The 60,948-nt window shown below is 52.7% G+C and overlaps 1 protein-coding gene across 2 annotated transcripts; it reads left to right on the top strand.

Annotated features, from left to right (window-relative positions):
* The first annotated feature begins 386 nt into the window (after window positions 1-386).
* OLFM1 (olfactomedin 1) lies at window positions 387-35,462 on the top strand. Of its 2 annotated transcripts, none has more exons than XM_063353470.1 (6): window positions 387-901; window positions 14,352-14,501; window positions 19,903-20,058; window positions 22,587-22,806; window positions 30,397-30,503; window positions 33,690-35,462. In XM_063353470.1, the coding sequence occupies exons 1-6, from the start codon at window positions 836-838 to the stop codon at window positions 34,362-34,364; spliced, it is 1,374 nt and encodes a 457-aa protein (XP_063209540.1). In that variant the 5' UTR covers window positions 387-835; the 3' UTR covers window positions 34,365-35,462. The 2 variants fall into 2 exon arrangements, with proteins under 2 accessions (XP_063209540.1, XP_063209539.1); XM_063353469.1 differs by lacking the exon at window positions 387-901 and adding an exon at window positions 11,907-12,359.
* Window positions 35,463-60,948: the final 25,486 nt, after the last annotated feature.

Genomic DNA, 60,948 nt, shown 5'->3' with positions numbered 1-60,948 from the left:
GGGGGGAGGGGGGGGATGCGATCCCTCTGCATCCCCTCTTTCCTCAGGCACCCCCGGAGAGCGGGGGCACCTGAGCAGGTCCCTGAGCTCGCCGGTGGCAGGGAGGGAGGGGGTTAACCCTCCCCCGGCTCCATCCCCTTCTCCCCCCGGTGCCGCCGCCGCGGCATCCCCCGGCCCGGCCCCGCTCCCCCTGCACCGCCGCTCCCGAGGCTGCCTTTCCCCCTCTCCCTTCCCCGTCTTTAGTTAAATTTCCCCCGCCTTAGTTGATGTCACATCCTGTTCCACAGCCATCCCCTGCTAGTAGCCAGCCCTACCAATTCCTTTCCTCTTTTTTTTTTTTTTTTTTTTTTAATCCCTGTCCTCTCCCCATCACCCCCCCCCCTCCTTTTTCAAGGCAAACTTTTGGCAATAGCAGAGATAATCATTTCGTGCTCCGTTGAATTTCTCCTCGCAAACGCCTTTCGATCAGGGGAGCCATTAAAAAAAAAAAAAAAAAAAAAAGAATTGCCAGAGAGCCAGCACGGAGAGCAGAGGAGAGAAACTGGGATCCCAATAAATATGCAAAGTGAAGGCTCTGCTAAGCAGATTTCTTGCATTGCTTCCTAGGGGTGCTGAGAGCCGCCCGGGAAATCGTTCTGATTTTTTTTTTTTTTTAAATTTCATTTTGTTGCCTTTTTTCTTTTTTTTGTTCTTTTTTTTTTTCCCCCTTTTCTCGTAATTAAAATAATAATAACAATAAAGGACTGAGGAGGCAGCGAGGCGCTCGGTGATCGGCACAGGGAGACTCGCCGGGGAGGTGATCTGTATGCAAGGTGCCTAGAACTGGGTGCGAGAGATGCAACCGGCAAGCAAGCTCCTGACCCTCTGCTTCCTCATCCTGATGGGCACAGAACTCACTCAAGTAGGTTCCTCTCTTGCTTTTCCCAGCCCCCCCACACCGCCTCCCCCCTTCTCTCCCTTTCTCCCCAACGCCATTTTCTATTAAACCTCGAGAGCACAAAAGAAAATTGGAGTAGGAAGCGGCACCTTCATCCCCCCCCCCCATCACCACCACCTCCCCGGGCATCCCTCCTCTGCTCAGCCCGCCCTGCAAAGGACCCTGCGGGCCGGGGGTGGGGGGCCGCGGAGGAGGTGGGGAGCAAGTCGGGGGGGGCTCAGGAGACCGGACCCCAGAGCCGGGCAGAGAACGGGGGTGCCCCGCCATCCCCGCGGGGTTTTGGGGGGGTCCTCACCTGCCCGCCCCGCTTGCGGGGAAAGTTGCCGTGCGGGGTCGGGGGGCGGGGGGGCAGCGGGACCCCCGCCGCCGGGCTCGGCTGGCCACGGCCGCCACCGCGGGGCTGGGGCTCGGCGAAGTTCGGGGCCGCCCGTCCCGGGTCCCCGCGGGGACCAGACGTGAGTGCGCGGTGTCTGTCCCTCCTCCTCACCCCCCACCCTTCCACACCAGCTCCTCGTGTGGGGGTAGCTTTGCTGATTTTCGGTGACATTTAAATGTCCCTTGATGTTTCCATCTGTGACAGGCTTGTGGGAGAGAGGAGCATCTTATTTATCTCCCTCTCCCCCCTCCGCCTTTTTTTTTTTTGCCCTTTTCTTTTTTTTAAACTGGATTTTAATGCTTGCAATTACTGTCCCAGCCCCTGGACCAAGTGAGTAGTGGGGCTGGGGGGAGGAGGGAGCAGGGAAGGAGGCACACAAAAGCCATCTCTTGCAAGTGGAAATAAAACTCCATTTGACTTCTTTAAGATAATTGGGGAGAGGCAGGCAGAGAGATGGTCTTTGGTTTGGTTTTTTTTCCCCAGTCATTGAGGAAAGGAAGAAAAGTAATTGCAAGAGGATGCTCTAGATTGTGGGGTTAATTGTGGTGCTGCCTGGAAGCAAAAAAAAAAAAGAAAGAAAAAGAAGCTATAAATAGGAGGGGAATGGAGGCTTCTTAGTGTAGGAGCAATTAGCAGCTGGGCTCTCATCCTGGATGCTTTATGTAGATTATTTTTTTCCTCTCTCCTGCTGACAATGCTCTCTCCTGTCACTGCCCTATTGCTGAAGTTTCAGTAGCTGAAGCCTTTGGGGCTTTGCACCCTCAGAGTATTTCTGCTGCCCCCAGGAAGAAACGGCTAAAGTAAGAGCTGCCTTAATTGCAGGGAGCCCTCCAGAGAAGGGATGAGAAGGTAGTAATTTGGGGGAGGAAGCAAAGATATCCAAGAGCTGTGTGGCTGAGGAGGGGTGGGAAGGAACCAGAGCTGCAAGTGAGTGCCCAGGAGAAGCCCATTGTGTGCGAGAGGATGCGGGGGGAGCACGCATGCGCCGCGCTGGACAAAGCCGCCAGCATCGCTGGGGAATCAGCAAAAAGGGGCTCCTCGCCACGTACCCGGCCCAGCCGAGGGCACGGCCAGCCCGGGGCCACGGCTGCATCCTGGCGAAGCAGTCTGGGGGGGCTGCCCCTTTGCCCCTCCGGCCGCCCCTCCTGCCCAGCCCCAGGGGCTGCACCCGTGGCCTGGGCACCTGGGTGGTGCCCCCCTCCCCAGAGGCAGTCACCCTCCCTTTTCGGCCTTGTCAACCCCCATCTCTCTGCATTGGTGGTGTCTTTCAAGGACAGCGAGTTACCACCTCTTGTGCCAAGGATGCCGCTCTGCCTGGCTACTTTTTCCTTTTCTCGCTGTCTTGTTTTTGTGCGAATGCCGCGCTCCCAACTTTTCACCCAACTTTCAATCGGGGTGGGGATGGGGACTCAAATCTGCTCTGACCTGTGGGGCTGAGCGCTGCGGGCTGACTTCGGCAGAGCTCCGTGCCTGCCCGCTGGTGGGAGGTCGGAAGCCCCTGCTAAAGCCCTGGCTTTGCTGAGCCGCCGTCGGCTGGGGCTAGTTTCTGGTTTGCGGTGGCTACCTGGGCTTTGCTGCCTGCAGGTAGCCGAGTCCTGCCAGGCCCCGCGCAGAGCTCTCCCACCAGCATGCCTGCTGGCTCGCTTGGCACTGCAGAGCCCTTCCAGAGTTTTAGCATCTCATTTCTGTAGCACAGCTGCCAGATGCAATCCCCAAATACGCCGTTCAGCCCAGGCACCGCCCAGCTCAGTGGCTTCCACGTTTAATTTGGTGCCGGATTCACATCTCCATCACATGCGTGGAGTCTCTCCCATCCTCTCCACAGATCCCGTGCCGGGGGGAGGAGGGATCGAGGTTCAGGGGAGAGAGGCTGCTGATTTAGGCAGCTTTCCCCGACGATGCAGAAGCTACTGCTGTCCCCTCCTCTCCCTCCCTGCAGTGACACTGGCGGGCCAGGACACCGGAAAGGAAGAAATGGGGCGAGGGGTGGCTGTTAAACGGGGCTGGATGGGGCGAGCACATGGCTGTCCTTCCAGCTGGGTGCTGGGAAAGCTCTCCTCGTGGAGGGGAGGGAGTTGTCTTCAAGGTATTGGTACTGCAGCATCCTCTGATGGTCGCCCCGGGTGGGAGGAAGGGTGCCCACGCCCGGCTGGGAGCACACGGGTGATGCACACACTGCGGGCGGCACCCCCAGGTTTGGGGGGGGCTTTGAGACCTGCCTAAGGTGGATGGTAGTTCTACCCGTGTGAAACGAGGGGAGAGCTGCCCCCACATACCCCCCCCCCCCATCCCAGTCCTTTGCAGGATCCCCTGCCTGTCCCTCGATCCCCCGCGTCCCCTCGACAGGCAGCGCCGAGGGGGGCGGCTGGAGCCCGGGGTGAGACCTGCAGGAGGCTCTGGGGTTTCTTCTAGTTGCCAAATTTGTTTTGCCCCTTGCCTGGGCTCTCCACGGGTCAGCCATCAAAGCCTGAAATGACAAATCCTTCTCCCGAGTGGAAGGGGCTGGCTGGGGGTGCGGGGGCTGGGCTTGGGGGGGGCAGAGCCGCTGCGCTGGGCACCCTGGGGTGCAGCACCCTGGCTACGGCTGCACAGGCAGCTCTGGGCAGAGGGTTCCTGGGCAAAGCACAGGGCTTTATCTCCTTGTCCTCTTCTCGGTGAGACCCGGGGCGGCTCTCCTGGTGGCCATGAAGGAGCAGAGCCAACTTACGCTCTCTAAGGATCTGCTTAGCACGTGCAGAAAGATAGTGCTGCTGGAAGGGCAGGGGATTTGGGCCACTGCAGTAAAGCCAGGGGTATGGGCAGAGGGGGTCTAGGATGCCCTCTGCTTGTCTGTCTGTCTGTCCAGCCTCTCCTTTTGTCGTGGCATATTACCAGTGAAAACCTCTTTGCATTCCTCAAAGTTTCGCAGGCGCAGAGCGGGGCAGCTGGCGCCCTGACATCCACTTACCCCGTAATCATTGAAACCACACAGGAAGAAATACCTTCCTGGAGCAGGCGGTCATTAAACGCTTAGTGTTTCTGCAAGGAGGGGGGGGGGGGGGGGGGGAAAAAGACAGAAAGAAAAAAATAAGAAAAACAATTTTGCTATTGATTTTCCTAAAAGCATGTCAGGTCCCTTTTGGGGCTATTTTCAGGGAAGGGGGGGGAGCTGCCAAGGCTGCCCTCCCCAAAGCTGCCTGTGCCCCTCTGCCCCAGCAGCGGCCGTGCTGGGTCCCCTCCATCCATGGGGAAATTCCCAGTCCCCGGTATGGTGGCCGGGCTCTTCCCTCCCCTGTCAGGGAGACACATGGAAACTAGAGTAGGATTAAGCTGCAAGTCCGCAGCCTGTAACAAGAGGCAGCTGCCTCATCTCATAAACCAATTTGTGTTTCATTTCACTAACTTCAGCTTTAACCAATAAAAAAGAAAGGTAATTTTCAGCCCTGGGTCGTATTTATTACTCAAGTTATCAGTCCTCGTAATCAGTATTAGCATCACTGTGTAAAGTAATACAAAACTAATTACTATCTGAGTGAATTAGACAGATGAAGGCTGTAGACTGCGTTGACGGTGGAAGAAACTAATTCTCGAGTTATGAGTGATAAGTGTTGGCTTTGCTCTGCTGTGATGACGCTGCGAACAAAAGGGAACAAGGCAGGGACAGGGACACCCGAGGAGTGTCCCTCTGGGGCTTGTTGCCTGTGGGTGCTTCAGCCAGGCTCTTTGGGAGAGCCGGGTGGTCAGGGAGGTGCTCAAGAGGTTGAGAGAGTCGAGCAGGTCCCCAAAAGGGGAAGATGCTCTTGGGGAAAATAAGGCACAGCCTGAGATGTGTCTTAGCACCAGCAAATCCTGACCGTGGGAGAAGAGCATCTCAAAATCCCGATGCTCCCTCTTCTGCAGACTGTAGCCGTTGCTTGCCACTGCCCTGCCGGAGCTGAGCCCAGGAGCCCTGCTCCCAGCCTCCGGACCAGCTTTTTCTCCTGGGGTTTGGCCCTGGGGAAACTTTCTCCCTGTTCAGGGCTCAGGTCCTGGCTCCCAGCCTCCCTCCCCGTCCCAGCTGGGAGGCAGACATCAAAACCAGCCAAAATGCAAAAGATCTGGAGAGATAACAGCGGGGCAATAGCAAGTGTCAGCGCTCGCTCTGTGAACGCCCAGCAGTGAGCGACCCTGGAGCGACGCCGTGTTTTCTAGCAAGCGACGCGCAGAGCGCGTTTTCGGTGTAAAGGCGCTTTCTGACTGGAGGCGTGTGACCGACCCAGGGAAATACGCCAAAAAAAATCATCACCCTTAACCAAAACATCCGAGTAACAGGAACCCACTGACATGACCGCGAAACCTGCGCCGACGTTCCCGGGCTCCGCTCTCGCCCCGAGGCTGTGGCACGTATTGGCACCCGCTGGTAGAGCACGGGTTTAATGTCAAGAGCAGCTTTAGCTAAACACAGATTTAGCCAAGTAAAGACCTGCAAAGGGGATTATTCTGTTCCAGTGAGACACAAAGAGCGTGTTCTGTCTGCTGCGGGGTGTTTCTGCTTGCTGTGCAGATAACAAAAGGAGAGGTTGTGGGGTGTTTTGTGTGTGGAAGGAGCCGTCACGCTGTCCGTAGCTGGGGGCTCACTCTCCGCAGAGCCTTGGGCTCCCGAAACGCGGCCGCTCCTGGGGCCAAGCCCAGCTCCAGGCACGGGCAGTGACCTGCAGCATCGTGTTCACTGTTTCCAATGCACTTTGGGGTCTTTAATTGGCATTTTCTTTTCTTCCTTCGCTTTGCCCGTCTGTCCATCCATACCCTCCCTGTGACGGGAGGGGAAGTTTGCTCCGCGTCGGTACAGTGCCGAGGGGACAGGGTCCAGCTTCAGGACGGAAGCTCGTGCGAGCGATGGTAGCACAGATAGCGACAAAAAACAGGCAAAAAAGCAAGGACGTTAGGAAGTCAGACCCAAAAAGCAGGGAAACCTGGTGCCATTTCGTTCTGTGGCAGTCGTGACCTGCTGAGGGACAGATGCCCCACGGCAAATGCAACAGAAGATTGTCCCACGCTCCAAAGGTGACGGGTACAAAGTGTATGTTCCCTAATGAGGGTGGACTTGCCCATGCTGCCTCCCAGGGCAGGTGGGGTGCCTCTTCTGCCTGGCACTCTTCACAGCCCCCCCGCTGCCCGCAGGCTGGTGCGGAGGGATTGTGGATACCTCCTGCCCCAAGCCCAGGCAACGGGGAGCGCGAGGGAAGGGGCTGAATGTTTGCTGAGCTGAGAGAGGGATGAGAAACATCGTCCTTCTCTCGAGAGCGGAGTCCCGGGCTCTGTCCCCCCGTAACCCTGTGGTGTCCTCCCCCCCTGCAGCCCCCCTGCCTCCACGCAGCCCACGCTCCTTCGCAAGCACAGCGGGGCAGCAGCAGGGACTCTGGCAGCCTGGTGTCGGGCAGGACTCCGGGAGGGATCCAAAGAGTCGGTGGAGGCAGAGAGTCCTCCAGAGGCCGGTCCAGAGCCCCTCCATCAACTACGGGAGGGAAAAATTGGAGAAAAGTCACTTCGTCCAAGTACCTAAGGAGGATCCCTGAAGTCGATCCTTGACCCTTGTAGGGCTCCTTTAGGCAGACCGTCACATTCTGCGTTACCACTTCCCAGCAGCAGAATTTTCCACTAAGTAGCTATTTTGGAAGACCCTGTTCTTTGCTTTTATCCATCATTCCTCTTCTTTCAGGGAGGATCCCTGAAATTTCCAGAAGGACGGCAAGTTCCTTCTGGAAAGGACAGAGCTTTCCCACAGCACATCTTGAGGGTCTCCAGTGCAGAGTCGGAAAGAGCTGGCGTCTGGGCTGTCCTGTGCACTGCAGAGCAATCCCAGTGCCCTGCCAAATTCCTAAGCCCTTCGCTCCCAAGAGAGGAGCCACCAGCCCTGGGAAGGTGCCTGGGGCACTGCCCTCCAGTGAGCAACCAGCTCGGCTGGACGCATCCTCCTCGCTGGAGCTGTTGGGTGTTAGCTGAGGTGCCTCCTGCACTTACTGAGCCAGCGTGGAGCACCAGCGAGATTCGAGGCTGTTAAAATACAGGTGTACGTATCTTAAAGCACATCCCATCCTCTCACCACGCATTAAAGAGGAGTTCTCTGACTAGGGTCTACAGACGCTGTCCCCACGAAAGCTTGGGAGCAAGAGAAACTTCAGGACCTCTTCTGTGAACCAGCCAGGAGAGGGAGACAATGACCGCCGTGTCCTGCACACACACACACACACAAACACACACACACACACAAACACACACACGAGAGTGGGTCTGTTTGAAACCTTGACCCTTGTAGGGCTCCTTTAGGCAGACCGTCACATTTTGCATTATCGCTTCCCAGCAGCGGAATTTTCCACTAAGTAGCTATTTTGGAAGTCCCTGTTCTTTGCTTTTATCCGTCGTTCCTCTTCTTTCTCTGCTCAGAATATATGCATGCAAAGAGGATCTTTTGTTCCCTAACAGTTCGTCTTTCCCTGCTTACGGCAGGAGGTGCTCGGAGAGGGCGGCTCTGCACCCCCTGATCCTGTGGGGAGGGTGGCTGCAAGCGAGCGCACCGGGACAAGAAAAACTCCGTGACATCACGAGGGGTATTTTTTCAGGGCAATGCCCTGTGACAAAAAACCCCAAAGTGATCAGGAGAAGGGTGATCTCAACCAGTTCAGAAAAAATGGTGCTGGAGAGATTTCTGCAGACGTTATGATGGAAAGTTGCTCTTTTAAGGACAGATCCTGCTTTGCTCTCGGAAGACCCATCAGAGAATGCTATCGGGTCAAAAACAGTCGTCTGAGTTCTCCTCCTTCTTCATGTCGCTAAGCATTTCTTCTCCTTTGCTCTAGCAGGAGGAAAGGCAATGTCAGGTCTCCCACATCAAGGTCACATCCCGACTGTTTTTTTGCTGTGTTTCGTTTTGTTGCCATGCTGGGCTTCCAAAAGCAGGGAAATCATTAGGGTAGGGCAGATGTTTCCATGTTTGCACGTCACCTGCTTCAGGCACTGAGATGACAGGGGTCATTTTCCTGCTTGATGCCCACGACCTGGCACAGCATGAGGTGACCGGCAGCATCTCATCGCACAGCAGCGACCGCCGCCGCTTCCCTCTGAACAGCCCTTTGCCCCTAAAAAAAAAAGGGAAATGGCGGCATTTCTGGGAGCATCTTTTTTTCCGGGTCTCAGCTTTGGGGCAGCCGAGGTGGGCACGGCTTGGCGTGGCTGTGCCACGGGCAGCCGGAGGTGCTGGGGAAGGGCGCTCTGCCTCTACGGGCTCAGGAGCATCCTGCTCCTGGCACAGGTCGTTAGCGCATCAAGCCACTGGACTTTCAGAAAAGGGATGGAAGAACAGCTGGACTTTTGTTGTCCCTGCTTTATGGAATCATGGAATTGTCTCGGTGGGAAGTGACCTTTCAGATCATTGAGTCCAATCATCAACCTAACGCTGACAAAAACCTTAACTCCCTTTATCTTACCCTGGAAAAACTGCTACTTTTGGGTATTTCGTAAACACTGGAAGCGAGAGAAAGAAAGGAAATCACCCGGATTCCTCTCTCCCCCGTTATTACACGCACGGTCCCTCTTTCAGCCGACAGGTTTTGCTCCAGGGAAGCGGAGCAGCTCTGGCTGCCCGGCCTCCCCCCACCTGCACGGACCCTCTGTGCTGGGCACCGGGAAAAGATTCCTGGGAATGGGCCCTCTCCTTAGCAGGGACTTGTGGCTGCGGCCCCTCTCTGCGCCTCGCTGGCCCCGTCTGCAGGAGCTTTAATCATCACAAAGCACTTGGAGGGCATACAAATGAAATTACCTGCGTGCACCGGTAGGAAATGAGTCTTTCTTTAGTCCGGGTGGAATCCAGAGCAAGGCAAAGGAGTGCTCGTCACCCCGCTGAATGCTATGTTAAATAATAAAGCATCTGTAGGTCTAATTCGCTCAGTATGTGTTTGGAGTAGACGAATATGAAGGATAAACTTTACTTACAAACTCAGTTTCGAGACGAACATTAAGGTGATTTAAGCGCAGCACTCAGGTGTTTTATACGGTATGAAATCAGATAAGCAATCAGGGGCCGGGCTGCTACAGTGCTGAGCACAGCAGAAGCACCTGTTAGAGCAGAGCAGGCTGAACTGGAGCAGAACGGGGAGCAGGGATTTATTCTCAAAGACGGAAGCCATCCGAGGCTTTTGCCTAACAAACCTGTTCCTACGACCGCAGCCTGAAACGCCTCCCCAGGCACGACACCGCACGGCCTGGCAGCGGTCTTGCCACGGGGAGGATGCTCCGGATGCTCCGTGCCTGGGCTGGGTGAGGCTGATTTCGTGCGGGGGAACGGTTAATCTGCGTCGGGAGCCCTAAGCAGGACAGCGATTCAGAGGGCAGGAGTGTTTTCGTATTGATTTCAGCAGCAGATTGAGCTGTCACCTGGCTGACTTACCCGCCTTAGAGCCGGTCTGGCCCGAGCGGGGGCAAAGGGCAGGGGTGACACGGTCTGAGGGTGCCGGGAAGCGAGGGAAGGGATGGCATTTCAGGGAAGGGATGGCATTTCAGCTGCTGCAGCCTGCGACACGCACCAGCCGCTGCCTCCCAGCGCCTGATTCTGCCTCCGCGTTGTCGGAGGGACAGGATCCGAGCTGGCACCAGCGCTCCTACTCTAACTCATCTCTTTTTCTCCACCTGGTGGACTCGCTAAATGTGCTTTTATTTCAGCGCGTTACAGAAACTCCCCAGCGCTCCCTGCAGAAACAGCTCCCCGCGGCTGTCATCCATCTCTGCTCCCTTTGCCCAAACCAGCAGTGCTGGGGTGCGCTGGGATGATCCCACGCCAGGGTCCCCAGCTAGGGGGCAAGGTCCCGTTAAGGTGGGACAGGTCGGCTCGGCAGGAATTGCATTTCAGGGCACAGCTCCCTGCCTCCCTGGCTGGGATTTGCTCTGCACACTTGCTCCCCACACCATCCTGGATGCTGCAGGGCAAGGAAGAGCGGGTCAAGCCTTTGGGGAGCCCTCAGCCCCTCTCAGCTCTAGCCCAGCCAGCGCCTGGGGAGGGGACCGTGAGACCCGCCACCCCAAGGAGCCAGGCCATGGGAAGAGCAGCTCTGGAGGTGGCAGGTTTGCGGCCAGGCTGATCAGAATCCAGTGGGAATGTGGTGGCTCCCACGGGGCCAGTCAGGCTGGGGGTGGTAGGGCCACGGAACAGACGGGGTCTCCTGCAGCAGGGCCACGGTGGCCGCTCCAACATGCTGAGTGCTATGCCAGCAGAGTGAGGGGTGTCACTCCTATTTAATTTCATAATTTGCCTTGCACGAGGTGTTTAAAGGTTCACTTAGGGAACGATGTGCAAGGAACTGCAGGTCTCTGTTGGTCAGACACTTTGGTTTGGAAGTCAGCAGGACTGTTCTGCAAACGCCTTCAGGAAAACGGAGTTGTGCACAAGCTCCATCTCGCTGCAGACTCTGTGCCAGGCCCGTTCAGACGCGCCGTGCGCTGTTTGCAGCGTGATGGTCCCTGGGCTTCCTCAGCGGGGTTTGCCTCACCAGCCACAGAAAGCCAAGAGTTTTTCTTGGAACTCTGGGCTGGGATGCTCCGGCAGCGTCTGATGGTGCCCCATCCCTCTTGCCCATGCAGCCCTTCCCGCTGGGAATGCGGCGAGGGCAGGGCTGCCGACTCCAGGGCAGAGTTTTGGGGCATTTCGGTTTAACGCGAGTGCGTTGCGTCCCTCGTGCTGATGGAGTGCCGTGAGGGGCGGGGAGCTGTGGGGCTGTAGGGGATGCGCCCTGGTGACCGACAGCCCGGGGAGGCCACGGGTTTGGGGACCGCCAGGTGACAGCGTCCCGCACCCCGCGCGGAAGCGGTGCAGCCCCCGGGTGTGCTGCCCCCGGCAGCCGGCAGGGGGAGCCCCGGGGCCGCGCCGCAGCGGGGCCGCGCCGCAGCGGGGGGAGCCGCCCCCCGTCCCCCCCCCGCCCCTCGCCGACGCTCCTCTGCTCCCTCCCCAAATCTTTGCCGCCTCCTCCCCAATTCCTTTCCGCTCTCCCCAAATCCTTTCCCCACCACCACCAGATTTTTTCCGTCCCCTCAAGTCTTTTTCCCCGTTCCCCAGTCTCCCCCCCCTCCCTTTCCCAAATCTTTTCCCTTTTCCCCTCTCCCCAAATCTTCCTCTCCCTTCCCCAAACCTTTCCGCCTCTCCTCAAATCTCTCCCCCTCTCCCTAATTCTTTCCCCCTCTCCCCAAATCTTTTCTCCCCAAATCTTTTCCCTCTCCCCAAATCTTTCTCTCCCTTCCCCAAACCTTTCCGCCTCTCCTCAGATCTCTCCCTCCCCCTCTCCCCAATTCTTTCCCCCTCTCCCCACATCTTTTCTCCCCAAATATTTCCCCTCTCCCCCAAATCTTTTCTCCTGAAATCTTTTCTCCCCTCCTTCCCTCCGCTCCCGCGTCCCCAAATCTCCCACCACCACCAGAAAAAAAAAAAAAAAAAAAAAATTATTTCCCTCCCCAACAATCTCTCCTCCCCTCCGCTCCCCCCTCCCCTCCCCTCCCCAAACCCCCTCCTTCTCCTTCTCCCTCTGCCCCCACCCGCAGTCGCTCCGGCTGGCTGGGCGCTCACGCCCCCCCCTCCCCGCCCCTCCCTCCCTCCCTCCGCCCGCCCCGGTCCCGTCCCGCCTCCCGCAGCCGCTCGTTCCGCTCCGCTCCGGCTGGGGCGCGCCCGGCGGCGGGCACAGGGAGGAGGCAACCCCGCTCCGGTACCACCGGCTCCGGTAGAGGCACCGGTCGCACCATCGCCAGCGCCGGGCAGGGCCGCGGCGGGGCGGCGGGGGACGATGGGCCGGCGGCGAGCGGCGGCGGCGGCGGCCGGGCGGCTGGCGCAGCCCGTCCCCAGCGGCATGGAGCCCGGCGCCGGTGCAGAATGAAGGGTGCCTGGCGCCCCCCCCCGCAGACATGTCTGTGCCTTTACTCAAGATTGGAGTCGTCCTCAGCACCATGGCCATGATCACCAACTGGATGTCGCAGACGCTGCCCTCCCTCGTGGGGCTCAACACCACCAAACTCACGGCGGCCACGGGCGGCACCTTGGACCGCAGCACGGGAGTAAGTGCGGGGGGCGGCGGGCAGGGGATGGGGGGGGGCTGCCTGGAGCGTCTCTGCCTCCCGGGGCGCCTGCGCCCCGCTCCCCCCCATCCCCACCCCCGGCCGCCCGCTCCCTCCTCGCCTGGGTGTCCCCCGGGCTGCCGAAATCCCTCCTTGCTCGGGTGTCCCCCCCGCCCCGCACCCCCGGGACTTCCAGGGTCGTCTGGCTCTCCCTCCCACCGGCAGGCCTTGCGGGAGCCCCCCCGGGTGCAGAGAGCAGCACCCCGGGGGGAGGCAGGGCCGCCGCCCCTCGGGGTGATGGAGGGGGGAGCATCTCTTGCAAAGTGCCCCCCAGGAGCGGGGTCGGGGCGCTGCGGGGCCGGGGTGGGGGGGGGTTGGTAGGGGACGGGGGAGTGGGGTGGCCGTGCGGGGAGCGCCGCTCCTCTCCTGCGCTCGGGTTTAGCCATCACTAGCCCCGGGCTGGGGGGCGACCCGGGTGCCCCCCGCCCCCCCCCCCCCCGTGCCTTCAGGCAAAGGGTTTGCAAAGTTTCCTTCGTCGCCGCTTTGGTGTCGCTGGGCGAAGCCGCTTGGGACAGCAGGTCCCGCAAGATCTCGTTCGCCTCCCTTGGCTTTAATCAATAGTCGTTAATGGGATGGAAAATGCAGGGGAGAAGTTGCGGTGTTTGTGGTGGTGCCGTATGTCTCCTGTCCCCGTTTCGCTGGAGGGCTGGTACGGTGCCTGGTCTTGCCACTTTGGAAATGGCTGAGAAATCCAATCCTTCCGTCTGTCTCCCCTTAGCAGGGAAAAACGGGCACCTTTCGCCTCCAGGCTGCATGCTTGTGCCTTGGAAAAGAGCTAACGTGTTACAGCTCTGCTCTTTCAAGACGAGTGGTTCGGGTAGTGATTCTGCTGATTGTGAATGAAGCTGGGAATTTTTATTTTTTTTCTGGGGATTATGAGACCCGTTTATTATTTTTTTTTCTCCAGTTGTTTTAGATAGAGAATCAAATTTTTTGCCGGTCTGCCTAGCCGTCGCTCTCAGTGTGTGTGTCTGGCAACATGGGTGTTTGCAAGGTTATTTGTAATACATTGCAATAGTAGAAAGAACGTTTCCCTTCCAGTTGGCAAAACGGTGGTACCATCAAAGTAACCAGAGGCCAAATTGTGATTAAATAATGTATTTTGCAAAGTACTGTGAGATCAAAGGAAAATTAAGATCAGAGAGGTTTGGAGAGCAGAAGGGGCAGGCGGGGGGCTGGGGACCGTGCTGTGTTTGGGGCTGGGCTCCCTTTCTGCAGTGTGTCCTGGCAGCTCAGACGGGGGCACGGATCACACCCTCCGGATCGCATCCCTTCTCTGCTGGCATGCTCCGCAGGGCATGGCACCGGGCTTCCCCTGCCCAGGACCCGCAGAAGGTTTGGAGGGAGATGGTTGTCTGGTGAACCTCCCCATCCCCAGGAGAGTCTGGCAGAGGAGGGGGGAAACCTAACTCCCGGTGTCCGTTTACTGAGGGGAGCCGATTTTCCTGCTGCCGGATCCGGGAGAGCTCTGCAGAGACACATTGATCGCTGCTCAGCCCTCAGCCAGGACACCGTATCCTCACTGGTGGCTCGGGCACATCCTTCTCACGCTGTCAAAGAGAAGCCAAGTGCTTTGTAAGGACGGCGGGGCAGCGGGTTCCCCACCCCGATGCGCTCGGTGCCTTACAGCACGCTCCAGCCCTCGCTGCTTCGTGGCTTTCCTCGGGTCCGTGCATTCCCGTTCGCGTTGCCTTCTTGCTCCAGCTCTTGCTCTCCTTTTCAGACCCTTCTTTTATTTGTCCCCGATCCATATTTTTGCATTACAAGTGCATTTTGCCAGCTGGGCCTGTCGGAGGAGCCTCCCTCCGCTGCCAGCACAGCTCCAGTATCTGCCACATCCATCCTGCTCCCTCCACTCAGCCCCCTTCCCCTCCCGCCCCCCTGCCAGGCCTCCCCCCGTTTACTTAACCCTTCTTTCCCTGTGTTAATTAGGTGTTGCCTACCAACCCAGAGGAAAGCTGGCAGGTCTACAGCTCTGCCCAAGATAGCGAGGGACGTTGTATATGCACAGTGGTGGCACCTCAACAGACGATGTGCTCGCGTGATGCCAGGACAAAGCAGCTGAGACAACTATTAGAAAAGGTAACGGATGACCCCTTCTGGGCAAGGTGGTTTGGTTTGGCGTGACACGGGGGGCAAAAACTCGAGTGAGCTGGGCTGAGCCTTGGTTTCCAGGGAAGAGGGATCCCTTGGCCATCCCTCCCGCGCCGTAGCTGTCCCCATGCCTGTAGTGGGGAATAATCAGATGCAGTCGGGAGGATAAATCTCTTGGGTGTTTCTGAGGCACGGAGGAAAAGAGACCGTGGCCTAAGGCCAGGTTAAAACTGCTGAGATCAGAGCAAAAATATTGAACCACATTGCTTAAAAAAAAAAAAAAAAAGTCATTTACTCATTTTTTTTTTTCATTACGTTAACACAAGCGGTTTCAAAGGATGAGCCTCAACAAGATGAGAGAAGATAGAATTAAAAACCCAAAGCCCATGCATTCCTAGCCAAGCTGATATTAAAAAGGTCGAGTAAAACAGTACAAGCTGTCAACATCAAATAGCACGGAAATGACAGGTAGTGGTTTTCCTTCTAATGTTGACATCCACTTGATTACTTTTTAATAGTCTGCTGTCCAAAGAGATCAAAGAATCTCATTAGGGAAACGTTCCTGATAACAAGAAATTTTCCAGATAATGGATTTCATTGAAGAAAAGCTGTTTCATGTGAAATGGTGCTCTTCTCTTTAAAATAGAAGTGGACTCCAGTGCTGGATATGTAATTATCCCTCATGCCCTAATGCTGTGTTGGCATGTGCTGTGCATGACAAAATAATTTTTATCCCACTGCTTTCGGGAAGTTGATGTATTAGTTACTCGTAATAATATTAAACCTACGCTTAACTGATTCTCTTATGTGATAAGGACAATGAAGTGAGGCAGGGAACATTTGGCCCTAAAACGCTTCTTTGGTATGTCAGAGGCTTCTAAAAATAATCCCACTCAAGCTTTTATTTCTCTAAGCAGTAACAGCAATCGGTCCAACAGCGCATTTGCCTAAGAGGCGGCGTGCGTTATATTAGCAGCTGACACGGGCGTCCGAGAGCCGTCGTGTTCCCAGAACTGCTCACACGCATTAAACAAGCAGGATTTGACCCGATGCCCTCTGCTAATGGACGGGCGAGTTGGGCGTACGCGACCTGGGATAACGTCGGCTCCCGAGCGGAGGGCGTAAGCGCTCAGTGGTTTTTCCCTTATGCAGCTCCCTGGCTGCCAATGAATAGAGTGAGGGAGGAGCGGTATTTCAAGGCATGTGTTCTGGGGATATGTTACCTGCCTGCTAATCTGTCTGCATCTCACTCCTACGCTAACCTATATGAAAACCCCAAAATAAAGAATAGGCTCTTAGTGCCAGACATCTGATGTTGACGAAGGCTGAAATGATAATCCCTATAGGAAAACGCGACTGCGGGGAAGAGCTTCCAGCTTCCCAGGAAGGATTTCAAACCTGCTAACTCCTTCCCTCATCTGACACTTTAACTCTAGCTTTGCGATGGGGAAACTCACATCTCCTCATTTCTCTCTGCCGGCAGATGAAGAGGCGTAAATGTGTCAAAGAGGTAATTATGTTTGGAGTTTCAAAGGAGGACACCTGGCAGTCACCTATGGAAATAATAAGGCGTTGCTTTTACGGGCAAGAAATGAGCTGCATTTGTGCGCGTGTAGGCAAACCCATTACAGCATCTTCTGCGCTAATCTCTGCACAGAGGCTTCAGCAGCAGAATGTACTTGGAGCTTCAAAGCTGCCAAGACCCCATCTACCCTCAGCGCAGGGGCACAGGCATATGCAGAGAAACTGCGGTTCATGCTGCTCGCGAGTGAATCCTGGGCACCCCGTCGGCTTAAAGAGCAGGCGCTCGGTGAGGTGAGGTGAGCCAGGTCTGCTCGCCACCGCACAAACTGTTCAGCCTGTGTTTTGCCACCGAGGTGTCTGAGCTCATCTTTGGCTGGAGTACACGGAGTCCTTCCAGCCTTGTACGTGTCAGGTGCTGAGTCCAGATCTTGGGCTGAATCCAAACCAAGACATCACCTAAATCCTGTTCATAAACAGATTATGTTTTATCTTCAAACGGCTTTTTTTTTTTTTCTTTTGGCCCTGTTATCTGGGAGGACTTCCTCCTCTGATGGTTAAACCATTTTTGGTTTCCTGCCAATTCTTATTCTTTGCCAGCACTGATTTCCAGATTAAACAGTTCTTTCTGTTCTTTTGATATTCACTCCAAGGTGGATGTAGGGAGGACAGTGACATCTCTTCTCAGCCTTCACTTTGCTTCCTACAGACCTTACAAGATGAACTTCTCATGTCCTGGTCCATCACCTGAGTCCATCTCTCTGCTAATTCTTCCTGTAGACCACGAAAATCTCCCTCAAGGTGCCCCATTGCTCCGCCAGTTTGTCCGGCTACCCAAAGCTGAAGCTTCATCCCAGTTCAAACCCCAGAGATGATCTTAGAGCAGCCCTTTCGAGCTGGCGTGAAAGGCTGATCCACAGGGAAGCTTGAGCAGGGTTTAAACCATGGCTTTGGCCATATCTGTCTCCATTGGTCATCAGGCCAATATTGACACTCCGTTACTCTGGTTTAATTCTGAAACAACTCGCTGTCAAACAAGTTGACAAGAACAGCACTGGAAGTTTCGTTTGTATCAGTTTTCTATTTCAAATGCTAAAATTAACTCTTCTCCCCAAGACAATCGCAGGTATCTCGCTCCCATTAGCTTGATGGAAAATGAGGTTTCGTGTTGAGGGTGCGTGCTCCGCCAACGGAGGCAAAAAGCATTTCAGCTGATGTTTGAGGATAGCGGTTAATGGATGAAGCTGAGGGAATTTGAGAGACAGTATCCTTGGGTCTCGGTTCATTAGAGCACTTATGTACATGCTTAAGTTTAAGCTATGAACAGTCTCATTGAAGTCTAATCATGTGCCAAAGTACTTTGCTGGATCAAGGGCTTAATATGCTAATGAAGGAAAACAAGTAGATCTTCAGCTGATGAAGCGCACAGAGATCGGGAATGATGGAGACTGACTTTTTACAAGTCTGGCCAGGATCTTTGCCTGGTTGAAAACAATATGGGCAACGAATAGCGAGAGTCTGGACTTGTAAAACAGATTCCCCAGAATAGCACAGCAGCTAATTTTAGGCATCTCGGTTTAGAGCCATGTGAGGAGGCTGTTTGCCTCTGCAGTCAGGGGAGAGGCAGACTCCTCCAGCCGTGATTCAGAGCAGAAGCCGGAGCGAGATGCTCCGATTCATTTCCTAGCGGAGTCTGGCTCTCCCTCCCCATCATCCAAGAGGCAGCGTAAGGAGCCCCCCATAGCCTCCCGTGGCCCCTGCAGTGTCACACACCAGCACATCATTACAGAAACGCTTTTTTTCTGATTACTCACAGCTTGGCCTTTAACTGGGGGTAGGCATTAGTGGAAAAAATGAGATCAATTTTGTACGATCCCTACAAGTCGTTCCTGTTCCCACCCATGGGAACAACTCTGCTGTGTAGATACACCTTGACTCAAAGGAGGATAGACTGGATTACCAGAATAAAAAATATCTGCAGACCAGTCAGGCTTGCCTAAGTCTTCCCTTCGCCTGCCTCAGGGTGGAGAGAGGTCTTCAAACTCCTCCACGTCCAGCCCAGGTAAATCGGCACCCAATTGCGTCCGCTGGGAGCTCAGGTACCCCGAGGGAGGCACGGCTAAACGGGCTGAGCTCAGGTTTGCTCTTTTCAAACCAAGAGGGTCTTGTTCTGCCCGTCCCTGCTCCTCACACCTCGCTGAGCAGGTCCTTGGTGGCTCTCAGGATGGGTGCTGGTTCATCTCTGAGGGGTCTGTTGGGCCTCGGAGACTGAAAATAGCTTCACCTCTGCTGAGGGAGACCATTAGACCCCCGGAGCAGTTGTCCTGCTTGTAGAAAATGTCTCCTCGCTGTTGGCCTTTGAAATATAGGTTGTCCATACATTTTTAATAGTTCCCCGTAATAGTTTTCTTGTCGTCATGCATGAGCAATGGGCATTTTGATCCCTTCAGTGATGCAGACGCCAAAGTTGGCATTTGACCTAGGCTGGTTTCAGCAAGTAGCCTCCGAGACCTGGCTGCGTGCAGGTGTCCCGCCGTCCCCTCGCGCTGTCACTCCAGGTAAGTCGCGGCAGCCCAGCGTGATTTGCTGGAGGCAATAGTGCACTTGCACCCATCTCCTTCCATCTCAGCCCTGGCTTTGGCGAGGACGGAGACGGGAGGGGATGTGGCAGCACGGGCTCTGGGAAGTGTCTCGGAGCGGATCCGCAGAGACGGTGCTGGCTCACATTTGGGTTTTGCTCAGACGCCCACAGATGAGGAGCCTTGGACCGGGATGCCTGTAGCTGGGGCCCTGACGCAGCAGCGCGCTTGGGTGCCTGATTCATTTTAAACACAGGCGTCATCCCTACCGGTGCCGGCGGTCGCCTTGCCGTGGCAGGAGCGCCAGCCGTGGGCTGAGCCCCGTAATGCACGAACCGCGCGACAAACACCACCGTCCCTGACGCAAAGACTTCAAATTACGCCCGTTGCTTTCTGCTGAATAGGTGCTTGGGTGCCTGCCCAAATCAGAGCTCTGAAAAATGGGAGAAGGGAATATCTTAATAAATCAGATGGCAGCCAGCCTTCAAAATCAGGTCAGCCTAGCTATGGCTTCCCTCCTCTCCTCACACCTTCAGCGCAAGCGGCTCTTTTTTCTCACCGCGAGCCCAGCCAACCTTCTTGCATCATTCCTTTGGCTGGGCCAGATGGGTGCTGCCCGGGGGGGCCGCGGGGATGCGGCGCCGCTCGGCGAGAAAAGATGCCGACACGGCGCAAACGCCCCAGCGGGCAGGGACGGGAGGGGACCAGGACAGGCAGGTCTCGGGGCCCCCCTGCGGCGCTTCCCAGCTCCAGGCTGCCCTCACCTGCAGCTGGGTTTGTTGTGGCAGCTGCTGTATAAACAGTCGGGCTGTTGGGATAATGAAGTTTTTACTAGCTGGGAGTAAAGTTTGCACTCAGGCAATCAGTAAGTGTCACTTGCGTGCATGAGGAGATGCTAATGTGCACCTCAGCAGAAGCGTTCCTCGCAGTCAGATGTGCTTCTGCTCCACCAAGAGCCTCTCCTCGCCTGATGGCAGGTGCCGTCCCAGCCTCTCAGAGAGGCCGCGGAGGGTGACGCATTTTCACCTTGACTACGACCCTTATTTGCATGCGTGATGGTTAAATTATCCTCTGCAGCGCGGCAGAATAAATGTTTATGAAACCAGGTTGCTGGTTTAGAGCATGGGGGTCGTAGTGCTGTCGATTAACCGGTAAATAATGCATGGGGTGATCACCCTTTAGCTTTGCTGGGCGTGTCGGACAAGGTCCGCCTCCGGCGCTGGGATGCGAGCGGGGCTGCCTTGCTGCTGGGGAGGCACCTCCTTAATGAGCCCCTTCTCCTTTGGCAGGTGCAAAACATGTCCCAGTCGATAGAGGTGTTGGACAGGCGGACTCAGAGAGACCTACAGTACGTTGAGAAGATGGAAAACCAGATGAGGGGACTGGAGTCAAAATTTAAGCAAGTGGAAGAAAGCCACAAGCAGCACCTGGCGAGGCAGTTTAAGGTAAGTCTGCTCTCCAAAACGCTAACGAAGCCCTGGCCGGGGATTCCGCGGGGTTCGCACGGGACGGTGGCCCCGGTCACACATAGCCGTTGGTCCGGTCGTACTCCCACCCGTGCAGCTCCCTCCTGTCCCGAGCACGGCCAGATCCGGGTTGCGGCATCGCGTCCTCGGCCGCAGTACATTTTTCTATAGGCTAAAAGCACAAATCTCCGCGATCCCGTACCCACGAACCGCCTGGGTGCCCCAAACAGGGGGCACGGGATTGCTCCGTGAGAGGGGAGACCCCGGGGCAGCTGAGGTCAGGGCTACCCAAATTTCCCTCCAGGCCAGGCCAGTTCCCACGCCGTGCCCGGGACCCCATTTTTTTTCTTGGGAAGAGCCAGGAAGGAGCCGGGGCTCCATTCCCATTTCTGCAGCGCGTGGCGAACCGCAATGGGCTGTCACCAAACCACTGCCCTCCTTGGGCTGGTTGTAGCAACAGGGCAATCCATCAAACAAATTAATTCCGTCCCCCCTCCCAAAAAAAAAAAACCAAACCCAAAAATACTCTTGCAGCCGTCCTCGGGCTGGCAGACTGCACATCTCAAGGATGTGCAAACGTCCAATTTTGAAATAACGGTGTTGGCAGCAGAGCCAGCACCTTCTGATGGGTTATTTCTGTGTTGTCCCGGTGTCGCGCAAACGAGAAGTAAAGCTGTCAGCCTTTTAAACGGGGCTGTCGTGGCGAGCAATGGTCAAACTTTCAAGAACACGACGGAGAACAAAGGAAATTGCCAAAAAGAGGCTGTCGGCAATATTTGGAATCTTAAATTTTAGTAATGCTTTGGATTAATAGACGTGAAAAACAAATTGAGAAGATTTCTAGTGAAATCTGGGGACGTTTCTGATCAGCCCCCCAGCCGATTCCCATCCTCATTCTCAGGCAGCTTCCCAGCTGGCTGGTGTTTTAAAGCAGAATCTTTTCATTGATAAATTAAATGCTGAAATACCAAAGTAGCATCATGAAAAGCTGGGAAGAAGGTTCTCAAAACTTTTCCCCGACTCCACCTCCTCCACTCCCTATCTCCGGTTACCGCAGGACCCTAAATTTTAGATCCGCGGGCTGGATGTAAGGATCATCTGATCATCTTTCTGATTTAAGCGTTTCTTTTTTTTTTTTCTTTTTTTCCTTTTCCTTTTCTTTTTTTTTTTTTTTTTTTTTTTTTGTCCCCCCTCCATTCCGATGAGTCTAATCCTCCCCATTGCCTGCCAGGGCGCCTGCACCGGGAAGTGCAAGTAAATAAGGAAATAAATATATTTCCCCACATTTAAAAAAAAAAAAAAAAAAAAAGGGCAGGAGGGAAAAAAGAGGGAAAGCCTCTTGAGTTAAATAGGAGGGGATGGGAAGGAAAGAAACGAGGCTGAGGACCAATTTGTGATCCCGGTCGCCCCCGGGACAGTGGGATGTCGCAGCCCTGAGCGCTGGGAGCTCGGCCACTGTGCAGTAGCTTTCGCAGCACCAGGTTTACCGTGTACACTAACATGCTTCATTAACGGGTAGGTGCATGCATATTTATGTCTGCTCATTAACTGCTGGAGCAAAGCATCTTCAACAAAATGCTGCGTACCGTGCCTTTAAACGAGGCCTTCAGTTAATTTATGGGGGGGAAAGAAAAAAAAAAAAAAAAAGTCTTCGTTTCCGCAAAATAAATTTGATAATGACTTTGATTTTTATGTTCTTTATAGCATGGCTAAAAACAGTAAGGGATTTTTGTCTAATTTGCTGCCAAAGCACCATTTTAAATAACAGCCACAGCATTTTGTTTCTGCTAATGCCAGCATTAAAATGTGAGTGGTTTGGAGCTCTTGTGTTGGTTTTTTGTTTTTTTTTCTTTTTAGTTCCGTAAGAGTATTTGTCTATGAATGGCTATCTATATAAGGCAGGTTAGCGAGCTAGATCCTCAACAGTATTTCATTTTCTTGCTTACAGGGCTAACTTAAAAGCAAGTTTTTTCAATGCTGCAGTGACTGAAGAAGCAGTTCACTCCCATGTAACCATGAAAAGAGGGCCACAGAGCATTTTGCACCATGCATTTATTTTTTTGATTATTTTCCAAATTAGCACCATATCTCACTAAGGAACCTTGAACCACACAACCGAGATCTTCCTTTGCATGCAATTGTAGATGCATTTCATGAATAGTTTGAAACCCTTGTCAATGCATATATATATTATTTTATTTTATTTTTTGGAAAGAAAAAAAAAAAAAAGAACTCTTTGTGTATGTGATCTGAAGCATGTAACCCTAAGATGTTGCATTCTAAAAATGACAAATAAAGGCCTTTCCCAAATATTTTGGTGTTCTGCAGCCTGTTTAATATGTTCTTTCCAAGACATCATTTGGACCAAAATAATAATTAAAATAATTTTAATGATAATAATTGTGGGGTATGAACATTGCACTCACGTAGGAAGCAACCAGGTCAAGGCAGAGTGTTGCAGATTTTTGCACGCATAGCACTGAACCAAGCTTATTTTAACCTTGCAGGCAATAAAAGCGAAAATGGAGGAACTTAGGCCTTTGATACCAGTGTTGGAAGAGTACAAAGCCGATGCCAAATTGGTATTGCAGTTTAAAGAGGAGGTCCAGAATCTGACGTCAGTTCTAAACGAACTCCAGGAAGAGATTGGCGCCTATGACTACGAAGAGCTTCAGAACAGAGTGTCAAATCTTGAAGAAAGGCTTCGTGCATGCATGCAAAAATTAGGTAGGCTCAGAACAACATGGTGGCACTGGCTAAACACCATCGATGTCAAACCACCCATCCCGTCTGGAGGCAGAGATGCTAGACTGGACATCTCCCCGTGCCTGGCCTGGCTGTAAGGGATGAGCTGGCACAGCCGGGTTGGGATCCTGTAAACATTTATGCTATAAGTAACATTAATCCTGGGAGTAGTCCTGCTGAGGATTACTTGCAAGACCGATGTTGCTCATGGCGTAAGTGCTTCAGGATCGGGCCCTCGAGCGGGCATGTGGCTTTTTGCATAAGCGGGCGGCGCAATGCGGTGAGATGCCCGTGCCTGTTGCAAACAGCGCTTATGCAAAGCCAACACATGCCCCCCGTTTTGCTTCTGCATCCCTGTCCGATCCTGTTGCTGACCGGACCTGGCGCACCGGCAAAGGTCTCTGCGCGCCGCTAGCGCCCGCGCGCGTGTGTGTGTGTGTGTGCAGGCTGTGACTCGGTTTCCCTTTTTTCCTCCCCTTTTGCATCTTGCAAACCACCGTTGAGAAGAGCATGATGTGGCCGGTGTGGGTTCGCGGTTTGGTCTGGACTGTGCCATGAGCAGGGTATAAATCCCCCCCCATCTCTCCCCTTCCCCCAGGGAGCCCCTTCCGTCAGGCCACGTAACCGGCAATGCTAAAACCCGAGAGATTCACCCGTAATCTCATACAGAGAGTATTAACTGACCGAAGCCCGTGGGTCTCTTGTGGGGAGACACAGCTGTAGCCAAACCCAGGGTCTGACCCCAAACCGGGGGTGGCGAAGGGGGGAAGGAGGGCACTGCCTTCCGCACCTGCAGGGAATCTCCCCACCGTTTGTTGGCCTCTCTCTGACTTGATTTAATTTCTACTTACATTATTGACTTTCTTGTTAAGCAATTTAGATAATCTAAACACATTAACTGCTCCGCAGTCTATTTTGGTAGCACATATGAAGTTACGCTCTCAGGTAACTTCGTGGAGGATCAGATCTCTTCTGAGCACTTTATATCCTTGGCAAGGTAATGCTTTGTTTCTCTCTTGTCTCTGCTGGTGGGATTGCTTTTGCTTGTTTCCAGCTGCCCCCACACTTCTGTAAGCAGCCGCCTCGCCTGTATTTCCCTCCGCATTTCCGTCCTGTCCTCCCTTACCTTGGACGTCCCTTACGAGCTACCTCTCGCTGGAAATCTGGGAGGGGAAAGTGAATTTCCACGTAAGCCCGGCTGCTCAGCAGTAGGAGCGTGCAGCGAGTCATCCACCACGTTCCCCCCCGGGGAGCTGCCTGGGCAGCGGGTGTAATCCCCCCGGAGGCTCAGTGAGAGGGCAGAGCCTGACTTCTCATTTATTAACGAGCGCTGATGTGCCCAGGTTTGGTTCGGGGGCAGAACAGGCGGAGGCGAGTCATGCCGTCGCTTTCTGCGGTCCCTCTCCTTGCCCTGCAGTGGTCACGGGGAAGGCAGCAGGGTTGGGGGGTGGCAGGGAAGTCCTGACCTTCCTTGTCCTCACCTGCTGGAATTTCACCCTGAAAGCTTAATGGGGACAGAAATGATTGAGGTTATAATGACTCGGTGCTTTCTGCCTTAGCAATACCTACCACCTGGAGCGTTATCGCATGGGGACCATACAGACAGCTCGGGAATGACAGTCCTGCAGTGGGTAAGACAAGAAAGGATGGAGAGCAGGCCTAGGAGTGTCTGGTTTGAGGAGCGATTGAAGGAGCTGGGACTGTTTAGTTTGAGGAAGAGGAGGCTGAGGGGAGACCTCATCGCTCTCTACAACTACTTGAAAGGACATTGTAGAGCGGTTGGTGCTGGTCTCTTCTCACAGGTAATTAGCGATAGAACAAGAGGGAATGGCTTCAAGGTGCAACAGGGGAGGTTTAGACTGGACATTAGGAAAAAATTCTTCCCAGAAAAGAGTGGTCAGACACTGGAATAGGCTGCCCAGGGAGGTGGTGGAGTCGCCATCCATGAACGTGTTTAAGAGACGTTTAGATGTGGTGTTGGGGGATATGGTGTAGGGGAGAACCTTGTAGAGAGGGGTTGATGGTTGGACTCGATGATCCCAAGGGTCTTTTCCAACCTCAATGATTCTATGGTTGACCAAGGTCATGTAGCAAACCCCCCCAGCAGCCCTACACTGCCAGCACAGGGCAGCTCTGCCCTGCGAACGGCTTTTCTCATTTCTCCCCTGCCGAAGGCAGGTGAGATGTGGGTGAGATGAGAGGAGGGATCCGCTTGCTGCATCCATAGCCTTCAGCCCATCTCTTGAAGACAAGGAGGAGCTGTGGGTGATAGGGAGGGGGAACAGCAGCAGGACCAGAGATTCGAGTCTGGGCTGCAGAAGTACTTCCCAGGGATAGTTCTTTAAACAAAACCATCCTGGACCCCACAGCCCCTCTCCGCCTGGCCTTGGTGGAGCTGCCCAGCCCAGGCTGGTCTACCAGAGCCAGGGAAGCTGTGATGATCCCAATGACCCTGGGAACTTTAGGAAGTAACTCCCAAACCGTTCAGGACTCCAAAAAAAGAGTTCGCTTCTAGACCGTTAGCTCCTCCTGCTCTGGGCCATGTCCTGGCTCGTTACATCCTCATGCGCAGGTCCTCCAGCTGGGACATCCACCCAAGGAGCCCACGCAAGACTGATGGAGACAGCTGGGATGGCCAGCTCTTGTAGGCAATGTTTTCTAGGAACTTTGGGGTTTGGTTTTTTTTTAATCTTTCTGAGGCTTTATTTGGGCTCTTTGGCCGTGCCCCTTCTTTTCTCCTCTTGCTGCCTCTGGGGTCAGGGCAGCTTCTCTGCCGCGGGGCGTTGCAGCACCCCTGGGTGCTCATGGAGACGGACGCTGAGTCTCACAAGGGTTCTCCCGGGAGGGTTTGCTGCTCACCCAGGAGGGTGATTTATTTGGTCACTTAACAGCAAACAGCACGGATTGAATTTCCGATGTTGTTTATCGCTCCAGAGTGCAAACCAGTGAAAATGGTAGTTAATTGAGTTAAATTCGGATAACAGCCTTGCAGACACTTTTGCTGCCGTGCGGTGAGGCCCTGTTTGCTGAGGATTGCTGTTTGCTGCAAATTATCGGCTCAGAGGGACTCACTGGCGTTTCAAGTAGCACGTTTCAGCTCAGATTTGCTCCTGCATGGGGCCAGCCGTGCCACTCACCTGGCAGGCGTTCGCTTCCTAGAGCTCAGGATGCAGCTGGGAGCACCCAGGACAGGAGCTGGGAGCTGCTGCAATAACCACGGGACGAGGGAAGGGGAGGGGATGTGCCCGGTTCCCGTCCGGTTCTCCTCTCCCCATCCCCCGGGGAAGCACTGATGCTCCACAGGGCAGCAGCATTTTCCTTAGACAAGGTCCTGTTTTGCATTTTTGGGTTTCCTAAGCATTATTGATGGATCAAGAGTGAAAACGCTTCCTGACCCTGGCATGTGTGTGAAGGGGAAAAAAAAAAAAAAATCAATAATGGCACGTTCAATCTGTTATTCTGTTTACACTCTTAAAGATCACTATTTATACAGGGATTTTAGCGTTTCCATTAATGTTCCTAAGAGGAGCCTTGGAGGCGCAGAGAGGTTGTCACTCTGTGATTCGAGGGGGGAATTTAAGTCGTCTGTGCTCCGCCAGCTCCTCTTTGCCTGATGGAATGAGCTTTCCCTGACTCTTGCACAAAATCCCAGCCCACGGTCCCGGTGCAGAGACGGGGACAGAGCCCTGCCGGCCTGTCCCAGGTGGATTTTGGGATGGGGGTGCTCCCGGACGAGTGACAGAGGCGAGGGCAAGGCACGACCCCACCACTGCAACCAGGAATCTGCTGGGGAATGTGGGATCCCGGGATGTGCGATGTGGATCAGCCCTCGGCTTCGCGGGAAGCCCCAGCAGGGAAGGCGCTCGACTGCGGCAGCGGCAGCCCGGGCAGAACCACTGAGTCCAGAAGGAGATGGTGCTGGTGTCAACCTGGTGGTTGCGTTGGTGGATAAATTGCTGCTGAGCCGCTAAACAACGCTTGTGGGCTGGATCTTAGGAGAAATACGGAGCGGGGGTGTTAGCATCCTGGGAGGATGGTAGCAGTCCTTTTAACTGGCTGGAGGAAAGCCTGTCTTCTGCTGGAAAATTCCTTGTGCGGCTGGCGAAGGGGCTGCGCGGTGTTTCGTTGCTGCTCTGCTGAGGTCGGAGGCGGTTGGCGGGGTCAGCCCCAAGGGTCACTGGGGAAGAGGCTGATTTGGGCTGTTTTCCAGGAACAGGGACACGCCGGTCCCCGTGGGCCACAGGTCCGGGAGCCCCAGTAGTGCTGGGGAAGCTGGAGTGAAAACAGATCCTCTGCGCACGCCCCGAAAGCTGCTGCTCCCAGGCTTCCCCTGCGCCGTGGGCTGATGGATGAGCACCAGCCCGTGTTCTCCTCTTGGACGTTTGTCCCTGAGTGACTTGGAATGCCCGTGGCGTCCCATGCTCCTGCCATCCCAACGGGAGAGCAGGTCTGCTACGAAAGGCTCGGCACCCATGGGTGCTGGGCTGCTCGGGGCAGGAGGGCTTTGCTGGGCGGTCAAGCAGCAGCTTCGGGCAATCACAGCCAGGGCTTGAAAACTGCCCTGTGCGAGTCGGTAGAGTCTGATAAGGGGAAGACCTGGATGTTGGGTTTCTTGGGCTCCCTCCCCAGCTCTGCTCCCACCCCACCGCCCCGCGCTCAGCTCCTCGCCCGCGGAGGGGAGCACTGCTGGGGCTGGGGGTGCTGCTGGGGGGTGCTTCAAGGCTGTGCGGGCTGCTGCTGCATGCCGGAGAGTAGGGAGTCGCAAGAATCCTGTCTTGTGAGCTACTGCTCTGGTTCAAGCTGCGACATGTCCGGGGGAAGCAGTAGAAGACACAAGACCCCTCTGCCCCCAGCAGAGTAATCTTCCTGTTTTTCCTATGCGAGCCCCATAGAAAGGGGGAAGAACCTGATGGTGTTTGGAGTGTGGTGTGGATCTCACGAGGAACGGACGGGGGAATGAGGATCGCAGAGGCTGTAGTTGTCCGTCCCTGGGTGGCAAGCCCATGAGAGCTGCAGGGAGCCAGCTCGCTAGGGGCCTTAAAGGATCCCTTTTAAACTTTCCCTCTAGCATCTGAGTGCCTGCGATCGATTTACACCAAGAAAGAAAACACTTTGCCCTGTGTAAGAGCAACCCCCTTGCATTGCTGAAGAGCTGTTGTGAATGTGCCTCCAGCTAAACGTGTATGAGATGGAGCCTCACTACTTGCAAACAACACTGGTTTACCCTTATCAGCTGCTGCTGCTTTTCTTTTTTTTCTTTTACTTTTTTTTTTTTTTTTAATCAATGAGCTTTTGTACAACCTTTCTCTCCAGGGAAATGGAAGGAAGGAGATAAAGTGACAGCAATGTAGGGCTGCGATAATGGAAGGCAGCGTTGAGCAGATCTGTGATTAGAGGGAGGCTGGTCCTCTGCAAGGGGAATTTGCAATACATTAAGCATTTATGATTTTAACCCGTTGCGTCCCTTTGTCAATACCTCACTCTCCTCCTGAGCTGAGAGGTTTTGAATGCATCAGACAAAATCCTGTACGTCGTGTCTCGGTGAGGCCAGCAAAGCTCTCTGCTTTTTGGTGGGATCTCTCTGTACCTGCCCGGTGCCTGAAGGCTGTGGGAAGGCTGATGCTCCCTTTGCCCATGGCAGGCTGGTACATATCAAGAATATCTTCATCAATTTTATGTCCCAGGCTGAGGTGACCCCTTTGCCCACAGCTCAGAGCTGAGGTAGGTGGATGCGTCCCATGGCCGTAATGAGGAATATACAGGGACAGGTGAGAAGAGGCGAAGGAGAGAGGCAGCGAAGAGATATTGCAGACTGTACGTACTGGAAACATTCAAGGTCAGGTTGGACGGGGCTCTGAGCAACCCGATCTAATTGAAGATATCCCTGCCCATTGTAAGGGGGTTGGGATAGATGGCCTTTAAAGGTCCCATCCAACCCAAACTATTCTATGATTGTACTTGGTAATTTTGAGCAGAAGGACCTTGTCCTGAGCTGGCAGAGCTCCGCATGTGTTTCAGCAGCACCTCCATGGGCTCCCACCTTGCAGCCCCAGCCCCGGGTACCCCTTGCTGAGCATCGGCACCATCCGTACCGCAGTGCAGCTGCAGCTCAGGCTGCAAACCCAGCCTCCGGAGCAGCTGCTCCATCCCAGCACCACCACCTTCCCCTTCCCTGGCCTGCCAGAGGCTTCCGCGGCAAAAAGGAGACGTCAGGAAACATCTTCTGAACTTCAGGTTGCAGCTGTCCCCCTGGTGCCACTGACCTTAGCTTGGCTTGCTCAGGAGATGCTGCTCCAGGACCGGCTCTGCACTGAGTGTGTCCGGGTTTTAAATGAGTGTGGTTCCATAGCGAAAGACCATCCAAAACCACATCCACATCTTTGTCTCTTCGTCTTTCGTTCCTTGGGGCACGTATGCTAGAACGCTGGTGTTGCAGGAGACCAGAACGGCAGATTTGCTGAAACCTGGGGATATCGTTGGAAATAGGAGCTCAGCGTGTGGCTGCACCTTCGATGCCAAGGCTGTAGCGTTGCAAGTGTCTAGTCAGGGGCGTCCCCGGGGGGATGCTGGGTTCAATGTCAGGGGACAGAGCCACGGAAAGGAAAAAAGCTGCCGGCGCAGTGAGCTGGGGGAGAGCTGCCACTGCTTCACCTTGTATTCAGGGCTTAAAAACACAGCCAGGCACTTGGCTGGGCTTGCAAATGTGCTGACGTGGCCACTGAATTCGGTGGCATGAAGTCAACAGTGTGGAGCACCTAAATATGCTTCAAAAACCTGGCTCGTAGCGCTGCACGGGTGCGGGTCCCTGTTGTGGTGATGCTGAGTCTGGGCAGGGTTCCCGGGGCAGCTCCCAGGGGACCCTGGGGACACCCCACCTCCTGCCTCCCGTCCTCCTGCCCTTGGCTTCCTCTCCCGGGGCTGGCAAAGGAGGAGGCTGGTGAATTCATTAGTGTCTCCGAAGCGTGCAGACACGATGATAGGGAACGGAGAAGGTGGCTGGTAGAAGCCGCTAAATGGTCTTTGCAAGGAAGGGATTTATATTGCATATAATTTCCCACCTTGGCCTTTTTTTCTTTTTCTTCTCTCCTTTGCGTAACCTGTAACAAATGTACGTTTGCAGCAGGGCTGGCATAGACACGTCTGTCTTTTTATCTTGGCTGCACCCACTCTATTACAGCAGAAACGAGCAGAGCTTTTCAGCTAATTTCTCCACCTGGCTGCTCGACCCTGGCTAACTCTTCTCATTTTCTATTCCGTGACATTGGCAGCACGGCGGGTTCAGGAAAGCTTGTTTTCTTGGGGGCAGTGTGATAAGGACAATTGTGATTAAGAGGCATGAAACAAACAAAAGCATCCAACAGTTGTTCCCAGCCTAATTACCTCTAATTAAATAAAACCAGAGCTGCCCATCAGCGGGGGAGAGCAGAGGGCAGAGCGGTGCGGGTGGTGGCTGGCTCTGGTGCCCCTCATCGGGGCTCCGGGGCTGGTTGGCAAAGACCCACAGGAGCCGCCGGGCGGGGGGGCGGGGGGGGGTCTGACGTGGTGCTCACCAGCCTTGCACTCTTTTTTCAGCTTGTGGCAAGCTGACAGGAATAAGTGACCCGATCACGATTAAAACCTCGGGGTCCAGGTTCGGATCGTGGATGACAGACCCTCTCGCGCCCGAGGGAGAGAACAAGGTAAGACCGCCACAGCTCCGTCCCTGTGTTCCCACCTCCATCCATGAGGCTGAGGTCATTGAAAACTCACTACGTGCAAGCACCAAAGCCCTGTGAAACCCGTGGAACATCCTAATTCATCGCAGGGGGCTCTGCTGGCCTCCTCTGCCGCGGGAGGGGGCTGAGGGTCCCGCAGGGAGGCAGGAGGAGGAGGGGGCTGAGCAGCCCCCTGCAGTGGTCCCTTCACAGGGCGGGTGAAACTCACTGCAGTGATGAGCGCGCACGGTCTCAGAAGTGTCACCGCGAGGTCTGTGCCCCCCGCGGGAGGGAAAAATCAAATATGGGGTTTCTCATCTGGGTTTGGCAGCCAGGAGAGAGCTGGGCCCGGGCAGAGGGACCCCGTGGTCCCAGTCCCTGCTGCTCTTCTGCTGCCGGTGCCTCCGATAATGTCATCTGACTGCATTTGTCCTCCATCCTCCACCTTCATTGTTTTGAGGAATTAACTGACTGCAGCCAGAGAGAGATTTGTTTTCCTTTGTTTTGGTCTTTTTTTTTTTTTTTTTTCCATTCAGACCATTCAATTTTGATCCCAAGGAGGTAGGAGGCCAATAACTGGCTGAAAATCAATCCAGGCTTCCCATGACTGATGGAATGGAAAATATCTCGAGCGTTTGCTGAGGATTTTGTAGGCAGCAAAACAAAACAAAAGCCACAGAGCTTGGCTGCGTGGTAATTCCCTGCTGCATGCGGCATCCTTCATCAAAGGATGAAGGCACCAGCAAGGGCTGTGTCGGGGCAGCTATTTTGAGAGCTTTGCCCCGTGATTGGCTTTCTGTAGCTGAGAGAGGATGAGGGATGCTCTGGAGAAGCCACCCCTGGGGGTGGCTCCATTGGCCCCTGGACGTGCAGTGACGAAGCTGCGGTGACTTGAGGCGTCGGGCTCTTTCCCTCCAGCAGCCAGCTGGTTGGCACTGGTTCCCCAATACGACACCTCCATATTTTACAGTTATTAAACAAAATTTCACCACAGGATCCTCATTATGAAGTGAGACAGGAAGGCTTTACCCACATCACATCTCGTTTTGCTCAAGCCAAGGTTCAGATTTGTCCCCTTCGGGCTGTGCTTGCCGCATCCCTCGGCACTAACATGATTTGTACATCAGTGAAGGAAGAGTCAGGCCTGTTGCAGCTGAAGCCAGTTGATCAAATGCTAAAGATCTTTCCATGTCTTCAGAGAGTTTTGTCTCAAACCGGTATTTTTTTCATATTTTTATTACCCGTGCCTTTTTCTGCAGCCTGTTTTTGTCGTGAGAGTAGACAAGCAGTTTTCTCTGGACTGTAGCTCAAGCTTCACGAGCATGTGTGTGTAATACATAAATCTACTGTGACTTTTATTAGAAACACACAATTAAGTGAACTTCACTGGCTGCCCAGCAGAGTGGCAAACTGGGGATGGGGGAGAGATGGGGATGGGGATGAGTTCATCATCGCCATCTCATGTCGCCAAGCCCCAGGAGGCGTTTGGTGGTTCGGATGGTCATTTATTTGTTCGTGTCATTGAACGCAACTGGGGGAAACTGGGAGTCCCGCAGGAGCAGCCCGGCGGTGAGGCAGCGGGGGGGATGCTGAGCGCCGGGATTGATGGGGGTTGGCAGGAGGAGGAGGAGGTTGCTCAAAGCCAGCCGGTTTCTAGCCATCAATCTCTGCTTCTCCAACGCACGAAATGCTGTTGGGACCTGCCACCTTGCAGCCACGGCGTGATGCCCTGGGGTTCTGCCCTTCCAGGCTTCTCTTTGTCTCTCTAAAAACTGAGCACAATGCATGGGCATGCGTAAATTTTTAATACCAAATAATGAAATGGGAGCAGCAGAGAGACAATTGGTTTTCTGGGTGGTTTAGGGTTTTTTTTTGTGATTTCCCAAGCTGGTGTAGTTGAATGCAGGCGTTGCGTGAAGCGGGGATGCTCTCCAGCGCCAGGTCTGACAGCAGAAGCTCTCCCAGGCTGCAGGCTCTTCTCAGCCCCGGGCGCCTGGTTTTTCCCCGGTGCTTTTGCAGCCCCCCCCAAGCCCACGGTGGAGGTGTGACGGTCAGGGCCACCTGCCACACGTCCATTCCCCGCCTCTGCAGTGTTTCCAGGGGGGTAACGAGGCGGGGCTGCACTTTCCCCACTAAGTTTTTGCAGACCCTCCTCGGCCTTTCAAATACAGCAGCCAAAAAGCAGTTTACGTGCTCACACCGTGTGGAAATGTTTGTCTGCTCTCCTAAGGGAGAGCCACGTTGCAGAGAGGGTACCGTCAGATTTTGCAAAAGAATTTGCGCTACCACGTTACCCAAATCTGCACCCGTAAAGGCTTCCCTCTTGCTATTTTAATTTACTTTTTCTCCTTCCTAAAGAGTTTCTACAGAAAGCAGCTATCTTAGTTTTAGGCAGCAACTGCATTCGGAATGTCACTCACTGGCTGGATATTTCTTCTTGATGTTAACTGCACGGCTTTGTCATTTGCTTCGGAATTAGTTTCATATGACAAAAGCTTTTTTTTTTTTTTTTTGAAGGAGTCTAGACAGCGTCCCTAGTGAACTGACGCTTAAATGATGATCTAAAAATCTCTCCCCCATCTACCGATAGCAAGATTTTGATGTCTTTGTCTCGTACGTTTTAGCGGCCTTGGTTTCAGCTTTTGATGCGGAAGTGTAGGATTTTTAAACCAATATGGACTTTGCCTGAATTTCCTTGACAATGAGCGATTGCATCCATCGCTTCTGCATGCCAAATTAACGGAGTTTTGCGCAGCAGCTGCTATCATTTACTGAGCGCTACCGCGGTGGAGCTCACGGGAAACAAAAAAAGCGGCATCAACATAATATGCTGGGTTTAGCCAGAGAAAAGATGTTAATTGCCCTCTGGAAGGATGATGTCCATCATGCAGCACTCCCAAGGAATCTGTTACAGCCACAGGTTTCTGGGGAAACACCAGGTTACTCCCCAGGAAAGCGTTGCTATTTAGTTGATTTAATGGCCGATTTGAGGTTCCAAAAATTGGGTTTATTTCTGGGCGTAGGTGGCAGGTGTTGGACACATCATTTTCCCACAGGTTGGATTCCTCGCTCTGGGTTTTGGTCCCAGCTCAGTTTCTAGGGTGATGCGCAAAGGGCTCAGCCGCGTCTCTGCTCTTTTTCTAACCCCACGTGTTTCTGTTGCTCGCCCAGGTCTGGTACATGGACAGCTACCACAACAACCGCTTCGTCCGCGAATATAAATCCATGGCAGATTTCATGAATACTGACAATTTTACCTCTCACCGTCTCCCTCACCCGTGGTCGGGCACCGGTCAAGTGGTCTACAATGGCTCTATCTATTTCAATAAATACCAAAGCCACATAATTATCAGGTTTGACTTGAAAACAGAGACCATTCTCAAGACTCGCAGCCTGGATTATGCCGGCTACAACAACATGTACCACTACGCCTGGGGTGGCCACTCGGACATTGACCTCATGGTGGACGAGAACGGGCTGTGGGCCGTCTACGCCACCAACCAGAACGCGGGCAACATCGTCATCAGCAAGTTGGACCCCAACACCCTGCAGAGCCTCCAGACCTGGAACACCAGCTACCCGAAACGCAGCGCCGGGGAGGCCTTCATCATCTGCGGCACGCTCTACGTCACCAACGGCTACTCGGGAGGCACCAAGGTGCACTACGCCTACCAGACCAACGCCTCCACCTACGAGTACATCGACATCCCCTTCCAAAACAAGTACTCGCACATTTCCATGTTGGACTACAACCCCAAGGATCGGGCCCTCTATGCCTGGAACAACGGGCACCAAATACTTTACAATGTCACCCTCTTCCACGTCATCAGGTCCGACGAGTTGTAGTCCATCCTTGTTTAGAAACTGATTTAGGAAAAAAAAAAAAAAGGGAAAAAAAGGGAGAAATTAATTTAAAAAAAAAAAACGACAACAAAACTAATATCAAGGAAACACACTTTAAATAAGTAAATATATAAACAGCTGCCAAAATTAAGACCAACATCGCGGAGGATTATTCAGCATAAACCTGACAGATCAGCATTACCTCTACATTTCTAGAAGTCTGGCCCTGTGTTATAGACTCACGAATAACCATGTACTTGCAGCTGGAACTGCACTTAAAAGAACCACTTCAGTTTGGGGTTTTGTTTTGTTTCTGTTCCGATAGCAGACCTATAGTACATACTAAAGAAGTAAGGCAATGACTGTTGAAAGTTTATCCTTGGGAGACTCGCTCTCTTCTGTGTGTGGGTTGCATGGACATTTTCCCGACATCGCGGTCAGCTGTGATGGATGTGTGATTTGTATTTCTAAAGCAGAACAAGCTGACCCGTGAGGAGCTCTCGCTGTCTGAACAAGACCTATCACAGGTTAGTTTTCTTCGCCTTCCATTGCAGCTACTGTCTCTCTACTGTGTTCTTGTCACTTAGATTAACTGTGCTGAGACCCGAAGTAGCTCATGGATCTGTGTCTTAGTAACTATTAAACACGATGGTTTAAGTATGTATTATGAACAAGTTGTTGTACCCATATTGTTTGAACTTATGTATTCAGCAAATATATTGTATAATGTATGTCTGTTATTTACCAGAGGTGGCAAAACTTTGTATGTCCAGTTTATGCAATGAATGTTGTAAATGCAATGATGTAGTTTGGATTAATAAATGATGGTTTTGTTTCTAAAAAGAAAAAAAAAAAAAGATCAGTGTTCACCCTTATACACAGATAACCAATTTCATGTTGATAACTACAAGAATATTCTCTTACTGTTATACTATCTACATAGCATTATGGTGGTTGGAAATTGCTTCTGTGGAAATTCTGTGGCATCAGATTCCCATGGGAAGCCCTGTTTATGGAAGTGTGAAGGTAATTAATTTTTTTTAAGAGGAAAACTTTGTACTATCCACAGTTATCTAAGGAACAATAAAAATATTAGGAGACTCCCCTCCTTTGTTTATTGTCTTCTCTCTACAAGTGACCAAGGGAGGGACTCTTTATCAGGGAGTGGAGCAATAGGACAAGGGGGAACGGTTTTAAACTGAAAGAGGGGAGATTTAGATGAGATCTGAAGAAGAAATTGTTTGCTGTGAGGGCGGTGAGCCCCTGGCCCAGGGTGCCCAGAGAAGCTGTGGCTGCCCCATCCCTGGAGGGGTTCAAGGCCAGGCTGGCCGGGGCTTGGAGCAACCTGGGCTGGTGGGAGGTGTCCCTGCCCAGGGCAGGGGGTGGCACTGGATGGTTTTTAAGGTCCCTTCCAACACAAACCATTCTATGACCCTACAATTCTATAGCAGGACCCGTCCTGCCTTCGTTGCCCACCCAAGCAGCCCATTGAGCTGGATCTCACGGGCAGCTGGGCTGCCTGGTACCAGTGCAAGCCCCAGAGGGCTCGCTCCAGTGCCGTTTGACTGTTGCCACCTCCTTTCCAAACTGAGAAGCAGGTGACCGTGTTTAGCACCATCAGGCATGATGGTTTTCCAGCCCAGTGGTATGTGAACAGCTCTATTCACTGATGAGGTTCAGCCTTCGAGCTCGGCAGATGGATGCATTAGGGCCCTTGGAAGGATCACGGATCACCGAGGTCAGGAAATTGAATATAAGCAATTGGCGACTGCTGCAAATTGCACATATGGATTTCAACCTCTCGGCCTTAGCAGAAGGTCCCTGCTGGGCCCTTCAGCAGGAGGGGAAAGAAAAAAAAAAAAAAAAAAAGATGTAATGTGGTTTCCCAGAGCTGGATTAAACCACAAGCAATGAACGATCCTCCACATGCGGATACTTGAGCCAGTTACAGGGATTTGAGATCCTGTCCTGTGTCAGCACTGCTCCTCTTAGTGAAATGCTGGCCGGAGCCGGAACGGGGACAGCTCTCTCAGGACCCGTTTCTCTGCTACACTCCGTATTTCCAAGGCTCTGGACTGCCAGGTTTGTGGAGATCTTCGATATTTAGCAGTGGGTTTCCCTCCAAGAAGCTAAAAAAGGGGGCTAGACACCCAGGGTGTAATTGGCAGCAGTATTGATCTTCGACGCACAAGAGAAATCTGTTAAGCCAACAAGCTGTAAGGCACCTGCAGTCATTTCTATTTAATTAATGCATCTCTTCAGTACAAATTCATTTAAGGGGAACACGTTGTTTTTATAAGGTTTAGAGCTGGATCCAGCGACTGCTGCAATCGAAGTGGGGGGGGATGCTGGTGGCTCCAGGAGGGGCCGGGCTTTTGCAGCCAACTGACCCCGCTCATTGCACAGCTCCCCGAGTGCATCGGCGTGATTCTCCCGCACGTATCGCCGGAGTTTTGAATCATGGCTGTTGTCAGCTGTACTACACGCTGAGTTGCTTTTCCGTGCAGATTATTGTCCCAGCAGCTGGGCTTTGCGTTCTGGGTTTGCCCGCCCGCCCGCCAAGGAGCTGTGCTCATGGCCCCGAGCACCAGACGGCTCCTCTCTAAGACCTCTCCAGGTGGTCATGGAGATTGTCCCAGCCAGTCTGCCCAGTTTGGGGGAGATTTTTCAGGTAGACCGGAGCACGTCGGCAGGGCATCACCTGAATCTGCCAGCGCCCCGGCCAGGCACGCTGCCACAAGCGAAGCACCGCCGTGTGCCAAATTACCCAAAGTCAGCTTTGTCATTAGGCAGGATTTGAGGACAAAAGAATACGTTTGCTTCAAAACATTGATCTGCAAAAATAAATTGAATTACAGAAAGGCAAAATAATGCTGTTTGCTTTAGGGCACAGCTACATTTAGATTCTAATTTTCCTAGTGCAACTCGTTTAAGACAAGACTCAACAGCACAAAATGTCCTTGAACACAACAAAGACAGAGAAGCTTTTCTGTAACGTGTACCCAAAGTTAATGAGATAAGAAAAGTGCTTTAAGGGGCGTACCTTTGTCCTATTTGCCTGTAGTGCAATATTCTATAAATGGATGCCATATGGTCATATACTTAATGGTATGTATTACTTTTCAAGTGGATGAGCCATTCAAAGACAAGTACGTCCCAGAGGATTGCTTTCTATAGCCTATGACTTAATTATTTGGTGCACGAGGCTCACTCATCCAAATTTAGTCATGGGAGTCAGCGAGTTACTTCGGGGAAACATCTGACCATACTTTCATACGTGTGTTTATGTGTTGTTAATATTTTATAAGGGGTTAATTGGAAAGCACTGTACTAGATGTTTGCGAGGGTTTCGGTTTGATGCAGAACGCAGGTTCTGCTCCCAGCCCCATCAGCCGTGCCGAGTCCCAGCTCCGTAACCGAGCAAATAATTGGACAGATTTAATTTTGCATGTCACGACATTGCTGTCCTTCAGCCTTTGAGCCAGCTGAACCGGTGCTGGCTCGTACCTGCCTTGGGATGAACGGGGTATCTGATGGGGTTTGCTCTCGTTCTTGCAGATCACCAAGCCGTGGTCCTTTTCTATCCTCGGCTCTGAGACAGCCCCCTTCCCTGGAGCCCTCCTGCCCACCCCAGAGGATGCTTGCCTGGCTTTTGGGTATGGTTCAACGGGAACACGCCTCCCGACAGCCCGGCTCCGTGTCTGGCCAGCTCTGACCACCGGCAAAGCAGGTCCCTGCGCCTCCTCGCCGTGACGTTGCTGTCCTTCTCCAAGGTGTGTGACTGGGTCTGTGCGAGGGGAGAGCCTGGCTTTTGGGGCTGGCATAGGGAAATGGAGCTCATCCTTCCCCCACCGGTGGGAAAGCCCATGGGGAGCAGCGGTGGGCTGCGAAATGCAGCTCAGAGCTGCGATGGCGCTCACAGACTGTCCCGTTGAATTAAATGAAGCTCGCTCAGCACCTGGCCTAAAACCCAGGCAGAAACACTGACTGTTGCCTAGCATCATCACAACATGAGAGCTAAAAATTTTCCTTTCTTCCTTTGCTGTTCCTTCTCTGACCTTCATTAGTTCTGCTAGCACTGAATGCAGGGCCCATATGGAGACAGTTATCATAAAAAAATGAATGCTGGCCCCTTAATTAGCTCCTCATTATCTGAGAGCTCCATATTGAAGCATTAAGATGTTGCAAAGCAATTTGTTGAGTTTCCAATTAAAACTTTTTAGAATTGTTGAGCCTTTTAATACTCTGTGTTTACAAATTGCCTTGGACCTACCCCAATACACACATTTCCTTCACTAGGGAAATACAGCTGAGGAGCCGATAGTTATTAATATAAAATCCTTGGTTTTAATAAAGTCATAAACTATGTCAATGAAGCTGCTCTTTTTATACCTGACACAATAGAGATGACTCTCTTCGAATGAGTGCAGAAGAGTAAGAATCATTAAGAGGGCAATTACAGGCTGATTTCTTAATAACTCCACTTTTAGAGCACTGCAAAAACAAATGTGCGCATCCCTCTATATTAATTTACCCTGGATATGTTCCTACAGATGACGGTAGGTGTTGAGACCTTCCATTTTCGGAGGGGGAAGAAAGGAATTAGTAAAGCTCAGCTCCTCCCAAATGCACATTGCAGGATCAGGCCCGTCATGAATAAATAAAAGCCAGATGGGCATGGATTATATCCACTGCATTGCACAAGCTGTTAGCTGGAGGAGTGCAGCTACCAGATAGGAACACAGAAGAAAAATAGGTCTCTCCTACAAAGCATGGAGCTGCACAGACTTCACCTGATTTACGGAGGTGGCCAAAAAAATGGGGAGATGGGTGGCCAATTGACAAGCCCAGGGCTGAGTTGTTCCCAAAATCCGCAGAGTCGGTGTGGAGCAGTCCCTCTCCTGACCTGGAGAGGGATTAAGTGATTTGCTTAAGACCTCTTAAAAAGGGGGCCCAAGCCATTTGGAAGGGCTGGCCATCTTCCCATCGCACCCAACGAGCGTAAAGGGGGGATGCAGCTTGTCTGCAGCAGACGAGGCACCAGCCCAGGGAGCCTTGACTAACCCCAAACAGCTTCTTCCTCCTGTAAAACAGCCCCCAGGGCCGCCAGGCTGAATAAATTCATGGCCATTAAGAGTTTGTTGGACGGCCATCGCAGGAGGACACTTACCACCGAGGGGTTTGGTGCTGAGCGGAGCCGTAGGGGGGGATCGGGGCGAGCCGTGGCAAACAGCCCCACGCCGGAGCGACCTGCGCAGGGCTTTTGTTCTCAGCCCGCGCCGAGGACTTGTGATAATGTGGTACTTATGTTCTTTGGGATGTTGTAAAGCCATGAGCTGATCTGTATTGAACATGTCGTTTGTATTCCCACGCTGTTTTTTAAGCAAATCTGTCAAATAAAACCAAAAAAAGCACGAAAAGAGGAGTGCAAAGGAGTGCTTACATAAGGAATCCTCTGCGCGGGCAGCCATGGCCACCAGTGGCTTCCTGGCTTTGCTGTCCTTCAAGAGGGGGTAGAAATGACCCTGTGGAACAGTTTTGGGCTGGAACAGAGAGCAGCAGCCCAAGCCCACCGGCTGACACCCAGAGAGGGGCCCAGGGCCACCTCCAGCCGCTGTGTTTGTCCACAGGCTGCTGCTCCCCTCCTGGCCCTCAGCACCCTCCCGGCTTTGGGGCCGCTTTGCAGCGGATCGTCTCCCTCTCCATGGAGAAGGGCTGAGCTCTTCCTCGCCCTCCCTCTGCCTTTTTTGGTCTTTTAGAGACCTCATCACTTTCAGGATCATTTTTTTTCATGCCCTCCTGCGCGTACTTTCCCGTTTTTGTGCTTTCTGAGCACCCGGCTACCAAAAAGCCAAAGGTGTCTGCGGGCAGATGGGCACCTGCAGCAGCACCGTGGGTCCTTCCCCAAGCACGCGTAGCGAGCCCCCAGCAACGCAGGCAAGGGACCCTGCGGAAAGGAAACATAAATCTGCCGTCTGTGGCAATTTAGCATTTACCAGTCATATTGCACTGGGGCACTGTCACTTTGAATGAGTGTTAAAGCGTTTCCTCTCTGTGGCCTGAGCAGTCTCCTTTTCCCATCAAATTGGCCGTGGCGTGCCGTAATAAAATAGACAAACTGTGGCTGCGAAGGGTCACTCCGAGGGGCTGACATTAGCTCGGGGAGGTCCCCTTTTGAAGGAGGCATTCAATTAAAGTTTTATTGCAATTCTGCAATGTGAAGCCGCAAGGGTGAGTCTCGATATCTGGGCTGGGATTTTAAATTAGCGGCTGAGTAGGAATTTGCCGGTGATGCTGGCCGTGGGCGCTGGGCAGGCTGCCGCGCTCAGCTGCGGGAGCAAGGTCCGGGGAAAACACGCCGGTGGCACCGTGCACTTGGCTTTGCTTTGCACGGCTGGCGGGATGAGCAAGCACAAGCGTGAGATGACCTGGGAGCGGACGTGGGGGAAGGACGGAAGGAGAGATCTGGCTTTCTGGAGTGTCATGGTGAGAGGGAGCGTCCGGGGGACACGGGGTGGCTCTGGGAGCTGGGCTTCACTTTGAGAAATGAGGTTGGGGTGAGTCCTGCAGCCCAGGAGGAGTTTGCATGAAGAAAAGGTGTTAGGTCGGGCCCTCCCAAATATTTGTGCTCTCAAGCAAGATTTCCTCTTGCAAACACCGCTCGAGAGCTGGCAGCCTTCATCCGCTGGACGGCTCATCGAAGAGCTCAGGCAGGAGCAGAGAGATGTTTCCAAACTTCCACATTTCTCCTTTCTTACCATTTGCCCCCAAACAGCGGGAAGAATCTGCGCAAATCACTGATGGAGCACTGGCCAGAGGCATTCGGGACTTGCAGTGAACGGAGCAAAACCGGGCTGCGACCCTCTGCTACAGCCGTGGTGACAGAGGAGATGGTGGTGATGACGATGATGATACCAGGCCAGGTCTGAGCGCCTGTCTCCTTGCTGGAAGCAGGGTTGGCCACTGGCTCTTTGCCGATTTTAGGATCCAAACCCCACTCATCCCTGGGAAGGAAACCAGCCTGTGGAAATGCAGGGTGTTCCGCAGGAGGAGATGCCGAATTTCTGCCGAGCATCCCAAAGTACCTCCCCGCTTGCCGACACAGGCACCGCTCAAGTGCAGGTGCTTGGAGCGCAGCCGCTGCCGCAGTAAAAGCCAGAGGAGGGTAAGCTGTTGGAAACGAACAGGGCTCTGCGCCCAGATTTCAGCCATAACGCTTCCTTTCAAAAACTCAATAAACCAGTGCTTTGCACAGGAAAAACTGTCAGACTTTTAATTACCAGCCGTCGTTACTGTGTTATCATAACGCGAGCGAAGAGAAGCTGCTCTGTGGCTGCCAGATGTTCACGCTCCCGCTCGTTACGGCGGTGATGAGCGCGGTGCTGCCCGGCCCCCGCTGGGAGCCAGGGCGAGGAGCCCCGGCCCCGCACAAATCTGGGATAAAGAGCTGTAAAACGTTCCAGCCTTCGGCGTAAAAATAGCCTCAGCCGTTAAACCAGAGGGGATAAAACCTGCGGAAGGGCAATCAGCCCGCATGCACCAGGGCGCCCGATGGTTGTCAGCTAAGGGTCAGGAAGAAATTTGTCCTCGGGGTGATGCTGTCTAATGGACTGTGCTCGGAGCTGTAATGCTCTGCCGAAAGCGCGCAGCAGTAGCCGCTGCTGGAAACAGGCTACCGGCCCTGAGAGTCCACGGTGTCGCTCTAATACGGTTTGCATTTTAAATATTTAATGCAGTATTAATATTGTCATTCCCATCTGTTAAATCAGTACCGTGAGTTACGTCAAACACCTCGCAGGAGTCCTGGCGCGCTGCAGAAGCTGCCGGGGCTCTGCCTGCTCAGTGGTTTTACCTGGTTTTGGTGTCAGCCCAGTTGCGGCTGAAACTCCACGAGGGCATAAAACTGGTGGCAGCCAATTAATTCCCTGGAAGGGAATGGAGGTGCAGGGTAAGGACACCCCATGGGACCACGCAGCCGGGTCACCGGTGCCGGGGGAGCACACCCAAAGGTGTCCTTCAGCGAGGAACAAGACCTGCGTGAAAGCAGAAGGGAGAAAAAGTACAAACCAAGGAACTTGGATCACTTTATCCCATAGCAACGAGCCCGTTCAACAGGAGGAGCGCGTTCACAGCCGAGCCCTAAAAAAGGAGCTGTTAAAATAAACATTGGCAGATCTCACACCTCCCTCTTCCCTGAAGGATGCTCTCTGGAAGCACATGTGGACAAACTAGGGAAGGGAAGAGAAGGAAAATAGCAATGAAGGGGAAGATTAAAGGTACTCTAATTAAGTGCTGAAATTAATCCTCTGTTGTCTTTCACTATCTAATATGTTTAATCATTACGGTTTCTCTGTTGTTCACTGATGAATCCAGCAGTCTCTCTCACAGCATCTGGCCATATTATTCCCTTGTTTAATGATGGCAGCGAAAGCCCCAAGTGTTTCCGCTGGAGTTTTTGCCCTACATATCGAATGCCACCTTGCAGGCAGGTAACGAAGAGGCTCTGTAACCAGCGGCTCGCAGCCTGCAGCGATGCTCAGCCCCTGTCCCTGCACAGCAAGGCTGAGCCTGGCCCCGTCTCGCACCCCGGAGCATCCCCTGCACAAGGAGGAGATGCTGCCGCTGGGAGGGAAAATCCTGCTGGGGCTGAGAGGCACCAGAGGTGTTACGGCAGCGTGCCATTAGCAGGCTTATAAATGGGGGAATTCATCGTCGGAGCAAGTAAAAGGCCTCTGCGAGCATCCTATAGCTTCGAGGTGGATGGCTGGTGTCAGGGGTCTTTCCCAGCTTTCCGTGTGTTGTCTTGCTACGTGGAGGGATAGAAAAAATCCCGTTTTTCTTCTGCAAATTGGAATAAGATTCACACAGCTTTTACAAGCCTGTGCTGCCCTTGCTCAGGACCTCCTGGGGTGGATGCTACGTGCAGCGGAGGTCTCTCCTGTGGGTACACAATCTCCCATCCCACCGGGCACGCGGCCCCCAGCAGGGAGAGCTGGGGGGGTGCACGCGCCACTCGAAACCCCCCAGATTTCCTATGTGCATGCGTATAACTTCACACGTCGCCACCGTGTTGCCTCCAGTGACACCGCAGACCCAAGGAGAGTCAGGTACGTGTGTGTTGGTCTCAAAGGGACGGCCAGGACAATGTTTTTTGGGGGTTAGCATCACACTTGCATTTGCTCCCCTTCCTCTTTCCCTTCTTTTGGTTTTTATCTTTGCATCAGAGCAGAGCAAATCACCAACATGTCACCGTCACCACAGAGCAACCGAAAATGTGACATGATTAGAGATCAGGGCAATAATGAGACGGTTTGTCTTCCCTACACATACGGCACTGGAGGAACCATTGGGAAATAAAAAAAAAAAAAAGCTTCAATAAATCATATTGTCTCTGCCGCGGAAGTAATAACGCCAGCAGCCCCAGGCACGGGGAGAAGTTTGCTGTCACAGCAGCTCTGGAGGCGAGTCCCTGCCGAATCCTCCCGAGCGCCTCCGGGCAGGGCTGGAGCTGGTCCCCGGGCAGCGGGGCTCGGTGGCCGGACTGGGGATGCAGGGGACATCCAGAGCCACGCAGAGGCCTGGTAAGCCCCGTTCCTGTTGAATTCACTCCTCTCCTGAAGCGTGGACTGTTTTCTTGCTGGTTTAGGAGCTTTTTGCCCTGGGGAGCTGTTTAATCCTTTGTAATGGGGCTGTTTGCTTGAGGAAGGCTGGTTTGTGAGGGGAGTTCCGCAGGCAGCGCGGGCTGTGCAAGGGTAGCCAGGCTTTTGTCCTCTGCTTTTCCTTGCTAAATCACGATTTCTCACTGGAAATACAGATGCAGGGAGGCTTTGTCCAAGCCCTAAACCCAACTGCATTTGGAGGAGCAAAGCGCGGGGGCAAGCTGGGCTCGAGGAAGAGAGGGGAGCACACCAACTCCTGCCGAGCGCCCAGCAATGCGGGTACCTGGGCTGGCGGCACCAGGGTGGTTTGTCACCTCCATCCTCGGGCAGGACACCACATCCCACCAGACACGGCTGGGGAGGTGGCACGGCTCTCCCTGCCCCTGTGACAGCCCCACCTCTGCGGGACAGACCTCCAGCCCACCGCCGCGGGTGGGACACTCCATCTTCTCTTGCGTAATTACTGGCCTGAAGAAAAGCGACTCATAACGGCTTCCCACTCACATGTCCAACCTCCTCGCAAACGGCTTCTTGCCCTGGTTGAAAAGGATATTGTGAGGCTGCCATAAATAGGTAGCAATCAAATAATGCTGCAGCCCACTCCCATCTGCTAGCGGAAAAAATCCTGCCCAAGCGAAAGCAAGAGAGAGCCAGGGAGAATCGCTGCATCCTGCACCGAACCCTGGGCACCGGCACCTACTTCATGCTCCGCACCCATCGGGCTGATGGTGCAGGAACTGGGTGGGCAGCACCCCTCCGGAGCCGGGAGGAATTCGCCGGTCGTAAACGAATGTGGTGGAGTGCGGATATCTGGATGACAAGTCATGCGTTTTCTTTATAATATGGTATTGGCAATGTTATACGAAAACATTGATGAAAAGTGAAGCCAGATACTGGGGGGGGGGGGGTGAGAGGAATGCGTAAAACTTTGTAATTCAGACTTGCATCACTTTGAACGTGACCGTGTGGGCTTAGCTTATAAAACAGCAAGAGACCGGTTCTGCTGTTGGGGAAAAAAAAAAAAAATCAGTTCAGCAAAAATCAGGGTAGAATTCAGGGCCCCCTTGCAGGACCCCCACCGACACGCCATGGGGGGGGCTCTGCCCGTGGACTGTGATGTGGCTGCTCCCGCTGGGTGACGGGCTGCCCTCGGGGTCCCGCCTGGGGGAGGCAGAGAGTCCCCCCATGCCCTGAAGCAGATCAGCACCCTTGGGGACCCAAATGTCCTCTGGCTCCATCTCGGCCAGGTCCTTAGGGTGGCTTTGCAGGCTGTGACCTGCCCAGCTGGGCTGGACTGGGGTGAGCAGGGTGGTGACTCTTCCCCCCCCCCCACCCCGTGTTTGCAGGTGCTTATCTGGGTTTGTTGATGGGGTATTGGATAAATGACTTCAGCTCTGCAAGGAGCAAATTCTCTGCAGCCGTCTCAGACTTGTGCTGAAAGGTGAGAGGAATCCCCTGGGGAACCTGGGAGGTGGGGTGACGTGTGGGATTGGGGGGGGATGACTGCTCTCTTCTGCGATAACCAGCAAAGGCAAAAAAAATGCCCCCAAAAAAGATTAATCATAAGAAGCCTTTTCATCTGGCTTTCTCTGGCTCTTCTGCTTGACATGCTGCAGGAACACCAGCCCCCCAGGATCCACGGTGAGCCCCACAGACGAGAGGGGAGGGAGGGAGGGAGGGAGGGGCAGGACCAGCTCCGCTCACACCCCCACCCTCTGCCCCGAGGGAGCCCATCGTCCCCGGGGACACCTCAGGGCTTGGGGCCCTTCAGCCTGGGGCACAATGGATAGCCTGGGGATGTCCTCGCTGGTGGCAGCGCTGTCAAAGGCACATTGGGAAAATGCAGGACTGGGGGCTTTGGGCCGGGGTCGTGGGCGAGGGGCGAGCGCAGCCCCCCTGTCCGCTGCCACGGCTTTTCGGAGGGATGGGGCTGCCGGGAGCCGGTCCCGAGCAGAGACCTTGCACGCGTACGGAGAGTGCTGATTCATCTCCCTGCCACTTGAGACAAAAGAACATCTAATTAAGTCACCGGCATATAAATAAATGTACAAGGTGTAACCTCAGGAGCACAGAACAGCGCTGGAAAAATCTCAGAATTGCACAATGTGCTTTTCCTCCTCTCCAGCATGGCTCACCTCTGGGACTGCCCCTTTGTTTGGAAAATATCAAAGAATGGGATTTTTTATTTTTTTTTTCCTGTTGCAGTATTAGTTTTTACATTAAAATTAGGTAATTTTCTCTTTCCCTGCGATTCAGCTGTGTCTCGGGTACACCAAGTCTTTGATAACCCTCCAAATCGAACTCGGAGCGGGGCCCAGTTTCCAGCTCGATCAAAGGCTGTGGGGTCTGCATCCCTTTTCAGAAAGGAGTGAAAAACAACAGCGAGTCCAACAAAAATAGTAAACAACTAATTGCCAGTGCTGTTTAATTGCCAGCACCCTCTGGTATTAATGGCAAAGCTCAGGTGCCTGCAGCTGCAGGGCTGCACCAGCCTCTACATTTTAATTAAGCCTCATTAAGTGGACTTTGCGTTTTGCTCAGAAAGTGGTCGGATCCTGGCTTGGTCCTGCGGCGGGAGGGAGAGTGTGCTAACAAGAGCCCAGACTTGGAGTTGGGAATTATTGACTTGGCATTGGGAATTATGGGGGTTTTTTACCTGAAATGCCACAGCTTTGGGCTGGGGGTGGGGGGGGGTCACCTGCCCTGTCCCCCAGCGTCTTCCCAGGGCTTTGCAAACTGCTGGGGGATGCTCAATGTCGTCTTCCCAGCCTGAGCAGGTGGCCAAGGTTGGGTCAAGTCTCCACGGCTGTTAGATGTGCACAATCATCACCTCTTCCCTTTGGAAGTCTCTGCTTACCATAAAACAGTGCGTCATTATTTTTATGGCCCTTTTCCTCTTTGAGCTCTTCCCATTAACGTCCCAAAAGAGGCCTTTGTTGCGTTTGCATGAAAGCTGTGGCGCTCCAAAACACCCAGCCGCTTTGTTTTGAGGTTCATAAATTGCCACCTTGGCGAGGAGCTCTGGGTGTTTGTGAGAAAAGAAATCCCTTGGCGTCCCCCCCTCTGCACGCAGTGCTCGTTAGGGCTTTTATGGTGCCACCTCTGTCGTGAGGCCAACATGAGCCAACGTTAAAAAAATGGGAAGAGTCCTCGCCCATCTCTGTTCTCTCCCAGGGGACCGGACTGGTCCCATCCTGCTGTCCCGGAGAAGCCGGTCCCCGTGGCCGTGCCTGGGAGAAGGTGGCTGTTCCTGGCCCAAGGCAGCAAATAGATGCAGCCGGCTCCCGGGATGGACTCTCCTGCCAAGGACCATATTTCTGAGACAGCACAGCACTAAACATCTCCAGCGGTTCGACTGATTTAAAAAAAGAGAAATTCTGAAAGTTCCTGCGGTGGACGTGAGTAATAATAATGTATCCCTCTGCCTGCTCCAAACAGGGGGGCTGGGACATTATAATTAAACCCGTAATCTATGCACATACCCCACCGCTTTCCCATGGCTTGACCATTTTTGGAGGTGATGCTGCTCCAGCCCGCGTCGCGGGCCCATGCTGGCTGCGCAGGAGTTTTCACTGTCCCGGTCTCAGAGGCATCTGCCTAATTGCACCAGCAATATTTTTTTTAATGTGCTTTCCTACACTGCCTACATCTGATAAGGTCAAACCCACCTTGAGGACAGCTGCTGGGCTGTCTGTTTTGGCTTGTCCTCTCCTGGATCCAAGGAGGATGCAGCTGCTCTGACCTTTTACGTAAACCTAGTTAAAGGTGATCAAGAAACACATGTGTATTTCCCAAAGTGGCTGGAAGGAAGAGCCTGGGATGTATTTTATTTGTAACGCCAACCCTCACAAAGAATCACTCACAGGGTGGCAGGGCTCTTGACTGTTTTTCAGAGAAAATTAAGGTAAGTAGAGAAAGGCTGCCTCCAGGAAGAACATCCCTGTCTAAAACTGGAATTGGAATTTTACGGCCAGAAAATGAAAGAAAGAAACAGCCACCAGCCTGCTCTGTGGTCTTCAGCAAGGCTGGTTGCCCTTCTGCCTGTTGTTTTGGTTTCTTTTTTTTGAAAGTTGGGACTGACACTGCTGAAGATATGAAAAATAAAGCCAGATTTTCTAATGGGTCCTTGCAAGGTCTGAGTTCAGAGTGACCCCGTTGGTGTGACATGGTGGAGAATCCCACGGGCTTGGCCACGTTATGGATGTAAAACTGGGAACTACAAAATGCTGCTGAGTCCCCTGGGAGGTCCCTGCTCAGCACCGAGCCTGGCTGCTGGTGCAAACGGTGGCCACCTCCACAGACACGGTGGGCTCAAACGCTGGTCTAGGAGGGAGGAACCAGATTTGGGAACCGGTGACTGCAGAAGGCTGCGCTGACCCATTTTCCTCTGGATGATGGATACAGGGACTGGTAAAAGCTCCATAGCAACTGGATGTGCACAGTTTAATTATGAAATCCCCATGGTGCTCCCTTGCGAAGATAAATGGATCCGGGATATTTTCACCTCTTGCAGCCAATAAACCCCTCTATATTTAGATGGTCCTGTTCCACTTTGCTGCGTGCCAGGCAGTGGCGAGGTTGAGGAAGGACAACGCTTGAGACAAGTGTGTGAGGACAAGGCATGACATGTCCTTCCAAGGAAGGTCTGTAAGCCTGAAGGAGTCTGGTTGTCATCGTATGGCACTTGGGGTCGTCACCTCCTCCCAGGCAAAGCCGGTGGTAGGCACCCTCAATGACGGTGGTGGCATTTCACAGTCATTTGTCCCCAGTGCAAATAATAATACCAGGTATAACGGAGAAACCAATAACCCCATCCCAGATAATCCCAAATGGGGAGACGGATCCAGCAGTGCTGTTGGATCAGTGTGTGTCAGCCACGAAAGATTTGAGAAAGACAAGACGAGACCGGAAGAACTGTATTATTGAGACTATTTTTAAACATTTGGGTTCTTTCCTGGTTGTCTTTTGTTTAAGCTCTCCACAACAGCTCGGGTCAGCTCTTATTACATTCCAGCTGTCCCTCCCGTCCCCTGGCACAGCGTATTGAGACACAGACAGCAAGAACTTTTAGATGGCGTGATATATAAAATAGATGCTATTATTAAAGCACTGTCCTGTTTTCTGCTGCCATGGTATCTCTTGTCTTGTCTGGCTTATTGCTGATGTCTTCTGTCAGCCCAGCTTGCCTTTCCTGGGTGTGTGATTTATGGTCCAGGGAGACAGAGCAGAAACATGTGAAAATTGCAGATGAGGGTGCTGGGAGGAGCACAGGCAAGAAGTGACTGTGATGAGGATGTGCAAATGGGTCCTTCTCCCACTACCCTCTGACAGGGGAGGTGTTGGGGACAGTGTGCTCAGACAACCAAGCAGCCTGTTCCAGGGCTTATAATAGCCGAGCTGGGAGAAGCAAAACCTGGAGAAGAAACAGTGATGCCTTTCCCTTTCCAAGGTCAGCTTCCCAAGCTACTGTTGCTTTTCAAGGTGAGCTTTCCAAGCCACGTGTGAATGCCTCCAGCATGGGGAGGCATCGGGTCCTAAAGGTCCAGGCAACAGCCACCAATGTCCGGAGCCAGCAAGAATTCGACACCCAGCAGCCAGATCCTCAGCTGCTGCAAATCTGTCTCCTTCCTTCTGCTTCAAGGAGTTTGTCCTCTTTCATATCTGTTCCTCTGCACGTGGCTTGCGTGTAGGCAGGACAGGCAGGAGAGGAACCACAGGCTGCCGCCCGCGTTCGGAGCCTGTCCGTGCTGGTAGCGACGGCAGCTGGGCAGGATGCTATTTTCATTACCCTCTCTGAGGCTGGTGATAATTGAAAGCTGTTCCACTCGGTCCCGCAGCCTCCCCAAACTCCAGGTGCCTCTCACGCAGCCCTCCTCCTGCCAGCCCCATGCCCGAGAGGAACGTTGGAGCATCAAACAGCCCCTGATTTTTGGTGCCTTCCATCGCCCCCTCCCACGAGAGTGGGGCTGGGGAAGGGGCTCGTGTCTCTGGGGTGCTGCAGAGCAAGCCCAGGCTTGTGAGTACCTGTGTGCTGGGGAGGGAGAGCGTGTCCAAAAAGGTTCCCTCTAATCCTCCCCAAAATTCAGGGAGAAGACGAGAAATGGGGATTTGGGTTGGTTTGAAATGAAAATTAAACCAGGGAGTCGTTTCATTTCCTTGCACCGAATGGCACGGGAATTCCAAAGGCTGTTTTGAGGCAGATGCTGCTCCTTTAATCTGGTGGTTTGGCCAGTTATGCACACATGTACTAGTCCTGCTTGGATTACACTTTTGCATCAAGGATTACAGTTCAAATCCAGCAGTGCTTTTAATGCCTGGAACCGGGCAAAGCAGCTGACGTTAATATATTTCAGGAGTGAAAACACAGCCGGAGGGTTAGTCATTATAAAGTATGATGTAGGATTATAATGCAAGTTGGAGAAATCAGAAGTACTGGTACATTTCCAGCTGTGTATTTTTCTTGGGCCATGTCACCCACTCATTGATCAGTTCTGGATTCTAGATAATTATTCCAGGGAAAATTTGATGAGCGGAGCCGCTCTGGAATGCTAATGCAGGCTGCGGCGGCTGCCCAGGGGCTGAGCGCTCCCTGCCAGATCGCTCTGCCGCGCCGGGAATCCCAATTAGCGGCCTGGTGATCCACCCGTTTGTGAACCAGTGGAAACTTCAGCACAGGAGTCGCTGCAGGTACACCATCAAACACCGATATCCAAAAGTTGTCAAGAGGAACCAGGGAATTCTGTCGCTTTGGGTTCGGGGTGCTTTGTTTATGGCAGTTTAACATCCAGCTGAAGAGACAAAGGTGCTGTGTACAAAGATACCTCTGTAAACGTGCATACAAGTCACATCATACAAATGTTAGATGATTCAGGGTGCCGAAAGCATCCTTATGAATGTGACTTGCCATAGTCGAGCAGGCAGCATTTCTTCCTGTTGGCAGCGCTGAAGATGTGGGTAGATGGTTGCAGGAGATTGAGTTACGGGGGCTTAATGGATTGCCATTTATCAGCAGCCACGATGCAGAATCTTCAACTGTTAGGGTCAAAATAAATGAAAGAAAACAATTCTTCTCCATGTCCTGTCAACTCAGGAAAGTCTGGGTGATCAAGGAGTTTCCCAGCTGGGTGAAACCTCCTGTTTGCTACAGCACAAATCCGACAAAGCAGGTAATTGTTCTGCTAAACAGAAGGGTGGATTTGCAGGAAAATTAATGTTGCCTCCAGCAGTGAATGCCGGTTGGGAAGTGCAGCTACTCAAACTGCTCCGCAGCCGAGGAAGCCATCACCACCACCATGGGCAAGGAGGTCCACCCAGTCCCAAAACCACCACGCTATGGGACATGGGGAGAGAAAGGCATTTCCCTGGCTGTGGTCTCGCCCCATCTTTTCTGGCCAGGGAAGGGTTAAATCCGTGCTGGCAAAGGCTGCTCTGCCGCCCTCGCCCCCTGCAGGGAGGGTGCTAATTGAATGGCCAAGGGATTAGCAAGTGAAACAGGTGAAAATGAAATTGGTGAGAAAGCAGGCTAATTAGCTTCCACCTTCCCAAATTGCTGAAATACCCCGGCTGAGGAGCTGGGCTCCCCCGGGTGGGACTTTGCCTTTGAGCCGGGAGCCGGAGCCGTGCCTGGGACCCAGCTGAGGATGGCATTTGCTGTTTGTCAGCCAGCCGGAGGAATCCCGCATCCAAGTAAGAACCAGGCATCCTTGCTGTCTGTATCCCCTCGGATGCATCACTTTGCTTTCCTTCCTCCGTTTCCTTGAACCGCTCTGACCGCCTGCGTGTCCCATGCAGGAGCCGCCGCCGCAGGCACACGGGAGGCCCTCGTCTGGAGGGCGCAGCTTTATCTCCCTCTCTTCAGCTCCACCTCTGGAGCCTGGGTTTGGGGTTTGCTTGTGGGGGCTGTTGCAGGGAATAAACTGGATCCCTTCGGAGTTGTCTCTGTCATCCACCCTTCTGTCCGCTTTCCGTCACTGGCGGTGATGTGATAAGGGAGAGGGAAATGTCACCTCCTCAGTGGAAAGAGGCCGCCCAGGGAAGCGGTTGAGTCACCATCCCTGGAGGTATTTAAAAGACGGGTACACGTAGTGCTGAGAGATACGGTTTAGTGATGGTTTTCGTCAGCGTTAGGTTAATGGTTGGACTCGACAGTCCCTTCCAACCTGGGCAATTCTATGATTCTGTGAAACGAGGGCTGGTTTCTCGCTGGTTTGGGTGTGCGTTAGTCACCGGCGTGGTTACAGGAGGAACCCACCCGGCGCTGAGCAGCGAGGAAGGGTCATCCCTCTGCGCGGTGCCGGGCTCCGAGCCCACAAGTGACAGCCCACATTAAACACAGCCCAGGCTCCCTCGGCAGCATTGAACCAGGCATGGCTATTAAACCCGCTCTTAATGTGGCTTAATATATAAATATTTTAACTCTTGATCAGGACATAGTATTAGGCATTAGCTGTAGTGGATTGCTTTCTCTAAGTGTTTTGGAGAAAAGGTTGCTATTTTTCCAGTGATTCTCTAAGACACTCAAAATCAGCTTGGAGTTTACTTGCAAGTGAGGTTGCCCATCCTCCCTGGACCACTAGTTTCTTCTGCTGGGGCCTGGGATGTCACAAGAACCGGCTGTATGTCTGCACATAGTAATATTTGGCAAAGCTTCAGCAGTCTCCGTGGCTGGGGCCAGGCACCCCGCCGGCAGAGATCATCTGTGCTCAACAGAACCCTCTGAGAGCGCAGTCCTTTTATTTCATCTCCACTTGCAAGTAAAGAGAGCTCAGAATGGCTTTACCGGTGGAGAGTGAAGTGAGTTCAGTTGAGGACTCTGTCTTGAGTCATCTTGGCTGAAAATCACTCTGGGTAAACTTTCCATTTCAGTAGATTTAGGAAAGCAGAAATTAAACTGCTTGGGGATTTTAGATGGTGGCAGAGGTTAATAAAATATTGAAGAGGCGTGCCATCTGTAACTCCCGGATGCACGGGGGAACAGAAATCCCAACTGGGCAGCTTACTCACGTGCCAAGAAGAGGAGAGACTGCTGTCCTGTTTAGGTGGATGCCCATCCTACAGCACGGGAGGTGTTCCCAGGAAGAGTACACACGTGATGGCCAGGATGCCAGACGATAATGGGGCAGATCGCAGAGTTTGTGAGGGATTTGCATTGCTGCTTTTCTGCTATTTGTGACTGCCATGCTCAATGACGTGCAGGTGAGAGACAGCCCTGGGAACACCCTGCAGCGGCTGCGTACTTGCACTGCCTGACACGGAGCAGGGCTCTCTTCTCTTAGAATAGTTTGGGTTGGAAGGGACCTTTAAAGGTCATCTAGTCCACCCCTTGCCATGAGCAGGGACATCTTCAACTAGATCAGGTTGCTCAGAGCCCCGTCCAACCTGGTCTGGGATGTTTCCAGGAGTGGGGCATCTCCCACCTCTCTGGGCAACCTGGGCCAGGGTTTCACCACCCTCATTGTAAAAAATTTTTTCCTTGTTTTTAGTCTAAATCTCCCGTCTTTTAGTTTAAAGCCATTACCCCTTTTCCTATCGCAACAGACCCTTCTAAAAAGTTTGTTTCCAGACTCTTTCTATAACTTTATTTAAATAGATTGTTGTTACACACCTTCAATTAAAGTGAAGAACAGAAGGGAACTGTTTCCCTATAGATTTGATGTTGGTGTGGGACAAAAGAAGAAGTTGTAATGAGACTTTACGTTTTGGGAGGCTGTAACCCTGCGTGCCAGGGCTGTGCTGTGTGACTGGTGTCTTCCTGCTCAGATAGACCTTTCCCAGGGGAGGCTCCCCCAGCCATTGGTAGCATAAGGGCACATGACACTGAGAATGGTATTGGGTCCATCTAGTGGAATAATTAGGCCCAAGCAATCCGAGAAGCCATATAAGAATGAAGTCATTAATTGCACCCTCAGCCCTGGTGTTGAGAAGCTTCTTCCCATTCTTGCCAAAGAAAGAACTAAAAGCTGAGTCTAGCGCTGGCAAAATGCGCGGCACTCTCCGTTTTCACATATGAGGCGGAGAATCCCTGGGAGAATTGGGCTCCTTGTTCCTGCTCAGCTTTAGCTATAGATGGAGTCAAAACAGCAGCCGTATTTACAACACAAAGACAGATCCCTTTCAGTTCGTGTGTTTGCTCGGTGTGGCCTATGGCTGAGAGACCCTGCTGCAGCCGAAGGGGCTGTTCAGATCCTCCTCCAGAAGGCGACTATAAATAGGCTGCTTTGATGTACAAAGATGCTAAATGGATAACAAAGGAAGGAAAACAGCAAACACGCCGTTGAATTTCCAGCTCAGAGTTCCTAACTGCAGAGCCAAGCGGCAGAAGTGAAGCTCCAGGGAAGCTGTGGGAGGGGGCGCTCGGTGGGGACCCCGGGGGAGCACAGCCCCCCCCGGGCCTCTGGCAGCCCTGCTGGGACGGGGCTGAGCGTGGGACAGAGGGAAGGTCAGCAGTGACACGGGGAGTAGATAAGGAAACTGGATTCTGGGTTGAAATCCTCTTCACGTGAGCAAGGAGGCAAAGCTTTAGAAAAATAATTAGGTTTTCAAGTTCAATCTTTTAACGCGTTTTTCTATAAGATGGCTTCTTTCTATGCAGATAGCAAAGAGCTTCTCCTGAAGTTCTACTTTCTATTACGCACATGCGGATTTTGCTGTGGCAGTGGAATAAAATCCAGGAGCCGGGAGGGCTTGGGAGAGCCCAGCTGCTCCAGGAGAGATGAGAGTCCTCCTCTTGGTACTGGTGACAGCCTTGGCAGCATCTCTTCCAGCTCAGGTGCAATGAAACACTCTCGTATGGCAGGTTTCTGCAGGAAGGAGCTCGGCAGAAGTCTTTTTGCCAAGTTATAATCCAGAATTGCAAGTCATATTTTATTCTTTTTTGGGTTTTGGCGCCGTATTTCCAGCTTGGCAATTAAGCGCGTTGCCTTCCGTTTCGCTGGGACTCACGCACACCTTTCTCGGTCTGAAGCCGATGTAGGTTTAGAAGCAAGTCCAGCCTGGAGTGATTGGTTTGGTATATCCTTTGTTGCGTTCTCCCTGAGAAAATCGGTTTAAACGCCACGATGAGTGCAGGCAAGCTCCAAGGATGCAGGGCGCTCGAAGGCGTTCAGCATCCCTTAGCGACTTGCTGAGTTGGTGCTGGCAGCTGCCACGTCTGGGACCTGCAAACATCTGGGGCCAGTGAGGGACTACAAAGCTATAAACCAAGGCCGAATCCTGCGCGCTGGCCTCTTTCCTTCCCCTGGAAAGCCCCCGGTAGAGCCCTGGCTCCTCTCCACGGAGCTGGAGCCGGGGTGTGCGTTGCGCTGGCTTTGCTGGACGCTCCCAAGTCGAGCGTGCCTCTTCTCTGCCTCCCTTGCGAGCAGGTGTCTGTAATGCATCACGGCTTCGATACAAACTGAGCTTTTCCCATCCTTTTTCCCAAACCTTTCATTTTCCTGCCGAGCCTGCCGCAGGTGAAGGGATGCTGCTTGCTTCCCAAAACAAGCCTAGCAGGCTGCGGAGTCCAGGTGTTCCCATTTCACCTCTGAAATGATGCATTTTCTTTCCCGGAGAAGCGGCCACATGTCTCCCAAATAGCTTTTAGACTTCCCTTTAACCTTTTCAAACGCCTCGCTAGTGGGGCCTGCTCTGTTATTTCCAGACCGGGTTGGCATTTAAACAGGAAAATAGCCTTTCCATAAAAATCGTAGCATTCAGCAGCAGAAAAAAAAAATGGATTTATTGAATAAAAGAATGGATCTTTCCATGGGGGGAATGGGAACGACAGCTCCCGGGTGCCTACTGGGACGGCTGCTGTCTGCTTCGCTTGCTGCCTGCAGAAGAACCAGCCAGGTGGGGCAACTTGCAGCTGAAAAACTGGCTCCCTCAAAAGAGATTTCGTTTTTCTGGAATTATTTTCTGTAAAATATTCCACCTTTGTATTTTCTGTTCCAATTCAGAGCAAACAAATACAAATAAATCAGCTCCAATTATTTCCCCCTCTGCATTTCCCCTAGGGCTGTACTGCGATTATGTGCAGATAAATAAATTAGGTTAAACAATGGTAAATTGTCCTGAGCTGTCTTTTATTATCAAAAAGTTGTGTAGGCAACTAGATAATTTGCTGATGTTATTTTACGTGATCTTGGTTCCTGCATCGATTCATGAGATTATTCCAAATGTTATCCTGGTGCATTTAAATTAAGCATGAAAGTGTTTTAGGGCTTTTTGCAATGATTGCTTATTTATTTTATTATCAATAATGAATTTAAACCAAAGCTTAGGAGTCCCCGCTTTCAAGGACAGTAAAAGAGAGGAGCAGCAGCTGGTGGCGCGTAGAACCAGCAGCTCTTTGGAAGCGGAGCTGAGCCTGTGGAAAGGCAACAGGGAAACTGAGCTGAGACTTCGGGGTTCTTCTCCCGTTTCTTTCTCTTTTGAAGCCAGTCGTTATGTTCTCTGGGCTTCACATCTGTTCGTAAAGAACGGAGGAGGAGGAGGAGGATCTTTCTCGCCGTTGTGATGCTGTGCTACGTGGGGAGGGACTTAAATGCTTTTGGTAGGACTGGCAGAAAATTTGACCCTGTGGTTATTCTTAATGACAAAATTTTGTTTTTCTGTAGAGAGCAACTGTTACAGCCACTGCCCTCTTTTTTCCAATATTTTTTACAGTTTTTAAATAATTACACTTCTATTGGGGTATTGTTTTTACGTAATTAATTGGTTTCATTTTCCATCCAGGCTTCTCAGGGGGATCTCAGGGGGAGGGAAGGAGCAGAGACAAACCCCACCTTACGCTTCAGCTCTGCCTGGTTTAGAACTGTAAAATATCTGTTTCCCCAAACAAGCCAGCGTCCTCGCAGGGCATCTGCCCCGAGAATCAAAGGGTGGAGGTGGAGCCGTGGTGGGGTGAGGGCAGTCGGGGCGTTCAGGTGACCATGGGGATGGGTTTCCAGCCCTTCTTTCCCTCCTGCTTCAACCCAGAGGGGCTTTGTTTGCCCGCTCATTTTCTTTGCGTTCCAACTGAGCAGCTGGAAGACGTCCGGGAAGATGCTCACCGGGGGAGCGGTGGCCGCGTGAGGCAGCTGGGGCACAGCGGCTCCGCCAGGGCGCTCGGGCTCACCTGGTGGATGGGCCATCGACCCAAACAGGTCCTGAACTCATACTCCCTCTCCTGACTTCCCAACTCTCTGCCCACCCATCGGTGTGCTATCGCATTGAGAAATCGATCAATCGACCGTGGAGATTACAGCCTTTCTCCTTCTGCGTCTTAATTAGACTTGCGCTGCTGCTCCGGTCCTGGCACAGAGCTTCCAGCACCGTGAGTCTTAGAGCTCCACGACAGTGGTGATGGCTTCAAAGGAAAGGACGTTCTAGTTTCCTCCGTAAGATGGAATTAACGTAATGAGAGAAAAATCAATGCACAAAATTAACTGGGGTACGGATGGTGCTGATGCACATCAAGGACTTCACACCCTGTGAGCTGCGTGCAGCTGGGGGGGTGGTTTCCCAGGCACCCCAAAAAAATGACCCTCGTGTTTCCAAGCGGGAGGTGGGGCCGGTCCTTCTGACAGTCGCTTCGTTTGAGCAGGACAATAGTGACACAAACCTTATTTCCCTGGAAGATGTTGGCCCTCTAGGTCTTCCCTTCCCGCGCGCGATCTGGGTTACCAGGCGTTTGCAGCTCCGGCAAGATGTGTAATGAAACACCTAATATATTATGACAAGTAAAGGGCTTTGCAGCCTGGTAGTTAATGTTCTTTTTCTTTCCCGTGTGTGGTTGATGGATCCTCTGCCAGTTTGTTTTTCAATTACTAGGTACAGTTTTAGTGACAAGGATGCTGTTTCTAGTGTTTTGTAGTAGATTCCTTATTATAATAATTATTTAAAATTAGAGAGTGAACGGAAATGCTCCTGACAGTGAGGGATTATTAGTGCTGATTAAAGCCAATGGCAGTACAGGCAGGTATTAATAGACTGTTCCCTGCACATTTTTCTCCCAGCCTTTCTCTCCTGGCTTCCATACTTCGTTCTCTCACTTGTGCTACTTTCCAGGACACTTAATAGTAATGTCAGGACCATTGCGCTCCCAGCCGTGGGGTTATTCCAGAGTGGAAGTCATCAAAATTGCCAAACTGGCCAATATTCTTCCTGCAAGCTGCTGGGCTGCACTGGTCCTCTGGCGCAGTCCCGTCAGCCGCAGGAGCTGATGCTCTGCAGAACCCTGGGGCAGTTCCACTGCGCTGGCTGGAGAAGCAGCAGTCGTTCTCCTGTGCTCGTTGCATTTGTGGGTCGATGCTGATTTGGACTGGAGCACTGCAAAGCTTCAGTGTGGGTTTTCTTTTTTTTCCAAGATTTTCCTGAGATCCCGTAGACCCGTCGCACACACGCTTGCCCCGTGCAACCACTACCTCCCGCTGTTGCCAGGTTTGACAATGCAGTTGCTGAATGAGTAGGTCTGAATGCACATTTGCGAGTGTAACTTGCTGATTCGGTCACCTTTTTAATCTAACTCCAGGGTTTGCTTTCTCTAACTCGAACTAGAGGCACATCTTGGGTCGTGTTATGCGGATTGATCTGAGCTACTGACACCTTTTCCTTTGTGCAATCAGTGTTTTTTTCTCAGGGCAGGAAAGTAGACTCTTATTTCATGAAAGCAGACCCTCTTATTTCATGAAAGACGAGGTTGTAGCCCTGTGAGGGAAGACAGCAGAGCTATAGTCCTCTGGAAGCAGGGGGAAATCTATTTTATGGTCACTGCCATAACTGGTTCCCTAATAAAGACCAGGGGACAGAATCATCTTGGTGCAACGTAGAAGAAAGAGGCAGGTCTGAAAGCCCTGCGGTGCCGAGGGATCAAACCGGGTGTGCAGACAGAGAGGGCTCAGGCGGAAGCTCCAAGCAGTCAGTCCTGGGTGCAGGAGGACAGGGAAGAGCCGTTTCCCTGGTGGCGGTGGATTTCAGTTACGCGGTGCCGGAGGGACGGCGAGGGGAGCGGGCTGGCAGGGCTGGGGCAGTGGTGTGGCGGGTACATGGGAGCCTCTCCGAGAGAAACGGCGCGGGTGGGATGGGAGGGGGAACGCGCTTGGGAGATGAAACGGCTCTTCTGCTACAAGAAAAGTCAATCTTCACGCCCTGCTGGGCACAGGAGCTTTTTGCCAGCGTGATGGGCCATCGCAGGCAGGGCAAAGTTTTGCTTTTCGTATCGCCTTCTGCCAAGCAGGCTTGCGTTTCCCTGCAACCAGGGGAAGAGCTACAGCCTTGTGCCCGCTCTGGGAATCCAGCCCGCACCAGGGCTGCAGGTTAGGAAGGAATCCCGTCTCTCTGGCTATTGCTTGGTCTCAGAGCTGAACGGAAATTTTGATACAACCAAGTTGATCACAAGACATTCTGATGGCAGTGATGCTTAAGGTAAACCCTGGGATCTCTCGAGCAGCAGGAGCTGCTTTTCAACAGCTCAAACTGTGTGTGTGTGCATGTGTGTGTGTGTATATATATCGCATCATGTAAAAGTCAGGGGATGGGTTAGGAATCATAGCTATTAAAGCCTGTAGTAGTGACTGAAGAAGAGTCCTTGAGACACATTGTACCATTTGAGCCGGCTGGCTCTCTCCCATTCTAACAAGTCCGTAAGCCAAACACCTTACTTGTATTTGGACAGGGTTTTGTTCTGAGCACAGATGCTGCCTGGTGAGAATAAACTCAAAAGTATGGCTAACGAATAACAGAGGATCCTTTTCTTCATTTTTTTTTCCCTTTTTCCTTTTTTTTCCCCCAGCCTGTGGTATTGAGGATAAGGAATATGTGATATTCAGCATGAGGAATGGCAACCTGCCCTTCCCAACCCAGTGAGCAGAGCTTTCAAACCGGCTTTCATTACCTTTTCAGTCTCCTGGAGCTCAGACGCGGTCCAGGATGTGTCCCCTGTCCTGCCGCGGGTAGTATGGGCATGCAGGTGCAGGAAAGGTGCTCCTGTCTCTGCAAACTCCTGCAAAAGAGCCATTCGGTGTGTTCCATACCAGCCATTTACAAGCACAACTGCTCTCTCTCTCACTGCTGCCTGGGTAATGCAGGGCTTTGGCTGGCTGGGGGCCAGTTGTTTGCTGCTCAATAATATACTGAGTTTCTGGTGTTTCGTGGCTTTCATGTACAGTGACGGGGGAACACTGTGTGCTGCCACTGCTGTAGAATAAAGGTAAGGCATTAGCCACTGGGAAGAATTTATTAAGCCTAGGTTAAGCGCTGTTTGTATGGGAAAGCTTCATTGCAGCAAGAACCCGTTATGCATCAGTGGAATGAGTTATGGCATTATGAAAACTCAAACTGGTTAATCGTATGAAGTTACGGAAAGGAAGAGTTGATCCCCTAGAAAGGCAAATGGAAGCTCTCAGCCTCCATCACGCAGAGGTGTAAAGGGAAGAGCAATGGGGAGGAGCAGGGGGGAAGGGGCAGGTCCCCTCTCTCAGGAGGGGATGGGGCAGATGCCTCCTGGTGTGTTGTCTGTGGTGGCTCCCAGAGCAGGAAAGCAGCCCCTCTGCTTCAGGAATCCTGCTGTTGCTGCCATGGGAAACGTAAGTGTCCGTGATGGAGGAAAGCTGATATGATGCTCCTGGAATGAGGGCAACGTTTCTCAAAGGTAGGGCACCTCCTCTTCCCAACGTCAGACTCATTTATGCTCCTTGGAGACAAACCAGGTCTGAGTGCTCTTTGTACGAAACACACGTGAGCTTGCCAGTCCCAAGCTGGCTGCCAAACTCTTCCTCTTGCAGTGGTCTGTCCTCCTGCCGTGCCCTCGGGGCTTTCCTGAATCTCCTTAGCTTGGTTAGTAGCCAAAAAAAAAAAGCAGAGCCGACAGCAGAGATCTTCCTTGAAGTCTTCCTTAAATCCAAATTAATGATGTCATCTGTGACAGTCTAGAGCCCTACCTCCAACGTCAGTGGAAAAAGAAAAGGTTA

The sequence above is a fragment of the Chroicocephalus ridibundus genome, chromosome 15, assembly GCF_963924245.1.
Source record: "Chroicocephalus ridibundus chromosome 15, bChrRid1.1, whole genome shotgun sequence".
Taxonomy (NCBI): Eukaryota; Metazoa; Chordata; class Aves; order Charadriiformes; family Laridae; genus Chroicocephalus; species Chroicocephalus ridibundus.
This window is presented reverse-complemented; position numbering and strand designations above follow the sequence as displayed.

Excerpts from the sequence above, each read along its gene's own strand:
- OLFM1 (XM_063353469.1), top strand. The coding sequence starts at position 12,210 with ATGTCTGTGCCTTTACTCAAGATTGGAGTCGTCCTCAGCACCATGGCC. Across the intron at positions 22,807-30,396 it reads TGCATGCATGCAAAAATTAG|CTTGTGGCAAGCTGACAGGA; the intron begins GTAGGCTCAGAA and ends CTCTTTTTTCAG. Across the intron at positions 30,504-33,689 it reads CGCCCGAGGGAGAGAACAAG|GTCTGGTACATGGACAGCTA; the intron begins GTAAGACCGCCA and ends TTGCTCGCCCAG.